The sequence below is a fragment of the Sturnus vulgaris genome, chromosome 4, assembly GCF_052056855.1.
Source record: "Sturnus vulgaris isolate bStuVul1 chromosome 4, bStuVul1.hap1, whole genome shotgun sequence".
NCBI classification, from domain to species: Eukaryota; Metazoa; Chordata; class Aves; order Passeriformes; family Sturnidae; genus Sturnus; species Sturnus vulgaris.
Genome location: NC_142246.1, coordinates 47248586 through 47307102, shown reverse-complemented (window position 1 = coordinate 47307102; position 58517 = coordinate 47248586). Strand labels below are relative to the sequence as shown.

At 38.6% G+C, this 58517-nt stretch overlaps 1 protein-coding gene across 7 annotated transcripts; it reads left to right on the top strand.

The window, feature by feature from the left end:
* The first annotated feature begins 1094 nt into the window (after positions 1 to 1094).
* EGF (epidermal growth factor) lies at positions 1095 to 58188 on the top strand. Of its 7 annotated transcripts, XM_088163828.1 has the most exons (26): positions 1101 to 1755; positions 10852 to 10983; positions 13901 to 13981; positions 14403 to 14602; positions 15573 to 15754; positions 17101 to 17331; positions 18890 to 19092; positions 23261 to 23386; positions 24375 to 24497; positions 26764 to 26886; positions 28091 to 28216; positions 29118 to 29254; positions 31159 to 31307; positions 32982 to 33086; positions 34793 to 35016; positions 37687 to 37854; positions 38578 to 38727; positions 39174 to 39311; positions 39942 to 40058; positions 41055 to 41180; positions 43328 to 43447; positions 45408 to 45558; positions 48102 to 48269; positions 51038 to 51140; positions 54048 to 54150; positions 55615 to 58188. In XM_088163828.1, exons 1-26 carry the CDS (start codon positions 1629 to 1631, stop codon positions 55836 to 55838), a joined length of 3837 nt encoding a protein of 1278 aa, XP_088019954.1. In that variant the 5' UTR covers positions 1101 to 1628; the 3' UTR covers positions 55839 to 58188. The 7 variants fall into 7 exon arrangements, with proteins under 7 accessions (XP_088019958.1, XP_088019959.1, XP_088019960.1 ...); XM_088163832.1 differs by lacking the exon at positions 54048 to 54150 and having other exon boundaries at positions 1095 to 1755; positions 55615 to 55770; XM_088163831.1 differs by lacking the exon at positions 48102 to 48269.
* Positions 58189 to 58517: the final 329 nt, after the last annotated feature.

Here is a 58517-nt window from a genome sequence, read left to right as displayed (position 1 = left end):
TTTTAATGGAGAGGGCCCAATTTATAATCAGGTTATAATCCTGTTTTCTGTCAGTACAAGTCTGGACTCTTATCAATTCAGACAAATATGGGGAGGGGAGAAGAGAGGGACAATTCCAAGAGACAGAACTCATACAGTTGTATGATGCTTCTGATGCTTCTGATGCTGCTGCTCTATCCAGCTATTGTGTTAGTATTCATTCCAGCACAACACTCCAGAAATAAAATTTTAAAAAATGAAAGCAGAGAAAAAAGTGACAGAATCAGATTGCCTCACAGTAGTTAGCTCAACAAAGCCTGGCACAGCCAACCATTTAAACACATGCTTAAAACTCAGCACTTTCAAAATTCAGTAAATCTTAGACGCACAAGCATATGCTCTAGAGCTTTGCTGATGTAGGCTGATAGACTGGGAAAAAGGAGATTTTTTTCAATACTGAAGAATTATGACCACCCGGAATTTTTCTAGCTTTCACACCTCAGTGGAACAGGTGTAAAAGAGCATTGCATCCTGACAGCAGCCTTGTGCAGTACCACTGTACATATAAATGACTGCAACATCTGTGGGTGATACAGGCTCAGAACACATTATCCCAGTCTCTGACAACAGGTATTCTTCTAGAAATGCATAAGGGTGAAATTCAGACCTGAGATGGATAGTTTTAATTCAAAATTACAAACACGTACCCTGGATCTGAACTTGACCTTAAGCTGATTTAGATTTCCAGTGAAAATGTATTAGAGAAACCAGGGGGAATTTTTTCCTCTGATTTTTACATGAAATGTTTTGATGAAAAAATTTGTTTCTGGTGGTAAAACACATGATGACATTAAGAGGAATGCAACTAATCATTATTGAACAGGAATTGAATAAATTTGCTTACAGTCTCTGTGGAAAAAAACTGCTGTCAAGCTGCAGGTACTTCTCAAGCAGGAGGCGTTGCTTTTCTAAAGAGACTGTATTTATTATGGGCGGCTGGATATCTGCATGCTGGCTCAGTTCCCTGTAGTAAGGAACTGACCACATTACTATTTGCAAACACAGGGTTCACTCAAGTGGTACTAAAAAGAGAAGAGGTGGGGCAAACAGAGCTTTAAAAAGAAAAGAGGAGTCCATCCAAGTCTGAATGTGAAAAACAACTGCATTTCGCAGACGGACGGTACCTGGAGATTTTGCTCCCTGCACTCCACTGAGAGCTGTGGTGAAGTTTTCTGAATTCTCTGCTTTTAAGATTTAAATGGCAGCTTTGTTGAACGGAAATTTGAAGTGATCCTTGAGAGCATGGCTTTTAAGCTGTGTTAAATTTGTGGCAAGAGTGTCAGGCATTTCATACTTGGCTTCCAAAAGAGAAAAAAAAAAGAAACGAAAGAGAGAGAGAAAAAAAGCTCTGATGTGTGTGGGGAAGAAATCTCCCAGGAATTTCTTCAAGGTTGTAGTCAGACACAGTAAGGTCTAAAGTGACAAGAAAAGCAAGGCAAAGACAAAACTTGAAATTGTGATAAGATGTCTGAGTCTAAAGTTGCAGATTGCAGAAAACTTTTGGGATTATACATGCTCATCTTGTCCTGGATATGACTGAATACAAGCTAGTTTTTCTCTAGTGACCGCTCAAAAGCCCCCTCAAGATTATGTTTCTATTCCTTGTTGCTTTTTTGCCAGTGGTTTTTAAAATTGGTTTTGTCAGCCTCTCAGCTCTGCAGCACTGGAACTGTCCTAATGGATACAGATTAAAGCCTGAAAACTTTGCTTGTACAGGTAAGTTGCTGAACATTCCCAAATTAAGAGAACTGCATTTGTATTCTCTTAATTTAGCTTAATAATTTTGGAAGAGGTTTTTACAGATTGCTTGTGTGTTGTAGAGGCAGAACTGATAAATCACCTTCTCACTATCTGTTGCATTTTAAAATGAACAGAACTCCTTTATTTTGTTTTGTTTTGTTTTGTTTGTTTGTTGTTGTTGTGTTTTTTTTTTCCCAGAAATCATCACTTGTCAGTTTAACTATCAGAAAGCAGAATAAGTTTTCATACGAAAATAGATAGAAAAGATACGAACTGTTCTCCAGTTATTAAAACTTCTTGTCATAGCTTTAGTGTCTCCATAGTTTCAGTACATGAGCATGCATGTATTCATGCTTCAATATATGTAAAATCTGACTGTAGGTGTATTTTTAAATTTCTGTATACATATATGAAGAATGTTTTAAAGATTATGTATTAGTATACATAATACATTAATACATTAATATACATTTATATGTGGGCTAGATAACTTTAAAAGTTATTTTTTTCTACACTTATTATTACATGCAGATGTGTGTGCTCGTTCTAATAATGCATCTCATACAATACACAAACAGCAGGTATGCTTAATACTGTGGTAGGGAGGTCTGAGAGAAATGTGCAGCACTAATGTTACTGTATTCGTCTCCAGTGATTTGGAGCATGTAAAATGCAGGTTCCAATTCTTTACAAACTGTATGACAAAGGATGACAGAACTCTTCTCCCTCCCCTGCTACCATGAGGTCCAATTTTTTCAAGAAGTTCAGAGCCAATGAAGTTGTGAGCTTTCCAGTTAGGAGATGAGGAAGTGCTCTGAAGGGACTCAAGCAACTCCTCATACTTGGAGTTAATGCTTTTGCCTTAGATTCCTTGGGCTTCAGAGGCTCTGACTCAGTTCTTGTCACGATTCTAGTGATGTAATAACAGGTGCTTCCTCTGTGCTTTCTGCCAAGAAATATCATCTTGTAAGCAGAAAACAGAAGCCTGCATGTTAAATGCTGTCATATTGAGCAGGGAGGAGCTGGGCATTTTTTTGTATACAAATTGTAAACCTGAGTGAAGGTTTGCTGACAGCCAAACGCACCTAGGGTGCTCCTACCTTGATGCTTCAGTTCAAATGAGAAGCACACTTAAAAATATCTCCATATTACCACCTCTCATTATGCTTGCTTCACGTTGAAAAGCACTCTCAAAGTGCACAGACTGGACTGTCTTTGGGCAAACTTAAAACAGAGGCTGTCCCTGTAGGGATCATCTTCCCTCTCTGCTGTTGGTGGCCATTTGTTCCATGGGACCAGCCTAGACCTGGTTCTCTGTAAGCTCAGGCTGAAATACCTGCAGTGGATGTGCCATATCCTTAGCAACTGTTGCTCTTTACACAGCCTCTCCTGTAGATCCATACCATTTGCTAGCATGTACTTAGCTTCCAAGGGCTGATTAGGATGTCCATCAGCTATGGCTTCTGCATTACTGGGTTTCCCAATCAAGAGCTCATGTATAATGGGAGAATTCTACTGAGATGAAGGGAATTGCTTGGCTATTCTTTAATGAGTCAAAACCCCACTCTAAATATTAATATGCAGATGGCTGCAAAGGCTTTTTTTTTTCCAGTGGACATATTTTGCATATTGGTGCATATTGCTTTTCCATTAATGAAGACATAACCCACTCTGCATTAAGTCTTTTCTGTTGAAAATTAGCTACTGTATAAATGGAGGTCTCTAGATAAAGCACTGAAACAGATTGGCCAGTAGCTCAGCAAACTCTCCAAGAAATAGCAGCAGAGGAAATCTGCATAAGGACTGATGTTACTTTGACATACTCTGAGCAATTCCATATGACATAGAATAAGTGAAAAATGAGATGCATTATGGTAATTTTTCAATTACATACCACTGGATTACAGGGAATTAAGCAAAGGTGAATTTTTGACATGAAATGTAAGACTGAAGGATGCTTCAGTGTAAGGGATTTCCCTTTCCCTTTCCTCTGTATACTGGATACACAACCTGTGTTCTGACCAGAAGACCGGACGCGTGATATTCTAGTTCAGTAATTATGTGAGACAGAGGGTGCAGTGGAAGCAAGTGGCAGGAAGTTGGAGGCAGGCTTTGAAGATAATACTGGAGATAAAAGTGGTGAGTGGGAGACGTGATTCATACCACCAAACTGTGAACAATGACAGCAAGTTGAATTGTGGCTTGGTGACTGTTCTTGGCAAGCTGTAATAGATACACCAATTGCAAAATGTTCTTAATCATCTCAGGCTGTGGTGGCAACCTGCCAACCAGAAGGACTCCCCTGAATTGAGAAGGTGTTTGCCTGCTCTTTGTTAGTGAATGGTTACAAGTGATACTTGCCAGAATGTGTGTAGGCTTTTCTAGATCTGTTTTCCACACTGCAGCTTCAGACAAAGGTCTAGGTCATCTTCTTCTTACATTGCTAAATAGTTCACTCCTTAATTAATTCCTTTTATTTCTATGGATATTCAGAGATCAAAGACCTCCTCATCCTGTGGAAGTATAATGAAATCTAACCCTGAATGTCTCACATAATTTTATACAGTTATTTTAAGAGAGATTAGTTGAATCCTGACTTGGTATGACAAGAGGGAAGGGGCCTTTCTGAGGGGCAGTTAGTCCCAAAACAGCAAGGCTTATAGGAAAGAAAGTATGGGAGAAGAGATCACAAGGTCAGAGCAAAACTAGTCTGATGAATGAATGCATCAATATATTGACAAGTTATGGTAGAATTGGAAGCACTTCTGCAATTTTTGACGTGCTATCTTGAATTCATAACTTAGTTTAAGATGCTAAGAGGACTATGGAGCAGTGACCTTTGATAACTCATCTTTCACAGACCCCAGTGGAAACACAGAACCTTCTACCTCTGAAGAAAAATCACCTAGCCTACAAAGGAGCTATTATTCCTACATAGAAAAAATATGCGCATAATTGGCCCTAGGAGAGCTTTGATTTGTAATCTATTTGACAATGTAAGCATACATGGTACACCAGAGGATGGGCCTATGCCTGCTGGAATCAGTTGTCTGTGCCCTCCTGAAACACCACGTTAACAACAGTTTTTAGTCTGTCATGGTGCATAGATGCTTTCCCTACTCAAGACTGAAAACGTTTTCCACACGTTTGTCTGAAAAAGGCCCTAGAGCAGCCTTTTGCATTATCAGTTTTAGAGTAGGTATTAATGCCTGTTAGTCTTGGCCTATCCTAGGCAAATATATTATCTTCTGGATACTGCAAGACTGGAGGTGTACTTTGTTTTCAAGGCTGACTTTAAATACTGTGTAAGTTTGAAAAATGAAGAAATATAATAATTTTTAAGACACCAAACAGTATTGTAAAAAAGCCTTGGAAGAAGGCAAAACAAAACCCATATTATTGAAGTTTTGCCTAGTCATAAGTGCTTAAACTCAGCACATCTCTACCAAATTCTGACATTAACTGCTCAGTCCTTGTCAATTCTACAGGGCTAACATGCTGCACATTCCTGCAGAGCTACAGCCTGCAATTGAAGGTGACAACTGGAGTTATCTAGGTCAGTTCTTTTGGCCAGATATTTCTTTCTCTGTGTCAAGCTTTACTCTTTTCTTTCTTCCTGTTCACCTTTCTCCTACTACATAGATGAAGAAAATCAGTTATTACTCTTTGTTTTACATCTTTAAATGCCTCTTAATTATCTAAATCCTGTCTTCACTTTACTCCATACAGCCTTCTGAAGACATGCTGTTAGAACTTCTTGTCTATATTCTGAGAAATATGAAATGCCAATACTTTTAAAAATTTCCTTTCTTTCTTTGCAAGCCTCTCATAAGGAGCAGTAAGAGCCAATGAAACGGGCAACTGCTCTCTACCCCTGTCGTGACAGGGATAAATCTGATTAAGATGCCTCTACTTACCTCTGTATTTAAGAACAGCTGCAGTTGAGGTGTTTTAACCTTGTTTTCAGTAGCTGTCTTCCAGCTGGCTCACTTCTTATTATACTGACTTGGGGAAAGGAGTTTGCAAATATTTTTGCCAAATAATTCAAGTCAGAAATTCTTGAACATGGATCTGAACCACAGACCAATTCATGAAAAGATTCACATTCAGCTGGATCTAGCTGAATGTGGAGAAATACTATCTTCAGCTGTAAAAACTTGGATCAAAATAGGAAGGAGGAAAATACATTACAAGAAAAGATAGAAATGGCATCACCCATCACATGATGCCTAATACTATAGAAGGCTAAGGAGCAGACTCCTGAGCCAGTGACTAATACTGAAAACCTAATTGTTTTGCCCAGTATAAAATAGCAGTTATTAATTTTGTATTTTGCTTAAAAAAACCAGACTGGCTACTTTTTAGTATCTAATTTGAAACCTGATTTTAAAGGGAATTGGATGAGAGTGTTTGATGATGCCTCATGGCCTCCATCTTTGAGAGGCAAAGTATGTTGGAATTTGCATGATCCAGGAAGCAGAGGTCTATTTTGTAGCTTCTAATTTACACATAGACTTTATTTCACATAGAATTTATTTCAAAAGTAGATTTTTTTTTTCCATACTAGTGAGCAAACACTTGAGACCAGAGTCCAGAAATAAGATACTGTAATTCCTGGGGATCTTTTTTTGCCCTTTCTCTTCAAGATGTTTACAACTATTGTCTAAATTGTATTTAAATTCTAAATTTGATTCTGTTTTATACTTGATAAATCATATGTTCTCACTTGCTGTCATATCTATGACATGATCATCTCTGGCTGGAAGACACCAGGAGTTTTAACCCCCTCATATTCTTATTTTATTTCTTACCATTTTAGATAAGCATTTCACAACCTCTACTCTCTCAAATATTGTGAGTGATCAGGTTGTATTTTAAGCCTCATTGAAAACTGGAGATAAAAGATACTGAACTGTGCATCATCTATTTCATTGTGACCTACTGATAGCTGGAGTGTCTTTTTCCATTTCTAACTGTCTTGAGCTGGATGCTTTAAACAAAATAGATAAAGGTGATGGGCTTCTTTCTTTGTCACCCAGATGAAATTTCATGTTCAGCCTTGTTGAAAAGATTATGGTGGTGGTTGGATACAGTGGATTGAATTAATTATGAGTCCAACTCAACAGGAACTAGATTTGCATGCAGTTATTTGAGTGTATGTATCTGCACGTATACTTCATGTATATATATGTATTTGGGGCCATAATGAAATTCAAGTTCTGGCTCACTGTGGTTTCTCTGTGTCCCTGCCAGGCATACTAATGCTTCAACGTTCTGCAACCAGAGCCTTTCTCAGGACTCTCAATAAAGTAGTATATTTGTATGCAAAGTCTTTGAGAGCTGCCAACATCGTGATGACATGATTCATCGTTTTTGCTGATTCTCAAGGCATTTTTTGCATAAAGAAGTCTTTGAGAACTAAGTAGAACCTCATTCTTCCTTTCAGGGCTGGCTGTCAGGGCACTGCAGACAGCTTTTGTGTTCACTAAGCCGATTTCTTTCACAGGGTAAAGTTCCCACTGGGGGATGTGGTTGCCAGGACACGTAAAACAGCTTCAACAGGATGCAACTCCATGCTTTCCTTTGGCACTGAAAGTGCAGATGAAGGCACTGCTAGTTACACCTGATGGATGGTTTTGTGATTGAATTCTCCTAAACCTTAAAAAACAGCCTTTTTTTTTTGTTTGTTTTGTTTTGGGGTTGCTGGTTTGTTTGGTTGATTAGTTAGTTCGGTTTTCATTTTTTTGGTCGGATTTTGTTTGGTTGGTTTGTTTTGTACTTCAAACAAAGAAGAGAGGGTGTTAAGCATAGAATCCTCTTCCATTGTTAAAGACATAAAAGCCAAACATTCACAGTGCTGTGGCCTGTTTGCCTATAGCCCTGTGTCTCTTGGCTATTCCTGCTTACGACTGGAAGGGCACTGTCCAGTGGCTGAGCTGCGTGTGGCCACTGTGCCCCTGCTGTTTTATTGGGCAGTTCTCCTTCCACGAGAACCATTCTTCAGTTGGAGCCATGACTTGCTTTTCAGTACGTGTGGGATTTACTTTACTGTGTGAATTTTGGTGGTGATGAAAATGGACAGGCTGATAATCCTGAAGTCTTTTCTTCAAGTACTAGAGAAGGAGTGTAAATTCCTGTAGCCCAATCAATCGGTATTCTTGTTCTTGGAGACTCAGTTTTGTACACTCATATAAAGCTGGAAATAAAGGGTCAGCGTCCTTTTACCTTGGTTTGTTGCTCAGTGTTTGGTAAAGCTTGTCTTCCCAGTCTGACCTTGACTTTAGAATATTCACAGCCTTCAGGGTTTTCCCTGGTAGCTAGTTCCCTTAATGATTCACCCTTCCTGTTAAAATGTGAATTTAATGTCTGAATTTGAATTCCCTGGCTTTAGTTCTCAGCTATCAGTGCTTGTTAAATTGTTCCTGAAAAAGATTATAGTGTCTTTTAGAAAATCTGGTACTTATTCTTTGTGAAGGTATTAATTTGTGGTGCTTAATCCTTCTTCCAAGCTTCTTTTTTGATAATCTAAGCATTCTGAGCTCGCAAATTTTCTCATAGAAAGGCACTTTTCTTTACCTTCAAATCAGGATTTCTATAATTATATAATATAATTTCTATAATTATTGTAATTATTCTAATTTTTCATAATCCTTTAACAACCTTAATCTGAGAAATACAAACAGCATGCCAATATAGTCTGACCACAGCCATATAGAAAAGCAATTTTTTTCCTCACAGTTATTAATTTATCCTGTATTGATTTGGATTTGGATTTGAATTTTCTTGCCCAGTAACATGCTAAGAGGTCAGCTCTCTGTCCACTATGAACACAAATCCTTCTCAGAGAAAGCAGTCTTTCAGATCCAATCTATAGGCCAGGCCTATTTTTTTAACTCTTAATTAATGTGCTCTTTATTGTGATTGAACAATAGCTCAGCAGTGCTTCATATTGCTTAATCAAACAACCTCTCTCTTTAGCAATCCTGTACCTATGCAGTTGCCTTTTCACCCATACTTGTGATTTCCATAGACAAATAACTTCAGGTTCATTTAGCAAGCTATTACTGTCAAAAAAGTATATTTATTGACAAACATAAACTACATTATCAATACATTCTCACACCTACAGTGGTGCTGGTGGCTGGATCAGGTCAAGTGTCCAGCTTAGCCACTCAGTTACGTGATTTAAAAACCAGTGCAACAGGGAAAGAGTAGCAGTGTTCATGTCTAACACTGACATCAGCTAGACAAGGATCTGAGGTCATCAAAGCCCTCCCTTTTGGACTGTTAAGGAGCCCTTTAGCTTCAGTGACATCCAGGCAATGCTTGCCAGGAGTATCTAGATTTAGTGGTGACCTGGAGCCCGTGGTGTCTGTAGCCCATTAACACACTTCTAAGCCCATCAAACCTTCCTAGAGGGGATTTGGAAGAGTTTCTCTTTTAATGCCGTGGAGAATGGAATGTACAATCCTAGTACATGTGGGAAAATATGCTCCTGAAAGCTGATTGATTGAAGAAAATGTTGAGTTGGAATTAGAGTACTTTATGGAATTACATTGCTGAAAATGCTTCTGTTTTACCTTTGTAATCTGTTGTACAGAAATCAGTTGCATGTGCTCTGATTACATTTGATATGTTGTCCCGCTATTCGGAACACGAACTTGTGGGAAAACTCTGTAAACAATATGGAAGCTTTCCCTAGTCAGTACAGATACATTAGGTGGCTGGAAAACATAGACATTATTTTTGAACGCCATTGATACCTGGGCACAGAAGAAACCCCTTTGAACATCTCTTGCTACACTTAGTTCCTTAAAGCAGTTGAGGAGACTGTTTGCAGAACCACGGGATATCAGAGATCTGGTTGCTTAGGTCTTCCTAAGCTGCTGAGAAATTTTCTTTCAAAGTCTTTTGCGAGTTGGTTAAATTGCTGCTCCTTGTAGTCAATATGTCCTTCTTTAAACTATGGGAATTCTCACATAACACACACAGACCTAGTTTTGGTTGTGAATCCACATCCTTTAGTGGCTTATTCAAGTGTATGCCTTTAAAACAAAGTTTTATTTGCTTTGTTTCTGCATGTGCCGAGTAACATGATAAAATACAGAACAAGAGACACTGACATCAACTAGAACTTGGGCAAGAAAAAAGCTACTCCTTAGAGTGACCATCACACAGTAGTTGAAGAAGGAAAGTATACAAGAAATACACCAGAATATGGTACTGTCAGATGTCAAGTACCTTGGGAAGTTACTATCAGATGTGTTTGTTTTCAGTAGGAATTAAAATCTATCTCAATTTTGTGGTACAATTATTCATGGTACTGCGAATTTCTTTCCCCCTTAGTATGATGCTCCTCAGTGGTAATTTTTTTTTAATAGATTCCTTCATTTAGGACTTGATTAATAGTCACTTGCTCCAGCACTGATAAAACACCATGAATACATAAAATATTTTTCAATTCCTAAAGGTTCTAGCCTAATCTACCAGTTAAAAGCCTTGTTTCTAATTAATTTGCTCGGGGCCTTGGTTTGGGCTTGTTTCTGTCAGAATACAGTGGGAATTTTACTGTTTTGTATGTATGTTTGTGATTTGACTCAAACAAAAGCGAGCTCAATGTTGAATTCAGTGCTGTGACAGTCTGTTAATTTGTTGGCAAAATTATTACTGTTGAAAAAGGGATAAAGACGGAAGCAGCTGCAAGCAGCATAGCAAATAATAACACTGATCAAGACAAGTCTATTCCCTGTGTTTGAACAGTTAGAGACCAGTGCCTAGACACTAGAGAGAAGGGTAATTTCCATTGACAGTCAAAAAAAACCCCCAAAATAAGAACCAAACACCCTCCAAAATTGCTGTGAATGTGACAATGATAAATTAATCTTCCCCCCAATAATTTTGAAACCAATACATGAAGGAATACAGCCATCCTCATTTCATTTTCTAATGATGGGATATGAAATTTTGTGACAATTTATTATTAGATAAGTTTGTCAAAGATGTTCTTTCTTCTTGTTCTTTGCTGCTTTTGCTAGCTGAATTTTCCTGATCATTTTCAAATACCTATTTCAGATATTGATGAATGCCTTGAAGGTGGTTTGGGAACCTGTGGCCAAACCTGTATCAATATTCCAGGGTCATACATCTGCTCCTGTTTGCCCGGATACTCCTTGGGTATTGACAAGCAGTCCTGCTATGTGAACGGTAAGGACATTTTCCTTTTCAATGACTGAAAAAGGGCTTGAGATTTTTAGTTAGCATTCCTTTTTAAAGTGAACCATGCCTGCTGGTTCCTACTGCTCAGTGACTGGGGCTCTCTGGTTTGCTGACGAAAAACTGCCTCTGCTACTCTGTGGGTGAGTGGCAAAGATAAAAGGGGGTGCCAAAGAAGAGTGATAGTGAAGATATAAGCTATGGTGGTGGAAAGATTGAATGAACATAAGAAAACAAGCAACTAAACTTAACAATCACTTCCTGTTTGCCTTCTCTTCTGGTTTAAAACTGTGAACCTTCTTATTCCATCCTTACTTCCAAGAAGACTGCCAGTACACAAGATTCTTCTACCTTGGCTGCTTTCAGTCTGTTGGCCCTTGATGTCTTTTCCAGTATATTTAGGTTCTAGGGACTGTGCTGTAAAATTAGAAGCAGGAAGTCCTTATTTTTAGTTTCATCCATTGGCAGTTAAAAAACATGAGTGCTACTGTGAGTTATTTCTTTCCCTTCCTCTGTCCTGAGTGTATAAATTGATTTTTAAATGTGGAATATACATTTAAATTTAAAAGGTTTTAGCTCTTCTAAGAGGAAAATATTTGCAGTTAAAGCCTTTGATTAACCCTCATTTTGTCCTCAACTGATACTACCCAGTAGAAAAGAAATTAGTTGGATTTTATTGATTGGCTTAACCCTATATTGCATCTAGAGTATGAGGTGCGAGTGCTCTGAAGTTCATCTCTTTACCTCTCCACTTTGACTTCCTAAATGCCTGGGTTTGGTTCCTGTCTGGGATACACCATAGCTCCCTTCTGATCCAGGACCTCAAGTTTTCCCTTTTTTGACTAGCATTTACCAGGGACTATCTTGCTAGTGCAGAGATAGGATGTGACAAGGCAGGTTTCTGACCCAAGAAGTGGGAGCTGTACTTGAATCCCTTGAGATTTTGGGATCATGAACATAGTCAAAAGTATGCTGTAGAGCTCACAAACTGTCACCTACACAATTATTTTAGTCCAGGCCCTAGAATCATCATAATTATCAGCAACATGTAACTCACAAAAACCCACACTGAATTTTTTGCGGTCCTGCCTAAACATCCCTTGCTCCTTTGCAAACTCTTCACTTCTGAACTGAAGTGAAAACAAACATGTTACTTCCCAGTGATGTTTGTGCACAGCTATCTTTCAAAGAACAATCTTACCTTCATATCAGAGGACCACAACTTTTTAACGTGTTAGTAATAACATATAATAACAGTGGAAAGTGACTATGGAGCTACTGTGATGGATAAGGAGCTCTTAAGTCAGGTATAAACCCTTCTGTGAGGGATACACCAAATGAAATACCTTCATGTTTTAAAGACAGAAAGATCTTTGGTGCAGCTATGGTTTACTTGGTATTTAATCCCCTGATAAAACTGAGTCCCAAATCTGACTGGTGCCTCTGCAGTAAAAGTTAGATTTGTTCAGTTCCTGTTCCATTTAGAGCCCTCATTCACAGGCAGCTGGTAGGGAATTCAGAGAGTGGAAAGGACAAAACCAAAGTGTATAAATTCTCTTGGTCAAGTAATTGGCAAAACTGTAGGCAGTAGCTGTCAAATCCCTTAGATAAATCAGCCTTGCTACACTTCACCATTCATTTACCATTTACATGAAGCAAGTCTTCCTTGTTCAAATATGTTTACATGGGGTGGGTCAGTTCAAGTAGCAGCAGAAAAAGAGAGTAATTAAAATCCTGTAAGCAGCTGCTATAATTAGGTGATAGCTTTGAAATTTGAGATACAAAACATTCTGCTAATATGGAAACCGTGTGCTGACCATCTTCCCTGTGAACAAGACAAAATTACATCCTGGGTGCTCATCAGGACTTTCTTCACTTGGAGAAACCAAAATTTGTCTAATTCCTCTGCTTTGAAAGGAGAATTAAACAACCTTGCTGTTATGAAGGTCAAGCATCTGTCTAAATTTTGTAGAAGTTGTTTTGTTGAGTTTAAAGCGTCGGGCTTCATGCTAATAGTAAAGATATTTATTTAAAAAAACATGTGAACCTTGTCAATAAAGCCAGTTTACTTTGCAAAAGTATGTGTGTAAGAAAACTGGTGGTAGTGCATCTTTGATGGCATCCATTCCCAATAAAAGAAGAGCTGCTTCTTCATTGTGGAATAATTCAGCAATAGATTACAAAGGCTTGAAAGCTGTCATTCTGTTGGATCTATATCAATAATTGCATTTCAAAGTCAGTTGGTTTGAGAACTACTTGTATGCCAGGATCTGTTGCTTCAGGCAACCATGTTATAAAATTCCAACATGACTAACACAATGGGATTTATGCTTTGTGTGTTTTTTTTTGTAGTAAATTAAAGAATAGACTTGATGCCCACAAATAGGTATATACATATATTTATATATATATATAAACAAACCAAAAAGAAAACAACAAACCCATGTTTATTTTCAAAATTAGAGTTAAAATATGTTGGTTACATAAGAACTGCTTTCCTATATGCACTTGACAGCCTAAATGAAAACCCTTGAAGTTTGGAAATGTAGTTAAGGTTCCTTGTGCAATCTTAATTGTGCTCTATGGTGATACCCTAACAATAACAAAGAGGACTTGAAAAAACTGGAACAGCCCCAATCATTATGCCATACTAATTGTACTTCCATACTTAAGACCTTGTTCTAAGGTTGCATCAAGGCTATTGGGACCATCCTAGCTGCTCTTCACTTTCAGTCTGGATTGGTTTTCTGGAGTATGTGGCATAATTGGAGCACCTTTCTTTTTAACATATTTTATGTTAAATTGCTGTTATACTCTTACCCTTTGCTCATTACAAATAGTTTTTGTCTGGAAGAAGTTGCTTTTGAGCTGTCAGAGTTTTAAGTACAGGTCTTTTGTTTTCCTTCAGCCTTCTGCAGAACAAGAAACCTCTCCGGTCTCCAGTTTCTTCCTTTGCCCTGTCTTGGGATCTTCAATTTCCCTTTTTTTGGTAGTTAAAGGGAGACTCCAGGCTACCTCTCTGTGATAAATTCTTGCTATAGCACAATAGTTTGAAGTGATCATCAACTTGGAGACATATCCATGGCAAACTTCTTTCAACCTCAGTTGGCAGCATGCAGCAGTTCTGACCTCTGACTGGGCTGTAGGATTTGGGATAAGTGGTAACAAGTACTGTAGTTTCAGTTTCCTAACTCAGATTTTTGCCATAGTTTTCAACATTAAATGTTAAAATACCATTATATTTATACATTACTGGTTCTCTGTGATACACCTAGAAAATTGTTACTAAGAGATGAGACAACTAAATCTTAAACTTTCTCTTTGACTAATCTGCTACTGATGAGAATTTAATGCAGCAAAAATGCAATGATTATCAATTAATTGGACTAATTTTGTTTTCTCCACACCAGACCCAGCACCATTCCTGCTTTTTAGCCATGGAAATGCCATCTTTAGAATTGACACTGAAGGGACAAATCATGAAAGATTGGTTGCTGATACTGGTCCATCAACACTTATGGATTTTCATTATGTAGAAGAGAAATTGTATTGGGTAGACTCTGAAAGGCGACTACTTCAAAGAATTCACCTAAATGGCACAGAACAAGAGGTAAAGTAATCAGTTCTTTGGAATTCTCCTAGCTAACGGGTGTAAGCCCCTCTATGGAAACCACCTGCTCCTTGGGTATAGTTCTGCCTTTACTGTTCATCAATTAGCACTTTACTTTTGCTGTTGTAATAGTTCTGATCCTGAGCCCAGGCTGTTTTACTGGCATTCACATTCAGTACCTACAGTATTTTCTGTGGATCAGGTGAAGGCAAGCTAAAAATGAAGGAGAGTAAATTCAGACAAACTAAGACTTTGTAGACATTAATGTTTCTATCAGTTATAGATTATTCTCTGGCGTTACAATTTTGTCTTCAAGATTATTGTAACACAAGCTGACACAAATGCTATGAGAAAAATGTGCTTGAATTTCTGCTCATTTTTCTCAAATCTTTTATTGGTTTCTGTGGTTGCATAAATGCTTTTAGCACTTTATTTTTTGTTCAGGAAATACTGCGCTGTTCATTGTATCTGTCTGATTAAGAAGAGTAGACAAGCTGCTGTGGCTGAACTTAATTGTTGTGGGAGTGTTCTTCTGTTTGAGAGAGAGATTGCCAGTATCATTTACCTGTATGGAGTTTTCACACATGTACTTTCACTAATTTTAAAGGATCAGAGTCCAGCAGCAGTGTGCTAGGAGACTTCCATCTGTAACAGTACAGGCCTGGGTGCTTCATGGTGTGCCAAATGCAAAAACTTGTAGCTAAATATTAATCCCGTGTATTTCATGTGCAGAGCAGCTTCTCCTTTTGCAGGGAGTCATTCAGTTCAGAGGGGGTATGTGTAAGTACAGAGACCAAATGAAAGTGATGAAAAGAAAAGAAAGAGAAATAGCTACAGGTATGAAAGAAAATGAAGCAGGCAAAGAAATGAACTGGAAAGTTTTAGCTGAGTATTCTATTCCCTGTAACGAAAGCCAAGTTAGAGTAGTCATTAGGATTCCTCTTATCAACTCTTTTATTCTTGTTTACAGAGACTGTGTTACATAGACAAAGGTATTTCAGGATTTGCTATTGACTGGATAAATCAAGACATTCTCTGGGCCCACAGACAGAAAGGAACCATAGAAGCAACAGACATGAATGGGAAGAAACGCCGAGTTCTTCTAAGAGCTGTTGGTCGTCCTACAAGGATTACCATTGATGCTGTACAAAGGTAATTTTAAAGGGGTTAGTAATTTCATTGAATTGGACTCCAAATATGTAAAGTACTATGATTGTGGTTTCATGGAATTGTAGAAATGAGTTAGAAGAGACTGTAAAGGTCATCTAGTTCCAACCCATTCACCATGGACAAGGACACTTTCAATTAGACCAGGTTGCACTAAGTTCCACCTGATCTGCTTTAAGCAATTCCAGGGGTGGGGCATCTACAACTTCTCTGGGCAACCTATTCCAGCACCTCACCACCCTCACATTAAAGAATTTCTTCCTAATATCCAATCTCAATCTATCCTTACTCAGCAAAGTTTCTCGGTAGGAAAGCAGTATTGGAGAAGCAAAGGGAATGATGCCTGCAAATGCTGAGAGTCACTTGTGCTCCAGACACAGCACACTTAGAACATAAATTGGTGTTTTCTGAAAAAAAGTCTAAACTGACAGTTTGCTGTTGTTTCCCTGTTTCTTTATTGATGTCTTTGAATATTGGTTTTGAATCCACTTTTGCTGCTTAGCATTACTAGTAGTTTGGCCTTCATAGAGATGCTCCTTTCAGTTTCAAGTAATTTACATTGAGAACCATGCTCACATGAGAGGCCTGGCTCCTCAAGGGTTACCAGTGTGAGTTGTCATAGTGGCCTCTCCATGCTAATCTTCTCTTACACAAAACCTCTTGCATTAAAGTTGCAAAAAAAAAAAAAAAAAAGAAAAAGAAAAAAAAAGAAAAAGAAAAAAAAAGCTTGAGCAGAATTTGAAATGTTTCTGTTTTGTTTAGCAAGAGCATATCTTTGCTGCCACTTCTGATTTGCATTAAAGTTGCCCAGCAGTGTGTGCAACTATTTTAATATTAAGGCTCATGGCTCATGTGTTCTTTCCTAATACATTTGCACATAAACCAATCTTCTGATGATAGTAGCATTGCTAATAGTCTTTGGAATCTTGCCATCTCAACGGGATTAAGGGCCTGGACACCAGACCTGCCTTTCCTCAAATTTGCAGGAGCTCCCTGTAGATTTGAGAAATTATTCCAGTTTCTTTGACTGATTGCATGGCTGAACAAAGCAGAGAGACAGACAATAGTACTTTGTGGTTAAGCTGGGCTGATTCCTGCTTGACCCACTTGAGGGAAATTGCTGCTACCTCTAGTAAAGCTAGTTTCTAGTATCTCCAGCAGTACTCATAGTTCTAGTACCAATACTGAGAAATTTTGTATACAGGAGAAACTAAATAACTAAATGAAGAGTGTGTAGCTGTGATGTGATTTGGAAAAATATAGGGTTTGTTTGTTATATTTTTTTTCTTTTGTTTTGTGTTGCTCTTTAAACATGCCTCTCTTGCCTGCAGGCTGTTATTTTTGTCTTCAGATGGTACAGTTTCCAGCATATACCGAGTGTCCCTCAGTGGAAATGATATGGAAAATATTTTTAAAACTACAGAAAAAATAAAGGCCATCTCACTAGATTTGGTTGACACAAGGCTCTACTGGATCCAACATGACCATGGAAAAGAAATTTCCCATATTGGATCATGTGACTATGATGGTGAAGCTGTTCGTTTCCTCAGAAATTCTGCCCGGTCAGTTGTCCTCAGCTTGTCAGAAATAAAATATTAATTCCAGGGATTCAGTTAAGCTCTCTCCCTCATTCTCCCTTTTATTGGGTCAATTCACAACATAAGGAGTATAAAGAGTAGTGTAAATGGCCTGTGACTGTAAATGTAACATTAATGATAGGAAAATGGAAAAATGTCACGATTATAAGGATAATACTGCCACTCAGCACTCTCCATCTTCCAAGTTTTCAGCATATGATAACTAAATAATCCTTAGAAATCCTCTCTGAGTGTTTATTAGTGGCCTTTTTCTGCAGATAGAGGAGCCAAAAGGAGAGATTAAATGTTTTATCCAAGGTCACAGTGGGTGAGCTCAGGTGTCTGAGCTGTGCTCAGGAGACTGAGCTCCATCCTCATCTAAGCCTGTTGTCCTCCTCAGCTGCTGGCTGGGGAGGCTCAGTCCTGTGCTCAGGCTCTCCAAGAAGCATCAGCAGACACGGTGAGAACTGTGCAAGAGAATTGTCCCTTCCCAGTGCCAGTGCTAAGCACAGCTGAAGGGGCTCTTTGGCCCTGGTGCTTTTGGTCTCCATGCTGTGCAGGGGTGCAGGTGCACAGTGGTGGTCATGGGGTCAGTGAGGGGATCAGGAAAAGGCTGTCACTGCAGAGTCTTTCAGTATGGTTGGGTTGCCACTTGTGGAAAAGGGATTTCCAACAGCAAACTGAGAAAAATACACAGTTTTGCTGGCCCACTGATTGAAATATGTGGCCACCACTTGCATATGATGATTTCTCCCTACATTGCCAGCAGTCGCTTTGGATTTTTCCTTACTTCTTTTCCCTTTGTCTCTTGAGTTTGTTGTCATTCACTGGAGCATTAATCCTTTAGCCTGGATGATCTGGATTCTCAGTTTTCCACCTGGATTACGTACTGGAAAGTGGAAGACAAAATACTGCTTTTGGTATTTTTGGGCTTTCTGTCTTATTTAAAGCTTGACCCTTTTGTGATTCCTGCTAGGTGCTATAATTGACCAGTGAATGGAAACTATGTTCCTGAGATAGGAGAAGCAGCAGAAGATGGATTTTAGGAGTGCCCTACTCCTACAACTCCATCTCCACCTCGATTTCCTCAGACTGTCAGAATTGTCAGAGCAGGCACTGGATATTGGGAAATGGTGGAACTTGACTGACCTACATCTTTCAACAAACCAAGTTTCCATTTTGTTTGCTGGGTTGACCAGTCGCAGGGTCAAATCTAGACTTTCTCTCCCAGTTAAGGCAGTCCTGACGAATAGATCCATTAAACCTTTGAGAAATGCAGGTTATCCATTTTGTGTCTATTTCTTGGACCTTTGCAAGATTATGAGTGGTGAATTATTTTGGGAATGTCTCTGTACCTCTTCTGATTCACATATATAGACGATACTATATTGTATGTGTATATATATATATATATATATATATATATATATATATATATACAATTCAAAGAAAGGTAATTTTCAGTGAACCTGACTGAACTGGGCACCCAGAAAATGTTTGAGTGAGTAAATATATAGGGATATTTTGCTCTCTTCTCTTGTAGACATCAATTGCTTGGTATGTCTCTCTTTGCTGAGCACCTGTACTACTCAGACTTGAAGTCTGGCATGATATGGAGAGCCAACAAATATACTGGAAACGTTGTAGTCACAATTAGCCTGAAGCCATCATTTTTCCCACCAGTGGAGATAAAAATAGTACATCCATTTAAACAGCCAGGTGCAAGGATTGATTCTCAGGATTTGGGTAAGTAAATGTAACGCTGCTTTGTGTGAGAATAATAATGTCATATACTCTGATTCTCTGCAGTAAGAATTTTCTTTGGCAAAATTCCAGGCCAAAGTGAAATAAAGGAAAAAGTTTTTTTCACTTCAGTGGTCCACAGTTTCACTTGGTGGGTGCAGCTTCAGCTGAGTATCAGGGTAGAAGCATGCCAAGCATTCACTATTAATTTATATACATTAATCTCTATACACATGCAGATAAATGCGACTTTCTCATTTCTCTTGCCTTTTATGCTTTTATGCTTTCCTGCCAGATGCACAAAGCATACAGATTTTTAATCCTCTGTCTACATTATCCTCACCAAATGTCTACTTCATTCTGAAAGTTTTAGTCTAAGGCGTCTCTAAACAACTCTGATTATTATGGCAGCAAAAGGTTTTAAGCACACAATATGTTCTACAAGTGGATGTCTCAGCTTTGTTGTGAAATGATTCAATTAAAAGCCAGCAGGTCTTAAACAGTCTTGAAGCTGCTATAATAGCTATAGGATAAGAGACTCCTATCTCTTTAACTGATAGCAATTGCAGCCCACTGTGTGAGTTGGTCAACTCACTGCCTTTCACTGTGGATCCAAAAATGAAGATAATTGACTATCAATAGTTCAGCTTCCTTGAGGATTCCTGCTGAGGCAGTAGACGTGGAGGATGTCCAGGAAAATAATGTCTTGTCCTCTAGTCTCTGGGGAGCAGAGCAATCTTGCTTTAATGGAATAGCTTTTGTCACCAGTTCTGCTTAGATAAGAACAATGGAGCAAAAAGTGTGGAGGTATTTGTGTGTCAAGCAGTGGTTGCACAACTCCCAAGGGAAGATTGCCATAGATTCCTAGAGGTATAATGACATGGGGAGAATGTAGTGTTTGTTTTAGTTTATATGAGCAAAAATGAAACTGTAAATATATATTTGAACTATTCTTAAATAGCTACTATAAAATAGGCTTTGTCGTTCTTCATGCCAACCAACAGCTTTATGTAGTACCATGAAGTCGGTGCCGTCTGAAGACTGGTCTGAGTGGGAAGATCAAAACCTCCAAAGAAACTTTCCCCTTCAAATGCTTTGTTTGTAGTGCCAGGATGTGTTGAGATGCAGAAGATAAAGTGTTCCTGGAAATCAAGCTTACTCTTGTAAGCACAGGGAGTCTCTATTCAGAGACAATACTTGAACTGTCCTTACTTTGGGGAAAATGGCTGTCCTGGCAAATGGAAGCACTTTTTTCTACTGACACATTTGGTGCTGTCACATAGAGGAACTAGGGCAAGAATGTGCAGCTTAATTTCAGTGGCTGTGGGCACTTAGCCTTTATTATACTCTCAGAAGATTTGCTCCATTTATTCCACTGGAGCGTTCTGCTTTCCGGCATTTCTCTTTCCACGGAAATGGGCTTTCCCTGCTTTTATTAATATGTAACCTACCAATATTTTTAAATATATGTGTATTTCCAACATGTTTAGTAAATTTTTATACAATAGTAAGTGTTGTAAGCAGTAGGCTTTTTAAAAAGAATTCCAAACAACTTCTTGTAAAAATGTCTGGGAAGTTACGGAGTAGAAAGAAGCTTAACAGGCTGAATCCAGATGAGCCTTTTGGACTTTGTATGTGCGTTGCTTGGCTTATCCAATGCAAGAACAGCGATGAAAGGAGGACTAATGAGCCTGGAGTTCAAATGAGATTTATAGCTGATCTTACAACAGAGAAACCTGAAGATAAAAGCATACCTAGACTAATTGGATGCTCTGTACCAGCTAAAAAAATGTACATTGCAATGTAGTGTCAGCTGTGAATTATCAAGCCTTCTTTAAAGGAGGTAACTAGTTCCTTCAGATGAAAAAGGAACGTAAGAGAAGTGTGCAATTGATATGACTTTATTATTTTACTGGAATTTGAATTATTTACTTTGCTACTTAAATCCTCAGATCCCCTCTTCCCTTTCTCTTTCAAATTACTTCCTTCGATTGGTCAGTGCCAATAAGAAGAGAGAAGAGCATTAATTCATCTAGGGGTTTGTTGTAACCCACAGAACAACTCTGGTGTGGCACTTCAAGTAACAACTCATAAAATAACTGAAATACCTTAAAATCTCAAATACTGCCCACAGAATTCTTTGAAAGAATCTTTCCTAACAGATTAATTATATTCAGTACACTTGGTTTTATTTTTTTATTTTTTTTTGAGAAATTATGTTGTATTTTTTTCCAATGTAAGATACTAGCATCAGGCTAATATCTATGCATTTCCATGTAAGACAGATTATGGGAGGGGAAAAAAAACCCATAAAACACAAATAAGTTATTAAGTGTGTAGTAGTAATGATGTTCTTCGAGAAAGTATTACATTATAAACTTTGTGATTCACACTTTAATCACCATTCTTTTTAAGCTTTGAAATGTGATTGGGTTTAATGTACTGATATGGCTACATAGGGTTCTAATAGTTAGTCAGTTAAAAATTATCTTCTTGAGATTGTCTATATGGCAAAACTTCTGCTATATAAAGAAGCTATATAAAAAATATAGCTTCTGTTATTTATTCTGTACCTCCCAGGTATCTTAGGTCTTTTTAGACGACTTAGATCAATAATGGTACAACCATGGGATGAAAAATCAGGAACAATGATGAGCATGTGATGCGGCCTTGAATATAGTCTTGTTTATGGATTCTGTTGTTTTGTGGTTGCATGAACTTGCACTTTCGTCATTCTAATGAGTTCTTTATTTGAAGATTAGACTCTTCACTGCTGTATGTTCCTGATTCAGTTGCAGTAGAAAAAGATTGTGTCCAATTCAAAATTAATTCTACTAAACGAGAGGCTCACCTAAGACCACACAAAATTAAAGTCTCTTAAAATACAACATGCTAAATAACAGATAATATCTCCCTAGTCCCTAGTCATCCATTCATAATTTTGCATTTAATGATATGACCTTTGCTAGAAAAGACTTAACCAGTTTACCAAATATGTGCAAGGTGTCTGTGCCTGTAGTCAAGCTGCAGTGTCTGTCTGGGAAATTACATATTATTACTTTTATAGATGTGGTCTGTCATTCCACCAAGGGGCCAAACTTGGAGCTTAAATATTATGCAGTCTTCCATCTGTTGGATTTTAGATTGTGAATTGGAAACAGCACAAGAAAATTGGTCAGATATTCATTTCTTTGCCTGTATGTGCCTGTGATGATTTATGCACACAGCCAAGGACAAAGACTGCATTTTGTGTGGCTGCACAAAACATTCAATAGCAGCAGTTCAAACAAAAATAATCATTTTGGAGACAAAAAATAAAATCATGAGTGCTACATATCTGTGAAAGCACCAGCCCTGAAAGATAGCTGAGCACAGATATGAGGCTCTGCAAATCCTTCCCATGAAAAAGGATATTGGAGTAGCTTTTCCTGTGAAGCAGGAGAAATAGGAAGGCTCCTGGGGACCTGTTGGACACATTTTTTCTTCTTCCTTTGAAGAAAGGTTCTGAATTTGAAATTTGAGCTCAGCATTTAAAATGCTTGTATTTCTCATAGATCCACACCAATATAAATGATTCTTTATGCACTAATACCTTTTGCCCAAATGAAACACATGGTCAGTATAATCTCTCCAGTTATCTTTTTTGTTAAATAATATGAGTAGTAGTGTGGCCATAATACTCCACTATAATCTCCAATAATAATAATATTAATAACAACAGTCTTTGTATGCTGTGTCTTAAAAATCTCTCTTCACTCTCTTTTTTGCATAAGTGCTCTCTCTGTGTTGTTCTTATTTCTGAGTGTTTTATGTGTGCAGGACTGGGGGTGTAGGAATCTTGAATTTTCCCTCTCATAGTCACTGTAGGTATAGACCCAAACCAAACCATCCCATAGTTCAGGCTCTCTCTAGATCTGCTTGTGCTGACATAGAGTTTGAAATAATTGTTTGCACACACCTACTCCTAGTATTCCAAGGACTTTCATTTTTACAGTGATTGGCTTTTTGCCTGATTTTACCAATGGAAAAAAATGAAATTATTTTTTATTGATAAGAAATTCCTCAGCTTGTTGAGCAAGCAGATGTTGAGAAGAAAAAACATATCATATTTCTAATGGAAGGTTAATATAATAAGAACTCAATTCTATTTACACTGCAATTGTTCTTTCAGAAAAAGGAATCTGTGATTTGAACAGAGAAAAGTGCAGAAGAAGAATCTGCAGGCCAGACTCAAGGACTCATCGGTGTAAATGTTCTAGTGGCTTTATTTTAAGTCGAAATAAACAGTTTTGTGAAGGTAATACATGAATTGCTCATCAGCTTTATTCCACCACATGAAAAAATTCTTCTGTTCTTTTACTTAGTATCTTGAGTTTGAAAAATTACTATGAGCTTCTAAAAATTTCAGCGTGCCACTTCAGTTCTGTATCCTTCCAAGTTCTGAAAGTTTTAAAAGAGACCTATGAAAGTGTCACAGATGCTATTCTTGTCAGAAATTTTGGTCTTAGTCTGAGTAGGTAAAGGAGCTTCAGATAAGTAGAAATGCTTATGTGTGCTAATTTAATTTTTAAGTAAGGATGAAACTGGATGTATCACTAAAGGTGAAATACTGAATAATTCAGCAACAGGATGTCTGTCTGAAGTATCATTTAAAAAAAGACAGAAATTCTTAACATGCCTCTAAATATTTTAATCTGGGTTGTTTTATTTAAAATCTAAAATTGCTATTAATAATAGAAAATATAATAATTTTTAAAGCATCTCTTTCACTAAATGACCAGATTTTGTAAGACATAATGGCATCAGAATTTCTAGCTTACAGGATTTACAAACTTGCTTGAGCATCAGCATTCCAGTTCTAAGGAAATTCTCAGGTTTGATTTCTGAGTTTCAACTTTTAATACACTTGTGTTTTGAGATTTTTACTTATGTCATGTTGAATCCAAATTTTTAAAGGGATTTTTTGTTTTAAGAAGGTGTCCAATGTACATTTTTTGGACGTGTACAGGATTTAAATGGCACTGGAATCTCTATGGAAAGTCCTCCAGGCACCTATGCTGGACACACAGAGCATGAGTATGTTTTGCCAGAAGGTTTTTAACACTGATTTGGATGATGTCTGCAAACTTGTTTTCTTATAGTTTATTAGGAAAAACACATTTTTGTGAAATGGATGCAAAAAAAAGATGTACTTTTTCAGACTCTTACTTTGTTTCATTAATATATTCTCTAGCATTGGCTGATAACGTTATTCTGACACAAGTTCTTTTTTTTTTTTTTTGCAGACATTAATGAATGTGGCTTCTGGAACCATGGCTGCACTTTAGGCTGTGTGAACATTCCTGGTTCCTATTACTGTACCTGCCCAAGAGGCTTTGTTCTGCTGCCTGATAGGAAAACATGTCACGGTAAGGAGCTGTAACAAACACTTGGAGTATCCTATTGGAGACAGTCCTCATTTAACACTGGAAGTGCTGAAGCTTTTGTGTATTGCGTTGCTTGCTTCCAATCCCATATTTATCTAAGCGGGATCGGCTTAAACTGCGCGAACTGATTTCAGATGTCGTGTTCAAGGAAGTATAAGTTACAGTGAGAAATTGTATATACCTTTTCAGAGGAAAAAAAACCAAGTCATGTCTCCAGAGAGACCTCTTCTCAGATTAGGCCCGGTGACACATTCCAGGCGGATAAGCAGTTACATATTTTTAAATGTGGTCTCTGAATTTGGCTCACTCTGTAAGGATTTGCCCAGTCTCTGAAAGACCAGCTCACAGCATCACGTATTTTCAGATTAGGGCTGATAGCATTGCTAATATGTATGACATTTGTGGAATTAAATGTGTATGCTTAGCCTAAAAATGAATGAAGCCTTTCTGAAGTAAGTCTAGAACATAAAATGTGTTAAGTTTCCAAGTTTTGAGGTCCTGGGATATTGTCGGTCAGTTTTGAAGTGAAACTTATCCATGGACAAAGGTCCTTCTACTTTGTTTCCATCGAAGTAAAACATTGGTAAAAGGCCCAATCAGGAGTGCCAGTGCACACCAACGAGTTCAGTGTGGATCATGGCAGGATAAGGATCTAGGATATATTAAATATCACTACTGGAGAGTAAATATAGCCATACCATCTAACAGACTCTAGCAGTCAGTCTATTTTAGACTCCAAGAGTCCTGGGCAGGACCAGGAGTTGGATTTGACGACCTCTGTGGGTCTTCAAATCAGGATATTCTGTGATTCCATAAGAGCCATTTCTTAATCTTTATTAAGAGGGAGCCAGGAGCAGGATTCAGTGACCCAAACATGGGGGTTCAGGGTGTGTGTGACAGCTTCAGAAAGCAGCCGACTGCAGCAGAAGAGCTATAGCAGGGCTGCAGCCAGAGGTTATTGGGAGGTGGGATATTATTTTGTGTCCAAAACAACATTTAGACACTGTGCAACTCAGTCCTACTTTGGATGACCAGCTTGAACTGTATGCCTACATTTTGGGTGGCTCAAATTAGATAGAAAATAAGGTTTTTCTAGCACAGGCTAGGGATGCAGAATGGATGGTGTGACCCCTTAACTACTGCAGCACAAGGCAGATGTTCACCAACTATACAACTTGAGAGACGCACAAGATGAGAAGTCCAAATGGTGGCCAGAGATTTTGATGCTTTGTCCTCCAAGTCCTTTACGAAGCTCTTCATCTAAAGCCCCAAGCTTTGGTCAGAAAGAAACTTGAATTTTCTGGACCTTATTCGCTGTGCTTAAGTGGTTAGCACAGTCCAGTCCAGAATGCAGTTGCCCTGGAGAAGGAATATTTGCAAGAGCTGTGCACCATTTGAGCCAATGTGTGCAGCTGATTCAAAGAGGCAGCTGTGGAAATCTTGCATTAGTTCCAGTCATATGGCACTAGATTTGGGACAAAGAGATGGAGCACTGCAATGCAGAAGGTGGAAGGACCATATCTTGTGAAATTTCATTAAAGAAATACTAAAAAAAATGTTGGCACTGCAATATTTCTAATAGCAAGTAAAGGAAAGGTATTGCCAAGTCCTCAGATGATTTTGCCCTTATAGCTTCTAAATTGACACTATGGAACACAGTTTTGTTTCTGGAAGGTTCATCTCCTGTTTTGATTGATCTTGGCTCTTTTATACTTGGAGTAGTGGAAAGTAATTCTTCCTCGTTCTCTTCATCTTTTATACTTATTCTTTCTGTATAGATTCCTTGTAGTTTTTACAACCTGATCTATTTTTGATGAAAAGTAAGAAATAAAGTGTTCAAAATTACTTCCATTTTAATAACACATCTTCAGAGAATTTTGGGAAATTTAAGGCTGGTAAGTGTAAAGGCTTCAGGACTCAGCAATTTTTGCTTTCTCCTGGGCTGTAATTAGGAGAAGATGGGGGAAAAAAATTGGAAAAGAAAAATAGAAACCCAGCATAAAAAAACATAGACTGCAGATGTTGTACTGTTAACATCACACTTGTATTTATTTATATATTTAGTTTCCTTGCTTTCTTCTTCTTCTCCTTCTTCTTCTTCTTCTTCTTCTTCTTCTTCTTCTTCTTCTTCTTCTTCTTCTTCTTCTTCTTCTTCTTCTTCTATTTAAGATGTTAATATCTCTTACTGGGGGCTTAATAAAAGTTTTTATCATTATTTAGGATTTTTTTTCTCCTTAAATTACTGTAGAGCTAATTACCTGTACAAGTAATGACACTGGATGTGGTCATGGCTGCCTTCAAACATCTAAAGGCGCTGTTTGCTTTTGTCCAGAAGGATCTGTGCTCAAAGCGGATGGCAAAACATGCACGGGTAAGTAACATTTTTTCTGGCTGAACTGACTGGTGACTGCCAGGCTCTGTTTATTCTTGGCACCTAGAGCCAGAAGTGAATGAAGGCGTTTTACACTCATTTTGAACAGTTTAAATGATTGTATGAGATAAAAGACAATAGAATATAAGATGCTTTGAGTGCTGACATGAACAGTATTCATCTTTAGTTTTTAAAACATTTTTAGTATCAGCAACATATGATTTATATTCCAAATTATATCCAAAGTAGCTGGCCAAGTTCTTTTGTTGTCATCACAGATCAAGGCATGTCACAGATTTTTGTTGTGGGAGACATCTAAAATTTATACTCGAGAGAACATATATGTGCAAAATTACGGCTTGGGTGAAACCTGAAGATAATTTCATTGACATCATGAAGCCCAGGTTCAAAGTCACTCTAACTTACCCACAAATGGAATTTTTTTGTAGTCAGAATACTTGAAGCTGCTATACTCAATCTGTCATTCCCCACTTCAGCAATTTTCCAAATTCAGAGGACTCTAGCTTCTCAGCTGCATCTTTTCAGTCTTAGGGGTCAAGACAGCTCCATTACTGACAACCTTATGGTGTGAAAAATCCTCTTTCCATTTTAATCCCTTTCATATTGTGGGCTGTAATTTATACACATAGTTCAGTCATTATTTCTGTTTTGCTAGGTCATGTTGGTACTGAAAATGTAACAGAAAAAAATGACAAAAGAATGGTTTCTTTTTACATGAAATCTTGGTTTGTTTTATTAGAAAGTATGAATTTGTCATCCTAGCCTAATAAACTTCTGGGAGACAATTGCATTAATTTGCTGTTTCTTTGCATGGAGTGCAAAGTCTGATAAAATTTATTACTCTGTTGTAGATGGGATGAGATTTACACGGGAGAAGAGCTCTCTGAAACACGTGAAAGACCTCTCTTTATGTATCCCGCCCTCCCACCTTGTCTTACAACACAACATCTTGTGTTGTAAGTTTTCAGGGAAACTCTGGAACAAGTTACTACTAATTTGTTTTCACGTCACTAGCCTTCTCCTTTCATCAGGAGGCCTTTTGGTAAATCTGCCAGTCACTGAGATGATTTGCACTGTAGAAATCCTGAGGAGGGTGAAACATTATCTTATACCTCTGATTCTGTTGTATTTCATTTTTTTTTTTAAGAACGGCACAGTAAAATTTTACAATGCTCTGCTTAAGGTTGTACCTCTCCAGATAATGGTGGCTGCAGTCAGATATGCTCTTCTTTAAGCCCATCCTCCTGGGAGTGTGCTTGTTTTCCTGGATACAAGCTTCAGAGAGACAGAAAGCACTGCACTGCTATAGGTTGGTGTCTTGCATATTTCTGCCAATAAAAGCAAAACCTTTTTTGAGTTCTTTGAGTTTTTTGAGTACTTTGTGAAACTTGGGAAATATCAGTTGTTAGGAAAGACAACTTATTTTGGAAATAAACCAGAACAAGCACCAGTATATGGTTCTGTCTCCTTCACAGAAAGTTCTATCTGTGATCCACCTTCAGCATTTCACTCCAGGCTTCCATACTGTGGAAGTCTGTCTTGCAGTACATAGGGTTTTGTGCCTTCACATAAAGAAGGGCATAGTTCCTGCCTTACGCAGCATTACGGAAGTCTCTGTATTTGAAGAACAGGGTAGGGAAGAGTCTGTTAAAGGACTTTCCACATAGGGATGTTTCTCCCTACTGACCCCAGAAAGCTGAAGTATTTGATGTGCACTTTTGGATTCTAGACCGTTCTGTTCCTCTGAGAAAAGGGCAGCCTCCAAGATATAAGCAATTGTCCAAGAGAGGGGAGGAAAAAGAATTTTTTTATTAAATATATATATATATATTTTAGGACAGTATCTTTCTAGCTTTTACTACAAAAGACTTCTCCATATGCAAAATTCAAATTATCATGACATTTATGGTGATGCTGTGAAATGTAGAGAGATTATTGCCTTGAGGCTGAGGCACTCAATGTGAAATGCAGAAGGACTAGTGGCTCCTTTTGTCAGAAATGTTGAGGGTGATGCTGAAACTCATATTCACATTTATTTTTAATTTCTTAGGCAACTGGAGTGTAGGAAAATTGCCATAATTTCTTTTTGCTTCTGCTCCTCATTTTGTCTTTTGCTGTTACTTATTTACAATGCTACTTAGGTAGTAATTCAAGTTAGAGATCACTTTGAACTTAGTACAATTAACATACTGGCAAATTTTAATCCATAGGTCCTAAGCCATTTTTGTTATTTGCAAATGGCCAAGATATCCGCCAGATCAGTTTTGATGGAACAGATTATACAAGTTTACTTGACTGGCAGATGGGAGTAGTCTTAGCACTGGACTCTGACCCGGTGGAAAATAAGGTAAGGCATTAAAAATGAGAGGATTCTGGAGTGTTGCAAGGACAAAAGGATTGAGCTTTCATGTGCCTTAACCTTTCCTCTGTCAGTGATCTGGATTGCGCATTATGCTGCTAGTTGTTCTGCTGCCTGTCTAGGAGCACAACTGGTACAGGCTGCCAAAAGTTAGTTGAAGAGTTTCATCCTTTAATTGCTTATTTTTTGTACATTGAAAATAATAATTCACAGAGAACTTGGATTTCTAAATTCACTTCAGGTATGATTTCAATTTTAAAGAGCTGTTGTGTGATTGATAAGTTTTCTCCATTAAGACTTAAGCAGTGTTGTTTTCTGGAAATATATTGTGGTTTTTTTTCATGGCGTAGTGGTACAAGCAAAGTTATCTTTTATTCTATACAGCTAAATCTGTATGATCCCTAATAAATGCTGGAATAATCACAACAAGAATTATTTCCCATGTCCTGATATTATTGAGCAAAACTGCTGAATGCTCAAAGAATCTGTTGCTCTTCTAAATGTGCTCCTCACATAGATAGTGCTGTTGGAAGCAGGATTCTTCTCTGTATAAAGACCTGTTTGTCTGTGTAGCCATATCCTAGCGTCCTACTCTTTGCCTGCAGAGCTGGGAAGAACAGGAGTTCAGCTGTGCTTTGCTAAACCTTCTGTGGCAGATAGTTGTATTTTCCCATGGAGAGGCTTATTTACACTGTAAAAGTGTTGCAAAGGAGTACTGGATGGCATGGTGAAAGCTGATGAGGAGCTCAGTTAAGTTGTTGGAAGCATCTCAAGGCCCAGATGGACACAGTTAAACTAATGTGGATGTTACCAGATCTGCATTTACAGGAGGAGCACTTCTGGAACATTGCCACTTGCTCCTGAAATAGGGCCCTGCTGGAGAGGCAGCAGCTGCCCTGTGCAGTGCCGAGTGAGGATCAGCTGTGCCAGCGACTCGGGTGTGCACCGGGATCCCCTCCTGCGGTGCTAGGTGGGCAGTGCAGGGGTGAGGGGACATGCAGGGGCCGGCCAGGCTGCAGGAGCCTGGTCGGTCAGTACAGAGCTGGGTGGCAAGGCAGCATCCCTTTGTGCTCTTAGGGTATTGAGTTAGCTCATCTAAGGCTAGAGGCTCCCTCCTCTTTGGTTTGACCTCACGGCTAGCATCAAAGCAAAGCTATTTGTTTCGCTGTTACCATTTCCAAAGAAAGCTTCAGCATTGCTTCTGGTATAGTTGTGCCATACAGTGTTTGGTTCCCTCTGGTATTGGGATACAAGACAAAATTCACATATCCTTGGAAAATGCAAACCTAGTTTCCCTGCCAGCAAAGAACTTTTCTTTTGATCCCAAACTAAGAAACCTCTTATTAGTTTGGAACCTTACAGATGTTGGAACCTTATAGAATAGACACCTAGTAAAAAAATAAGATAGCTGCAGAATGAAAGAATGGAAAAAAAGTAGAAGTAAATTTAATAACTCCTTTTCCCCTTCCCAGCTCCTTAATATACACAGAGTGCTACTATCTTCTCCACACTTCTCCCTTTTCGACATGTGCAGCCATTGAAAAGACAACGTGCTTCTTTCTGCCTGTTCCTACTTTTGCTTCCTCAGCTGTGCTTCATGTGAAGTAGCTGCTGGCTGAAACAAAACCACAGGATATCCAGAGGGCTCTATATAGGGCAACCAGGATTTACAGCTAAGCACAATCTGCCTGCAGAAGTCATCCTGGTTGAAGGATAAGTGCCTTTATATTTGATCAGGGATCACGGGTTACCTGTGCAGCCTTTTGTGAATAAGCAGTTTAGGGAATTTTCCAGATGAAAAAGGTATTTTAGAAATGGAGTTACTAGACAGGGAAGGTAGAGTAGAAAGTGAGATGAGAACTAATGACACCGTGTCTGTTATTTATTCACAGATTTACTTTGCCCACACGGCCTTGAAATGGATAGAACGAGCTAATCTGGATGGTTCAGACCGTGAAAAGGTTATTCATGGAGCTATAGATACACCCGAAGGCCTTGCTGTGGATTGGATTAACCGTAAATTGTATTGGACAGACAGAGGGTACATGCTCCACAGTGCATTTACGTTGAAGCATGCCATAAAATATTTGGAATAAATGACTGGTGATACAGAAATAGCTAAGATATCACTCTAATTCAGTAGTGCTTCACATTCTGTTTGGGTAGTTTTAGTCTCAAGTATATACAGCTGGAATGTTCTTTAAAACTAAAATGCTGGAAGTTCACTTGCAGTCTGTTACTGTATCTTTGTCTTTCCAAGAAGCAAGGATTTGGACTCAGTTGCAAGGAATCTAAAGCATGCACTGCATGTATACATATACGTATGTACACGTGTGCATATGAATATATTTCCTTATGCTCTTTTATGTATACATACGTTGTGTGTGAGAGTGTGCGTGTGTATAGGTATATCCCTGTACATACACATACACATACACATACATACATATACATATACATATACATATACATATACATATACATATACATATACATATACATATACATATATATATATATACATAAACATAAGAATATTACTGTACTGAGTACATCTTAGGCAGAAGTCAGTGTTGTTGGCAGCTAGAATCATGTTGTTGGAGAGTCTTTGTCAATTATCTCTGATGAAAAAGGAATTACTGCTGCCAGACAATGTGACCACCTTTCAGCTGATACCTAACCTTACATGCAGAGGGAAACAAAATTGACCTTTGGTGAAAAGGCAGTTTAGATCACAACAGATAATGAAGGCTCCTTGAAGAGTGGTCATGAGCTTTCAGTATGATCCAGAATTCATTAGTAAATAAAGAGTCATTTTGAGTGTTTAGATCACCCTCCTTCTCCATTTTAAATACTCTGCTAGTCCGCTTCCTTGCTTTTAGGTACAACATTGCCACATGATTGAGCTGCTGTAGAAATATTCCAGTGTTTCTCATGAAATAGGAGATTGTTGTGCTTCTCTCCATAAGACAGGAGTTCAGGGAGAATATGAGAATTTGAACCTGCAACTTCTTTCTCACCTATTGCATTTACCTGTTTGTATTTCACATTTGTAAGAATATATTTCTCCCTCTATCTCTGTGGGGCCTTTCTCTGAAAGTTCCAAGAGGCATGGAAGGCTATAGCCTTGCTTGCAGGTAGAGGCTGATATTTGCCTGGCAAGGTGAGTATTGCAGGGATAAAATCAGTTTTCAGGAAAGAAGTCACTGGAAAGACTGGCAGTGTAGATTCTATACTTGACTTGGCCACAGATTTTATGAGTAATCTTAAGAACCTTAGCCTCATTCTTTCCCGCAAAGTAGATGTAATATGTAAAATGACCACTGATTTCTGGATGAAAAATGCTATGTAAAAGTACTATTTTAAAAAAAATTCTTTATATATTTGGTAATGGTATTCAGTCCTTTTAAAGCTAACATTTATCTATTGGCAGTCATACTTGCAATTCATTATTCACCCAAAGAAGGAGAACTTCATGTTTTCTGCAGAGCATCAGGTATTTTATCATCATGCTCTGGACCAGATAATGAAGCTGTAACATGAATTACTTGTTGATAAAACAGCTAGACATCCCATATCAGCAGGATTACTTCCTGTCACTGTGAAATTATTTATTACAGCAAAACTAAAGCAATGCAAAATCTTAGTACATTCAGCCCAAGAAGGTAATTAAAAAGATAGCAGGGAGGACCTAACAGTGCTCTGTGTGTTGCAGGAAGGTGTGCATTGAAAGGAGCAATCTGAATGGAATGCAAAGAAAAATGATCATCTGGGAGGATCTGTCCCAGCCCCGAGGGATTGCCATTCACCCATTTGCTAAGTAAGGAGTGATAAACACAGTAAATCGTGTAATTCTTGTGGATGACTTTTAAAAATGAGCTTGCAAGCCTTGCCCTTTTGGCAGTCAAAATATGCATTAGTCTCATGCTGGGTTAGTCATTGCCTTGCAGAGCTGTGTTAACTGTACTGTTATATTGCAAGGTTTCTTTCATGAGTTGGGACATATTAATTTCTCATACAGATTTTAGAAGAAAGTAATTGGAGTATTAATGATAGTGTATGCAGTTTAAGCTAAAGAAAAGCATGAGCTACTGAGGTCACTGACAACTGTAGGTGCCACACTACAAACTTTGATGGTTCCATATCTAGTAGGGTGAAGAAGGTAATTACTTTTAACCAGTAGTGGTTAAACACTGCCTTTTTTGGGTCCACGTTTCAGAGGAAATGAAACCTAATTTACTGTTCTGGAGATTTGGTGTTTTAAATGCAACTTGTATCTTCTTAACTAGTGTTGTAGTGATCCCAGGTGTTTAAACTCTTGATGAAATTCTGGCTATTTCAATCAATGGCAAAATCCCATGGATTTTAGGCAATATGCTTATAGTAGGAGCATTTTAAATCTGATCCTTAAAATTTTGTTTTGATGCTCATATCCTGCTATAACTAAGTACTGATGAATCAGAAAGAAGCTGGTTTGGGGAGGGTGTTTTCCTAGCTTGCCTCTGCCCATAAAAGACCTGAAATAATCTTTCAGAGGAGGTTGAATGCTATAGAGACATTTTGCAGGAAAACTTTGAAGAAAGGTAGGCTCTGCCAGATTGTTTATTAGAATTATTGGTAGAGGCAAAGCGTGCAAGGGGAAAAGGAGGAGGAAACATCATTAAAACCTTCCGTTTTAGAAAGTTAATGGTGAAAAGATGAACAGACATGATGGCAAAGTCTATAGTTGTAAATATTAAAGAGGGACATGAAACACAATTAGAGCTCTTGAAAATACTGATCCCTGCATTAGTTAGAGCAAGACTGCTTGTGTATCTAAAGCTAAGTGAATCTCTGGGTTATTTCAGTAAACCTGACAGAGGCAACTGATGCCTGGGAAGATGAGCCTAAACTTCAGACATTATTTGCAATTGTAGCTGTCCTAATTTTGTAAATGTCGTCTAGCACTGCTAGAAACAGCCGAAAATTGCTAAACACTCAGTTAGTAACATACAGGACTCAAGAGGGAGACCCTGAGAACCATGATTTTATTGAAGGAGGAACGATTCTGGACCTGATATTGGTGTATTATTTTAAAACAACCTGCCTACTCTTGCTTGTTTTCCTTGGGTAATGGGTAATTTTGGTTTCATTTGTTTATTGTGGTACCCCTGTTTAGACAAGGGTCTGGCTAATGCATCATTTTCTGTTGTCTGGGTTTGCTAAACCAGCATCATCTGTCACATGGAAAATCGAAAAGCAGATATAAAGAGCTGTGGCATTTCACATAATCAGAAGCTGTTTTCCAAAGCTTTCATGCCAGTGAATAGAGTGAGGATTCTGCATAAGTCCCAGTGCAATCACCTGGAGTCTTATGGCAAGTGTGAAAAGATCGGCAGCCAATATGTTTGCTTGAAGCGTGCACTTTTTCTCCTGTGAGTCAGGGCTGTATTGCTCTGATCTGGCCTTTCTGCTTTGAAAGAACTCCTTGGAGAGAAGGGCAAACATTTACTTACTGACTTCCTGTATTCATTTTGTTTTCTGAAGGAGATTATTCTGGACTGACATGGGGGTCAATCCGCGGATTGACAGCTCTTCATTAGAAGGCTTTGATCGCCGGGTGGTAGCCAGCACTGGCCTGGTGTGGCCCAGTGGAATAGCTCTTGACTACCTGGCTGACAAGTTGTACTGGTGTGATGCTAAACAGGCCATGGTTGAGAGTGCAAACCTGGATGGTTCTGGTCGTCGAATTCTTGCACAGAATTATGTAGGTGAGGTTTTGGGGTTGATAATTACCTACTGCTGCTTGTCCACGTGTGTGTGCATTGGCATATGTGCATGAAAATTACTGGCCAGCTGTTGTGCTATATATCTCATACTATGCTGAGGTTAATGACAACACTCAAGCTCTTAATTCTGTTACCCAGCTTTGTTCATTTTATCAAAAGTAGTCTTTCTAACACTCTCTGATTTTATTAAGGAGTCACTTTGCATTGCACAGAGATCTTTTCTGCCTTTATAGAAAAATGAAAATAATAAAAAAATTTAAAATGTGATTTGCTTTTCCCATGCATGGCTGCTTAGTTTAATTCAGGCTTTGCTGTGTCTATTGCATCAGTGAGTTATATTGACGTAAGAAGAAAGGGAATTAATCAGGGTCATTAAGGTCCTTGAGCAGCAAACTTGTATCTGCAGTGTTGAACACTGGAAGGATTCTAAACACACAATACATAACAAATGAAAAATTATTTTAGAATATGCTGGTAGCTTTTATGGCTAAGATTTCTACTGCTTGACCCAAAACTGTGTTGTTCTGGAGCAAGAGAACAGAAGTGTTAGCAACAAGGAACTGATGTTGTACCAAGTCTAAAGTAAACCATGTGTTTAAGAATCTTGTACATAGTGAATTAGTTTCTCAAGAGGACAATTCCTTTTGATCATGGGGTCTCTCTGGGGACTATTTTGTAGATGTGCATACAAAACATGGGGAGTGAGGACTCATAGCCCAATACCATGACTGCCGTGGATCACTTTATGGTTACTCTGTCAAGCAGCCTCTGTTCTAGTCTGTGCTCTTGGAATGCTTGTGTTCATCCCCTAAGCTAGATACCTCCCAGTCCTTTGGAGGTGAGCAGAGTGAGGTCCTGGAGGAATCAGTGTTCTCCAATTTATAAGACATCAAAAGGCCCGAGAGAAGAGACTTTCCAGCCTTCTTCTCTCTTCCCTTGCTGTACATATTCTGCCATATGCTCTACCTTGCAGCAGATCTGCAAAGGAGGTCCTTGAAATCTGATCAAAGTTTTATTTTGTTTCTTCACAAGGAGTAAGACAGTGTCTTACAGGGAGAGAACAGAGAAAGAGAGCTAGGAAACATGGACTAAGAGAAAGGAGCAGTGGTACGGCTGTTTGGAGGTGAGAATAAAGGACATCAACATCTGTTAATGGAAGTGAAGTGAAAGACATTAAGACCCTGTAGGGGTATGAATTTAGAGAAGCATGTCCTGATCATTTGCTAATGCTGTTAGTGAAGACTGAAATTCAGTTTTTGTTCTTGAACAGTTGTACAGTGAGTGGGAAGGTGGCACCTCTTCATAGGTGTTCTGCTGTAACATGAATTTTTATTACAGCAGCTCCCTCTAGTGCCCTTGTACTGAGAGCTCATTGAATAGACCTGCATGTAAAATAGGTAAATTATTTCTGCTCTTCCACCTAACCCCGTTTTTGGCTGTAATAACCTGCCCAAGGCAACGAAGAACACAACCATCACTTTTTTTTATGCAGTGGGTCGGATTTGCACTATTCCAGCTATCTCCATTGACTGACACTACACTTCTGATTTTAATCCTTAACGTATTTGCAAAATAAGAGGTTAATAAATTGCTGGTCAAAGCAGGGTGCTGTTTGTGAATACTGAAAACTACAGATCCTAAAATTGTGAGGAAATGTTTGGGTGAGGACAGTATCTAGATCTTGGTCTAGTTCAAATTTATTGGGAAGAAAAGGTAAGAGCCAAGATCAGTGATAAAGCATGGCTCAGTGGAGGTAGTGAGGTGCCAACAATACACTTCAACATAACACTAAAGAACACTTAAACAGTGTCTTAGAATTTTTTTTGTAAAGGACTGTTTTTTTCAGTTTATTTGTGAGGTGAATTTAAGGTATACCAACACATACTCCTTCCCCAAGGTTCTAAATGTTATCTCTTGTTTTGTTTTCTTGTTTGTTTGCCTTTGATTTTAGTTTTTTTTAAGCTAATACATGTTGGGATCCCAATTTCATTACTGAAATTAAACATCACCTAGTTGAGTTCTACATCAAGAAGCAAAAGAACACATCATAAAAATCATGTGCTTAAAAAACACCTTTCAGAAGGGCTCAGACTGCAGTGGTAGATGCAGCGTCACTAAAGCTCTAAGGACCACAACAAGACAAATCTGCTTCAGTCTGGAAACATCCACTCTGAAGCCAGGTGTACATCCATGGAAGAATAGCATGTGTTCTTACCTTCCACTGCAAAAAGCTTGCCCAAAGGCTACCTTGGAAGCAGGAGATTTCTGAACGTATAGAAAAAGTGCATAGTCCCATATGGACTAATGACAATTTTCATGAGAGATTAGAAAGAGTCAGAATCACTTTATAAAGATCTTTATGTCTGTCATTATTTATATGAAATTGTCCTTTGGATTCTGAATTGCTGAGCTTACCTCTGGAAGTCAAACTAAGGATCTGAGTTTTCCTAGTGCAGATAATGTGCTAACAAGGAAAAGTTCCTGTGCTCTGAACTTGGGGTGGAATTTCTTGCAGCTACTGTTAGTCCTGTAAAGGGCTATGGCTAGGCCCTTGTGTTAGAAGTTGATTTAAATGCAGAAAATGCTTTCTTTTACAGGATTTCTTCTGTATGTTCTACAGATGTGGAAATGATAAACCTCATGTCTTTGTAGGCCACCCTTTTGCTGTAGCGGTGTTTGAGGATCACCTGTGGTTTTCTGACTGGGCTAGGCCATCTCTAGTGAGGGTGGACAAGAAGACCGGCCAAAACAGGGTACGTCTTCGAGGCAGCATGCTGAGACCCTCATCAATGGTTGTAGTTCATCCTTTGGCGAAACCAGGTATACTGCAAAAATTAAGCAGTCATTCCCTTCCAGCCTCCTCTTGTTCACTGATATCAGTAGAATAGTTGTCCTTGAGTAGAGGATTATCTTCTCAGAAACAGGCTCTTTAAAAAGCCTTGCATAGTCAGACTGGAATTTATTGAAAGCATCATCTGGGCATGTGTCCCAAGAATGCTGACAGATTTATGTTCATGCCCAAGAATAGATGCTGATCAATTGCCATGAGGCTACCACAATCTTCTAATTCCTATTTATCCTAGTCTATTAGCAACCCCCCACACGCCAATAATGACAAATGACATGGGGAAAGATTTTGTGAGATTTATTAGTTTTTGATCAAATAGTTTAAGTTTCTGTTGGGAACAGTCTCCCTGTAAGCAGAAAAGTGTAATTCAATAGACCAGGACTGAGAGAAGGTAATCACAAGTTCCTTATGTCCTTGAAATATTAGGACTCTAAATATTAAAGGAGACACAATAAAGGAAATAAAATTTTTAAAATGTGATACATGCATTAGATACAGAGTACATGAATCTCTTTTCCTGACAGGGCTAGGTGATATTATCTATGCTATACTATATGCATTTGTTGTTCTATTAAAAAAAAAATCCTAGTTTTTATCAGTCCTTATTCTTTTTCCAACTGCTTCAACTCTGCATATCTAAACAGAGATATTGACTGAAGAAGCAGCTTGTTAATTTTCCTGTTTTTCTTTACTAGGGACAAATCCTTGCCTTTACGAGAATGGAGGCTGTGATCAGATCTGTGAAAACAATTTTGGAATTGTCCACTGCAAGTGCCATCCAGGATTTGGGAAAACTCAAGATGGAAAATCCTGTCATGCTCTGGATTCTTCCAACTCAACAGCAGGTACAGTCCTTCAGTTCCCAAAAAGACCCCCTCAAACCCTCAAGGATCCTGAGAGATAGCACTGGAAAAATCCACCTTGCTCTAACATGATAGTTTCTCTGAAGAATGAAAATGCTGGAGTATCCTTGGGACAACAAGAAAACAGACATGTTGTCTGACCACTGTAATTTTTCCCTTGGCATTTTAACAGTGAAAAAAGTGTGTGCAATGCTGACAAGTATTGTGGGCCACAAGCACATTTCTTCTCTTTTGTATTTGAGAAAACTCATCAGTGAGTGCTTTTCGGAATAATTTGATGCCACAAACAGGTTAGTCTGGGATGATACTGAAGTTTATTTCAAAAGGAAACCACCATGGTTATAGGAAAGGAGACAAGTATTTGAAAATCAGGCGGCTATTTCAGTAGATTTAAATAGTCCATTTAACTTTTATCTTGTCTTTTTCAGGAAGGGTTTTTGTGCATAAGGAAGTAATGCCAATGCCACCACAAGAGACTGTGCTCCAGAGCACACGGATTTTTAAGGATGCAGACAATGGAGAAAAGCAGAAAATAAATTTTTTTATGGCTGAAATCATGGTATCAGGTAGAGTTTGATGGTTATCTTCCTGTGGTTACTTTGAGGCTCTGAACAGATTTATAGAGAAGAAAGAAGTCATAGACCTTAAAGAAAGAAAGGTTCATTGTTGAGACTGGTAGTATTCATGCCCTTAACCTTCTAACAAGAATTTAGATCTGTGCAATTATTCCAGATAGAACTGTTTTTTTTGTTTGTGTCTATATTCCTTGGCTATATCAACAAAAATTGATAATATTATCTTGGTCTAGGGAAAAAATATTTCTAATTTGGAACACTTGTGAAAGTCTCTCCTTCAGGTTTTAAAATATATTGCATTCCTCTAAAAAGTTAAAATAAACCCATTGAATTCTATATCTCTTTGAAGATACTAGATCATTAAATTTTGAAATAGATTTTGAATAAAATATTCAGAAATCCTGATACTAAATGATATGTCAACTCTATCTAGACAAAGAGAACAGAAGCAGTGCTTGTATTGGCCTGTCATTATTAATCCTGGAGAGCTAAGTTTTAAACTTTAACTCTATGTTCTGGTTTTTTTAGTTGTTTGTTTTTCTATAGTATAGATATACACCACGTCCTTCAATGTTTCCAAATACATCTAGTAGTTTTTTGTTTGTTCTGCTTATGCTATAGATGAAGACGACTGCACTGCACTAGAATGTTATGTCAATGCAGAGTGTGTTTTGCTGGAAGATGGTGCTATGTGCCAGTGTTTGAAAGGATTTACCAGGAAGGGGAAATCATGCTATGGTAATAAAAAACATTATTGTAACTTTTGAAAAATTGTAGACTGGGGAGGAGGAAGAGAATCTATCTCCTTTCACATTGGCAGCTCTGCTGTGTGAGGCATAAGAGAAAGATCAGTAGTATGAAAGGGGTGATGAACAGAGAGCATGTGAGATGAAATGGCTAATTATTCCATGCCTTTTTTCCCCTTGAGCCATAAGTGTTAATCCTATTAATAGTAACAAACAATAACATAGATTATAGAAGTATAATGTATTTCTTTGTAAAAATTGGCTAATTGTAAAAACTCAGTCCATAGACATGATAGTTAATGTATACTTCAAAGTTAGTATTCCTGATGTAATGTTTATACGTAAGTGCTGCTCTACTTTCTTTATAGCACTAGAAAAAGACTCTAACAGCCATGCAAAATATTTCTCAGGGTGGTCTTTAAGCTTCTGGACTTGTTTGCAACATAAATGGAAGAACTGTTTTGCTCTCCCAAAGGTCGAGAGAAAAAGGTGTTAGAAAGGAAAATACCATTTGGTGACTAAGCATTAAGACTCAGAAGAATCTGTTACTATGGAAAGGGGAAAAAAACTGTAAGCCGAAACAGGCATACATCTTTTTTACCATAGTACTTTTGCTTTATTTAAGCCCATGTATTCTTTCACAGAACAAAGTTTCTAAATACTCAGAGGCCTTTCCAAATTAATGGATTCTATGATTCTATAACATAAAGCCATTTTTGAATCATTTTCTCTGTATAGGTTTTTATTAAGCAAATGGTATTGTGATCTCCAGGTGATCGTACGTGGTTGACTGTCTCAGATTTTAGAACACCTCCATCAAATTTCATACCAAAAATGACCACAAAGTTCTTCTCTTCCCATTTGCTTCACATGCACAAATGCCAAGTGGTGGCAGCACAGTCTGAGTGAGATCCACGGTGCAGATGTTTCAGTGATTGATGTGATGGTTTCCTGACCCAAGTGTCCTGTCCCTTGCTCTGTCCCTCAGACGTTGACGAGTGTGCTGTACACATGGACCGCTGCAATCGAAGCGTGTCAGACTGTATCAATACGGAAGGGGGCTATGTCTGTAAATGCCTGGAAGGCTACATTGGAGATGGAGTCCATTGCTATGGTATGGGCATGTGTCTCTGTCTGGAAGGCTGAGGTATTTCTGCCTTTGTGATTCCTTCCTCCCTGTTTAAAGTACAGTAACCTCAGCAACTGATCAATATGCAAAGCTTGTAGTTGTCAGTGAATATCTCCTTCTCAGTGTTTGCACTCTTTTTAGTGCCTGTAGAAGGAGAGAGAGGAAGAGTGAAGGGGAGGAGGGAAGTGGAGGTGAAGCAGTAGAGCTTTATTGGAAATCATTGCCATGAATATAAACGAAAGCAGGTATTGAGTGTGTCATAATACTCATCAAATAATTCCAGGTCTGTTTAATAGGCATGAGGTTCAAAGTGTGACACTGACAACTTGAGTACATTTAGAGTCTTGTTCATAATCAGACCCACTGATTTTCCCATCCAGCTCTAATGCCGAGTCTTTAGTTCATTCCCTACGTCTCTTAAATTCTTAATCCATTTTAGTGGTAAATATGAACAGGAAGCTTTTTCTCTCCAGTATTTGACTAGCACACAGTTTGTTCAGAGCTTTATGAGTGTCTTCCTTCTCTTTTGTTCTTTTCTTTCCCTTTTTTCCTTTATAGCCTAATTCAAAGCCCATTAAATTCGAACCAATTCTTACATAATCTCTACTGGACTTGGTTCTTCAACGCTGATTAGGATGACTGAAAAATTAAGAACAATATAATTATTATGGGTAGAGTGTGGAAAGTATCAGAGGCAAAAGAATCAAGAAAGCCTTTTACCTGAAGGGGTCAGAGACAGAGCTCGTGTCTTTGAGGGTGCTTGGAAGTGCACACAGAAGTGACAAGGTCCTCTTTCTGACCCAGCACAACCTAAAAGAAAGTCCTCAAGCAGCTCTAGGCTCTTACTGTCTTACCACTGTACTGTGGTATAGTTGTTCAGGATGTAGTACCTTCCACTGCTATTGAAAAACAGTCTATTATCTTCCTGAAGTCTTGAAGTCCAGAAAATAGATTCTCAGTGTTTTATAAAAGATGCAATATTACTAAGATGTAAACATAACTGAAACTAGTTTTGTGTTCGATGTCTTGAAATGTACTATGAAAACCAGAAACTGGTTTTGTGCTTCAGTTTTAAGTGCCTGCATGCATGCACAGTGTCCAGGAATGTGACCGTATGTCCAGTGATAACACATGATGAGTTCATATTGTGTTGGTGAAATCACATTTCTTGAAATATGCTGCAGTAGTTGTGTTCCCTGCCTCCCCCCTCCATTTTTTTTTTAAAGTGCTTTGTATTTTCAATACTGTTTTGAGCCAGATCCTGTTAATTTTACTGTAGAAAAATTTCCAGCAGTTTAAGTAATCATTTCACAGAAGTTGAGGTAGCACATCTGTGACTCCCCAAAGTAGATCTGGCACATATGTTCTGCTCACTTTTCATAAAATGAATCAGAGGCTCCCAAACTCTGCTATGTGAACCAAAGGTTTCACCTTTGAGGGAAGTGCTTCGGCACTTAGCAAGGTGCAGGTGGCCAGCCTGGCAGGAGCTGCTGCCGTGGGCTTTGCAGGGAAGGTGTGGAGGCAGGAGGAGGGTGTGCAGCAGAGTGGGGGTGAGAGATGTATACGAACATAACATGGGCTCTGAGCCTGGAAACTCTTGTAGTCAGGGAGCCTCTTCACAGTCATTCAAAGCCTCACTCACTGAAGTGTTTACACAAACTGAATAAACCTGTAGGTTTCTAGACACTTTTATTCTGCCTAAACTCTTTGTTAAGCCGAACTAGGTGGGTGGTACAGGGGTGGGGAGCTCCCCGCTCCTGAACCTTTCTGCTGTGTAACTACAAGAATGCCAACATATGGATCCAGGCTGCAAGCTATGACTAGCAATGTCAGGAGAATACATCTGGTACAAATAAGCCTCCTCTTCAACTCTGCTGTACTTGTTACATTTCATGGGAAAGCCTTTCCCTCCTTCTCCCCATGGAGACTTTCTGCAGCAGGACAGCATGCTCTTTCTATGGAAAGTGTGCTGGTTACTTTTCCATTAGGCTTTCCATGAAGGCATATTTGCAGTTTTGGTGGTTTTGGTGTTTTTCCCCACTGCCTGGGGAGTGCAGTGCTGCAACTGCTGCCCTTTTAACCAATGCTCTGAGGCATTTCACTCTTGTAACTGCAGACTCTTTGGGTGACAGATATTGATGAGTGCAAGATGGGGTCCCACACCTGTGGAGAGAACACGACCTGCACAAATACAGAAGGAAACTTCACTTGCTCATGTGCTAATCATGCTGCTGGGACTGGCATCGGTTGCAGTGAGTAAACGGAGTGAGCAAATAAAGTGAAGTGGCCCTAAATTAAGAGCTGTGTCCTTGGATAAGTTGTTCTACCTGGAAACTAAAGGATCCCTGTAGAGTAACATCCTGACCAGCTTGTGGATCCATTCAGCATTGCCTTTAGGAGGCTGTTTTGTGGTGGACTAAGGAGAACAGATCAGAGTTTAGTTAGGAAATATCTACCTTAAGGTTCAATGTAAATTTTTACTGTCTAAATGTAACAACAAATCTATCAAATGTAATTTAAAATCAACAGCAGCAGTAAATGCTCCTTGGAAGTAACTTTTTTGAGGATAATTTCAGTCTGTGCCATTTTCCAAATTTTCTGTGCTTTCTGTTACTGTTCAGGAGGCTAGCATAGGAAATGCACATTATTTAAGTGCTCTTTGATTCTTCAGTAAAAGCTTGTCTTTCCAGCTACTAATTGTTCAAAAGGGCTCTGAAACTCCTTAGAAAATCTGATTACCAATTTACTGAAGGGAACTGCTAAAGTTTCAGCACTAGTGAGTACCTGGCCCTCGTTTTAGTGCCTCAATGTAGTAGCAGCATTCTCTGAAAACGAGAATGGCTCTTATTTTAGTCTATGTCAGCCCTCTTGGTCACAGTGAATTTTACTCCAGATTGAGTGACTTTCTGATGATGGAGGGACATTGTGTGATTGTCACAGAGCTGTTTCTTCAGAAAAACAAGGAAATTGTTGTTTGAATTTATTGTATTTATTGGCTTTCTTAAATAGAACACCTATCAGGATTCCCACTCCCATTTCAGTCACCTAATCTTTCAGTAGTTTCAGGTGTCACTCAGGAAATGATGATTTCAAAAGATGTATGACTTGGAAGTAATGTTTCCTAGGTCCCTCATCTGTCAGTCTGACCCCATGTCTCTATAGACGTTAACACACTGTTTTAGTTCTTTGCCTAATAAGCTCTTTTAGCAAGATGAAATTTTCTTTGCTGAATGCATGCACACCTGGAGTTCACTATAATCATTCATTCCTTCCATTCAGGCTCTTTGCTGTGGCAGTTCTCCAGCAAATGAAATTTTAAAACCCAAATGTCATTGAAGGTCATGTTGCCATAAAATTGATGTGAGTCATAGAACTGACCCCATAATTGTATGAGAACGATTAGGCTCTGCTAATCCATACTGCCAGAAATTCTTTGCCATGTAGCTGTTCTGTTCTGACCTACAGATTTGTTGCCGCATCAAAGAAGGCATGAAAACACTCCTTTTCTGTAAGCCATGTCTGCACTATGGTCATGCAATGCAGAGATATTAGTGCTACCTTTAAAACTAGCTAGTTTGGATAGGTGTGTAGATGGCAGCAGGTGTGATTCAGAGCAGACTGCAGAACCCTTTGGCAGAACCATAGGGCTTCCTGCTCCCCCAGTGATGCTGTTATCTGCACTGAGACAGCCTGAAACAATAAAAAATGTGGTATGCCACCACACACAGGTGCAATTAACTGGATGGCAGCAGAGTAGAAACAATCTGCATAAGAATGCCAAATTGCTTGTGAAAGCTTCTGAGTCTGAGATCCAGCTGCATGAAACACAGTCACCTCTACTTCTCACTCTGGTAATTTATGCATGGTAAAGATTTACCATATGCCAGAACCGCATAAGTTGCAAAAATAGTTTCAGAGTAAGCACCTAGACAATTGGTGCAGTTTTTCTTCAGAGCTGGGCTAACACATCTAAACACACTCAGTCAATTACTGTAGGTCTTTCACTAAAAGTCTAAAATCAAGCATATTTAGTAATTTGATCTAAATTTCTGCTTGCATAATTTGATAACAACATAAGAAAATAGGTTAAAAAAAATAGAAATTGGATATTTTTACCTAGTTAAGTACCTTGAAGTTCTGGAACACTTTCATAACATTATGTTGCCAATGAGGCCAAAATCTGAGATGTCCTTGTGAAACCCTCTATTTCAGAATCTACTGTTCCCCCAACTGCTATCAGCAATGAATACACTACCAACGCTGTGCAAGGTGATATTGTAGGATGCCCTCCTTCGTACGAGTCATACTGCCTCCATGGTGGAGTGTGCAATTACGTTTCTGATCTACAAGACTATGCCTGCAAGTAAGTACAGAAATTTTTATTTTCTCTGCTGAAGAATGGCATCCTTGGAATGTTATTCCCAGTTAACTGCAGGCAGTGAAGAGTTTGTCAGTGAACGATCTGTTCATCATTCATGTTACTCATATAACATTCAAATCTCCTTCTTCCTGTGAGGAGTGATCATTGCCATTTTCAGTACATGGCACATTCACACCCATTGCAATTAATAGTAGGATTGGATTTGTTCCCTAAGCGTTTGATTCTTTACTTTGGTTTTGAGAGGTAAGTTGTTAAATGACTTAAAAGAGGTGCTTGCTCTCTCTCCTGTACATGTCATGCTGACTTGCACCTCCCTATTGGCCTTGCTGTTCATGTGTAGCATTCACTGGGATGGAAGAGGAAATCCCTGTCTTGTCTTCTCTGACTGAGGCCAGGGAGTAATCTTCTGGTGTCAGCATCTTCCATTACAGAAAAGCAGAAAAGAGTAGGATATAATTGCCCTCTTAAAAACAGGAACAGTTGCAATGTGGCCTCAAGGTTGAGACCTACTTCCCCTGTCAATATTTTTAATCCTGTCAATATTTTTGTGAAGCCTAATTCTCGGTTCCCCAAATGCAGGTACTGATAAAAACAAGGAGAATCTCAATTCTCCAGAAGTCAGCCTTAGCTTGGTCAATGTGACAACCTAGTCCCATGGGGTAATAATTTCTCCAAATTGGTGCTGGCATTTAAGTGTGTAACCTGATTATATTTGAAGATGTACTCAGAAAAGTTCTTCAAAATCAAGCATAAAATCTTTACAATGGGACAAATCCAATGCCTGCCTCCTCCCTCAGGGTCACAGGTGGTAGGTGAGGACCTGCTCAGGGGGTGAATGCTGTTCCAGGGCAGGCAAATCTCTCTCTGTGCCTCAGGATTTCCTATTTTGAAATATGAGTGGTCTCCTCTGCCTACAGACTTCAGTACCTGTAAGAATATGAAAGGAATGTGCCTCATGTACACATATGGGAATGAAGTCAATGCTTTGTGCTGTGGATTTCTTGAGCTCAGCAAAGCCCTTAGGAAAAGACATTACAGGAGACAGACTCATAGTCATCTCTGGTACTTGTTTTGAATTTTTAGTGTAACCTTTAGAGGCACAGTAAACTATTTTCACTTCAGAAGTTTATTCTCTTGAAATTGAAGAGTCTAAACCTGCAGAACTTTCAAATTGGACCACTTTCTTTTTCTTTTATTTGTTAGGTGTTAGTGCATAATGAGAATTCAAATGTATATATCTTTCCGTTTTGGAAGTGGAAGCAGTTAAAAAATTTAAGAGCAACCATGCTTAGCCACGCTGTTGGTGTTTTTGTGTGGCCGTTGCTGGATTCTGTCCCTGCTGAATCTTCACTAGATGGCAGCATTCATTCACGTAGGCTGTAATGGATTAACTACCAAAAGGAGGGAATGGAAAAATGTTATCCAGCAAAAATCACATACCAAATATGATTTGTATTTTAATTAATAAAAGATCTTACACGAGAAAGTTGATCTGCCAGCATGTTTGAAATTCAGTGTAATTTAACATTTAAAAATTAGCAATTTTTTCTGCCTTCCAGCACATATGCATTCTAAATTGTAACAGAATGAGAGTGCTTGTGCCCAACTTAATAATGAATGCTGATATAACGTTTTCATCACATTGGGTAAAAGCTGCTGCAGGTCAAATCCTGCTTCTTTTTCTCATTTGACTAGCTCTTGGACTTGAGTAAAATTAGACCAATTAGAATTGTGATGAGTTGAGCCTACATTGCTGAGAGATTGTTATTAACTGAGTAGATGTTTCTTTTTTTCTATTTATTATTTATGTGTCTTGCCTCGCATAGTAAAACTAGGCAGGGATTATTTTTTGATGTATTTCTCACTTTCTAGTTATTTTGATTTGAGGGTTTCATGCATCGATAGGATATTTCTATGTGTGTTTTACGATGGTAAAACCAACCAAATAAATAAAAACTGCCTACAGAAGAAGCTTATATTAAAAGTAAGTCTTGAAGATATTTCTAAACCTTATGTATGGTTTTTTTAAAACACTTTCATTAATCTTTAATTTTAAAGTAAAGATTCAGATTAAAATTTGGTTCTCTTAATCAAGTCACTCTGAAAATACGAGTCAGTCCTGTACTGCCTATTTTAAAGAAACGGAAGCTTGCTGCTGAAAGAAGTTAAATGGAAAATCCTAGGGAAACACTAATCACACAGCAGGATTTACAGGATTTAAGAAAATTTCTTTTTCTACTTTTTACCCATAGGAATCTGGTAATGACAACCTCTCTGTATAATTCTATAGGTGATTCAATACCAGTAAAAATAACAGTACAAAAAAAAAAAAAAAAAACGTTTAATACTGGGTTCTACCGGTTTCGACAGCATTCCTTTAAAATAATTTTGTCTTCCCCACTGCTAAACTCAACCAGATGTTTCTGCAGTGAATCGGTGGTGAATCAATGCTCACGGTGACTGAAGTGGTGGTCTGGGGGCTGTGCCCTGCCACCCCTGCAGCGTGTGCCCTCTTTCCCTGGCAGCTGTGTGACAGGATACGTGGGGGAGCGCTGCCAGTTCAGCGACCTGGAGTGGTGGGAGCAGCAGCGCTCCGGGCGGGCCAAGGTGCGGAGCATCGCCATCACCGCCTGCGCCGCCGGGCTGGCCCTGCTGGCCCTGCTGCTGGGCGTCCTGGCTGCCTTCTGCCACAGGTACACACGGGCTGGGCTTGCCGTCTGCTGCTGCTGCTGCTGCTGCTGCTTGCTGCTCAGCTGATGGGAATTCCTATTCTTGCTTTCCAGTAACCGGGTCTGTGAATAATACAGAAAGTTCTGGCATGGCCCTTGCCCGCAGAACTCATGTTGGTGTTAGTGAGCAAACCTTCTTCCTGGAGGGGAGAAGAATAGACCTTATTAGAGCTCAGGAGCACGCCATTTACTTCTTCCTGGGTTTACCTTCACAACTCTAGATGTCTGAAACTGTCATGGTAGGGGTTCGCTCTTCTCTGCCAGCTATTCAATGAGTTGGCTTTTGTTTCCCATTCAGTGTAGAATTCCACCTGAAAATTTCTTTGTCGTTGAGAAAAGCAGCCTACTAACCTTCCCAAGGCAAACTTACACAGTGATGGTTTCAGCAGTGAACAAGGAAACAGTTTTCCTGGTAGCAGAGAGAGTAAAATCAGGGAAGTGACTCTAAGCACATCTGTTGTAAAAGTACTCTCTGGCATTTCTCATAGCTGTAATGAATTGCTAAGATTTGGGATTCTTCTTGTGTCAAAAAGAATTCCAATGGTCACTATTTAAGAACCCAGTCTGATGAGAAATTAAATGTCATTGGTGTCCCTTAGACTGGAAAGTATTAAGCATTTAAGCTAGAGTCTTTTGGCCATGACCTTGACAGACAGCTGTTCTCAGAGGCTGATTTAAACACAAGGTGTTTGTCTGTGGTTTAGGTCAATTTTAAAATTAGACTCTGCTAGACATATAAAGTTAAGCTACAAAAGAAGTTAACTATGCAAGTTAATATTTTTCATTCTTATTTAATAGTTCTTGGCATATGTAGTCCATAAAACTAGGGAAGCTGCAACATTTCTTATTTCCTATTAATTAGTGATAGGGGTCCAGAATTAAGGCTAAGTGCAGTCTGTTTTTTTCTCATAACCCAGGGTTCAGATTTTAATGAGTGGATATATGAAGAACAGAAATTTTCTGAGATTCTTATATTTCTCATATATTTCATATGTCCTGTTATGAAAAATAGACAGAATATTATTTGTTTAAAGGTATGAAGGTATTAAATTTCTTCCCTTCCTCTCTCTTTTGTAATTTCTCCCAGATTTATGTTTCTTTCTTGCCAAATGCTTTTGATCAATATAACTATTTACCACAACAACAGGTTTTCAATGACACACTTGACTGAATTTGAACTGCAGCAATTACTAGTATATCTAGATAAAAATTAAACCACTGATCTAGAATCCCTATTTAACTGGAGTCTGGGAACCAGTATTTGGGTTGAAATTGCTATACCACTTTTTCAGATAATCTCCTGTATTTCAAAATGTACCAATTAAGTCTCTAATAGTCCCATTCCTTCCCCTGCAAAATGGAGATGCCTATCTCCTTTTAATTAAGGGAAATGAAGCTGGAGGTCTACACCTGCCAATTTGAAAATGTGGGCGCTGAGGGCCAAGAGTGCTGAAGTATCATATTGGTTTTTGTTCAATGACTTGTCAGCTGAAGGGCACTCTGTTATTCTTAACGTTAGGTTTATGCAGTCTGACTGTACAGTATGCCAAGTTTCTTATCTTCCTTGGGAAGTAAGGAAACAACTCTTTTCCACAAATAAAACCAAACCTGAATCACAGATTCAGCACCAACAATTCCTCCACCTCAGTTGGCCAAGGCCAGACAAAGCAAAATTTATTTACGTTGGATTTTCGTGAAGGGAGCAATATACGATAATCATGCTTTGTGAGCTTTCCCAGTTAGTAGATAAAAACTATGCAGAAATAAAAGGAAAGTTCCTAAATAAAAGGAAAATTCCTATTGTCTTTGGTAAATATCTACTAAATTTTATTTAAAATAGATCAAGCAAAAAGATATTATAATCTCAGGTTTCCAGAATTTGAAGACTACAACAATGTTAATTTTGTTAGCTGATGCTTAGAAGGTCAAAAATATATATGTAAATTGAATAAAGATGTACTGTTTTGGATCTCAAGAGAAGTAAAATAAATTTTTTTGCTTGGACGTATATGGGCTTTTAATACTGCCTTATAAGTGATTGCTGTTTAACTTCAAAAATAATAGTCTTTGAATTTATGGAACTAGCCTCTTAGAGCTGATTATCCATACCTTTTCCAGCTCCAGACTGTACTCTTAGCTTTTTCCCCTAAATCCAGTTCTGTGGGACATGAATTTTTCCTGGAAGATCTTATTTCCAAGCTTTTTGAGACTTTCAGTTTGTTTATTTCATAGTAACTTCTGAAACTGTCGCTTTGCATAAATGATGCAGATGAATACAAAAGTGACTTTCCTAGTTATAGTGTACATATAGTGTACATATAGTGTACATATAGTGTACAAAAATACAGTCAGATTTTTATTTCTGAGCTTCACCCACAAACACTCTTCATTGCATTGGCCGAAACAAATCTTTATAAGAGAAACACGTTATAAATAGAATAGTGTAAGAAAATGGAAGGAACTAGTTACAATTTTGAGGCCTATTGTTCATTCCGATGAATGACCCTTCACAGATGGCACATTAGAACAAGTATTTCTACACTTCTTGCTGGCTTCTTTTCCTGACAAGCTATTTGTTTTATCCACTGTGTGGTAATGGATAGCAATACACAAACCAGTGAGAGAAAACAAAATATATGTGCTTCTGTGAATACTGATAGAATAACGTGAAAAAAGCAGCATCTGTTCCTCTCAAAGCAAAATAATTTGCTTCGGGTTTTGTTCTTTTGCAGAAGTCAGAATCTGTATAAGAAGAATCTCTGTGCAGAAGTGATAAGAGCCACCAGCAGCCGTGCTGACAATGAGAGCGTAACACCTACTGGCAACAAGTCTCTGGTAACTATATTAAAGTGGAGTGGAGAGGGAATCAGGAAGGATCAAAGAGCGTTAGGGATCCACTTGAGATTATCCATCAAATTATTCACATCTTAAATACATTAAATAACTGCTAGAGTCATCAAGTGCTTTGCTGTGAACCCTAGTTCATCTTACCTCATTGTTATCCCTCAAAGTTCACAGCTGCCTGGATGTATTGCAACCATTAGCCAGTGTTATTGTTAGCTTTGAACACAACAGTTGGTGAACTGTGTTCTAAATTGAGGAAATGGCAATGTGATGACATGGCATATCACACAGTTATTTTCACAGGAAAGTATGCCCTCTGTAAAAAAGCCTTCTTGGAAGCCAAGTATTGTGTGTGCTACATGAGATGTTGAACTCTATTTTGAGGCTTGATGAAATTAAATGTCTTGTATTAGAATCTGCTGCCTTGTAAAGAAAAACAACCAGGATTTTATCAGGCAGCTTGATAGGATATATAAAGTTCCAATTTTACTCTGGTGTAGGTAAGAATGACGACATGGTCTGATAGTACAGGCCTGTAACTGTTGTCATGTTTGAAGCTGTATTTAGCCCTATAAAATCTCGTGTAAGGACATGATTCTGACTGGCATTAGAATAACATTACAGTCCTGGGTGATTGCAGTTGGAACTTGAAGTTGTCAAGTGACATAATTGGCATCCGTGGCTACTTCTGTGCTCAATCTGAGACTCTTAGAATGGCCTCACCAATGATTTAGCCAGAGTGTCTGGCAGGATTTGTGAGTGGGTAGCCACTGAATCACACTGTCAAACATACATTGGTAGTACTGAATTGACTTGACCCTGGTTATGGCATATTGTTCCTTAGCTGGTCAACTGCATACTCTTACGCATGTTTTATTATCAGCACTTTTCCTTCAGGTGTTGGACAGCAATAATTTGTTCACACCAGAAGTAAAATCCAGAGTTTACAAAATACGTGAGTTTGAGAAAAGCAGAAACATTTGTTGGGAGTGAGAACAGTTCACTGCCTGGGAGCAGTGCTCTAGGAGGCCTGCACCCCAACAGCTCTGTCCCCACCTTCTGCTGACCCTGCAGTTAATGCTGGTCACCAGTGACATTTTTGCTGAATATAAGGTAAATAAACAACTAAGTTTAGTTGTTTAGTTACAACAAAGCAATGGACTGACTCAACGAATAAAAACCAAGCTTTCATATCTATTATACATCTGTGTTGCATTTCACTATGCACCAAGAGACATTGAATACATTAATAGAATAATTTATTGCAATGGCTTGGTGAAGAGGAAATCACTGACCCTTTGCTAATCACTGGCGCTTACTCAGTAATGGATTGCTGTGGTTTCATGCATGTGATTTTCTTTGTGCTGATGTAGCCATTGATCGTTAAGTTCACCAGGGCTTCATGCATGCATGCACTCAGGTTAGAACATCTAGAGCTGCCAAAGAGCTGTGGGATGTTTTCCATTTGTACTATTCACTTCAAATATGTTACTGGGGAGCTTTATGTAAAAAAAAAAAAGGTCAGGAACAGAAAGCTATAGCTGCTCAACTTTTAAGGTTTTTGGGTACTATTGATCTACACAACATTAATGATCTTAACAAAATCCTTCATGTTGAGACTGTATCTTGTGTATGCAGCAACTGTAAGGAGCTCATGAATTTCACTCATTTGGCTGGTCTCACTGCCACTGCTCATTTGTGAGGCTGATGAGAGAGAGTTCTTGCCTGTCTAGGTTGATGTAGAGGAAAACAAGATTTGTGCTATCACACACCTCAAATGTTAGGTATCATGATACTGAAACTATACCTAGAAATTGTCCAAGCATCATTCCCTTTAGTTCTTTTCTGCCAGGCAAGAGGGTGCAATTAGCTGAGGGTACATTTAGCTGAGAGTATGCCTGCATATTTTTTGACATTCATATTAGAACTCCATAAGCCAGGCCGGGTTAGTCCTACTGATTTGTAAACCTTGGAAAACTTCTGCACGTGCCTGGATTTTGATGCTATTCTGAGACTTCTCCTCCACCAAGTGTTTTGCTTTGCACAGTCAAATATATTTTGCAGAACTGTATTTAGCTGAATCTCTGCTGGGGGTTGGTCACATGTGGGTTAGCAGCTGTAAGAGTGAAGATTTTACATAAACGAACTGGTGCCTAAATAGTTGCACCTGCTACATGTGTATTGTATCTACGTAAATCCACCAGTTATCCACCTGGACCCCTGAATCTGTCAGTCCTTTTGCTGGAATACCTTATTTACAGATATTTTATCTTCTTCCCTGTCTGCTCTTTAAACCTCTCCCCTTTACTTGTTTTTCATCTTTTCCTCTGTACAATTTCATCATAGTGCTTCATATTTATTTTCTCTATCCGTGTTTTTTTCTGTTTTCCCCCTGGTCCTTTCAGCATGTTCCCCCAGAGGTCTCATTTTCTGACTTCCACTGTCACTGTGGCATGATGGAACTGCATCTTGCAGAAGATGCTGAGAGCCAGGAAGGGAGGCTTGCTTCCTTCCCTGTGTTTGACACAGTTTCCTGCTGTCTGGATTCCTGCAGATATCTTTAATACTTTAAAAATGGCCCTCAGTACTATGGAGAGAGTTGATTTTCATGAACTTTTGTCCTTGCCATTGGAAATGTTGATTTGCAAGGCAAGAGAGTTGGTAGCTCTTAGCAAGACTGAGACTGTGCACTTTCCAAAGAATAACTGGGGCTGTCATCAACTCAAATGTTTAATTATTGGCAGGGGAAGAATCATCCCAGAAGCCAGGATGACCTTTTTCCCCTGTTCTGTGGTTGGTGTGTGGCCCTTTTAGTTTGCCTCTTGGGTTTCAGAAAACCAATTCATTTTTTATTAATTTGGGCTCTGCATATTTTGTGCATATTGTATGTATTTGCAGTTTGCAGTTTTTAAGGAGGGTAACAGTTCTCTGGAGACTAAAGCAGTTGATCTAATTGAGTGTGAGACAGCAGATCCTCATCCTGCCTGTCCTTCAGAATCTGGTGAGTAGGATGTCCTTCCTTATTAGATCTCTCCTCACCTTGTACCAGCAGGAGCAGGCTGCTAGAGGAAACTGAGAAATCCAGATTTTATTTCTGGCAGAATCCATGTTTGTTTTGATGTGAAGAGACCATTCAGTATTGATGTGAAGAGACCATTTAATCCTTTATTTTGCAGATTAGTCATAAGAAACTACACTACAACTGTGCTTTCACACAGAACAAGCCGGAGGCTTCTTCTGATAGAATAATATCAGATGTTTGCATTAATATAGATCATCACAGCTTTGCAAGTGAAGTTATGCCCATCATACTGTTGGGGAATGGATATCCATGGAACTGTACACTTTGGCAGTCCTTATTTGTTCAGGCAAGATAACTGGAAAGGTGAGAAGAGTCCAGGTTTCACCCCATGGCAGCAACTGCAGTTCTGCTTTTTGTATTAAGCAAGGTATTTGACTGCCTGGGGGGTGTTTGGTGCTTAAACAAACATGAGATGAATGGAGATGCGCCTCTCATCACTGGTCCTAAAGCAGCAAGTGGCTCAGAAGCACAGAATGGGCTTCCAGGGTCCTCAAATTACCAGTTGAACCACTCTGGATTTTAGGAAATGCTGCCTTCCAGATGGCAACTGGATCTCTTAGTTGCTCAGATGGTGAGAATTGATGGAGAAAGACTAATACCCTTAGACATTTGTTTTATTTACCATGTATACTTCCTAATTGCAGAAGTTACTAGAGAAGCCAGTTTGCATCAGCCACTTAGAAATATGCAAATACAAATGTTTGAGGATACAAACATCCAGGCATCTTGCAAGATTTTCAGAATTGCCAGTCCTATCCTTAGACATACTTTGAGTAGTCACTTCATTCATCAGTTGAAAATGTGCCTCACATTTACTTAGACACACGAATATTGTGAACATGTGTAGAACCTTACTGTCCTGCAAAGAAAGACTGATGTTTCCCATTAGGAGACTGTTTTCACTTACAGCTTTATCAGATGCAGGTATTGGAACAGAAATTACCCATAACAGGTATCGGATTTTTCCTGAAAATTTTCTCTGAAGTGGTTCTACCCTCTTAGACAACATGATCAGGAAATAATCTAGTATTTTTTTAACATGTTAAAAAAAGTTCTTATGCCATGGCAGTGAATAATTCTCAGATCTTTCGACTTTGAAGCAGAGACTTTAATTTTGCCAGGCAGGTAGTCTTGGCATGCCTTTCTATAGGTATTAGAAGAGAAAGCTGTGAATCTATTCTAGGACAAGTAATTTCTTAAAATCTGAAGCGAGTTCTTGATTTTGCCTGCTTTTTTGTTCTTCTGTCATGCATTGGTATTGAATCTGATTCTGTACATTCTTTCATAACTTTCTTCTCTCAAAGCTGCCACTACATTTCTTTTAGCTTAGCTGTTGGGAATCTTTTCACATGGCTTTCAGTAATACATATCTGTTTTCTCCAGAGGAAGAACAGCCTGTAACATATGACAAAACAGCAGAGACTTTGGCAGAAGAGGAGAAAGAACAAGGCCACGGAAAAGAGGGTCCTCTTGGTGAGAAATCACCTCAGTCCACGGGAGCGGAGAAGGACTCTCCCCAGGCTCCCAGGAGCATCCATCCCAATTGCCTGCCAGTAAGGGAGCCTTGCAATCTTGCCCCAACCAGCTTGCTGATGCAGCCAGACTAGAAGTAATCTGCATTTGAATGGGAAAAGGAGGAAGTCAGCAAAGGATGAGAACTCACACACACTGAAGCAACACTCACTTTTGCATTAAAATCTGCTTCAGAAAAAAAACAGCATTATTCAGAACAAAACAGAAAAGTCCTTGCCACTCCTTCCCTGTCATCTCTGCTTGGAAAAATTACTGTGAGCAATGTGTTGGCGATGAGTACTCTATAAGTATCACTGCTGCTAACTTCATTAACTGCCTGCTAAAAGGTCACTGAGAGGAAGATAGCCAAGTGAGTGATTTGTCAGTGATAAGTATTTTCTAAGGGAGCTTGTTGCAAGTGGTGATCTTTACACACACAGAGTCTAGAAACTGCTTAGAAAATGGGACACAAGGACAGGTGCAGAGAAACAGGAATGGAGGATAATGCAGAAAAATTAGTTCAAAATCGATCTTACTATTAAAATATTTTTTATGGACACTATATGCCTCTCCCCAGAGCTGCTGACAGACCAGTGTAACTTCTTGGATTTCATCTGAGATGTCCTTGTGTCTAGCAAGTACCAAATAGGATCTTGCATTTCTCAGGTTTTGTGTATTGGAGGATGGTTTGCAGGCATATTAATTGCATCATTAATAACATATTATTAATGATGGGCAGCATTTGAAGGGAAAGGTGATTTCTCGTGTTTTTTTTTTTTTTTTTCCCCAGTCTATACTGGTCCTTCAGAGCATAACAGGCTTATTTCTGGGCTGAGAAAGTGGGTTTGTGTCTGCTTTCAGCCCTGCGGAGAGGCATGTGCTGGAGCTGTCCTTGTTTTACAGAGGTGTGCCTGGCACCAAAACCTTGTCCATTGTATAGGACTCAGTGTGAGGACAGAAGTCCAGCCAATTGCTGTTCCAAAAGAACAGAAGGAGTGGGACAAAACCACAAAAAAGCCACCTCAGTTTGGCCTGACTTCTACTCCACTGATTTCTGCTGCCTGTTAAATCTGAGGGAACAATTGGAAAACTGAACCAATTTTTCTTGTAACTGGATTCCTAACACCTATCAGGTTATTTACTCTCCTGTAAAGCTCTGTTGTATGCAGAGATGAGGTCAGTTGTTTATTGTGAGATTATCTTGGTTGGTGAGAGCATGGTGCTGATAACACCAAGGTTGTGGGTTCAATCCCTGTATGGGTCTTGCACTTAAGAGTTGAACTTGATGATCCTTGTGGGTCTGTTCCAACTCAGAACATTCTGTGATTCTGTGATATCAAGTGATTTTCACTAACTTGTCTTGACTTCCTGAGGCCGTTTTCAGAATGTTATGGAAGATACCTGGACATCAGCTAAATTGCTAATAATGATTTTATTATTTGTAGGGGATCTCTCAGTCCTCTGTTTCTGAAGCTTGCTGTTGTAACCTTTAAACTCTGCTACAGTGCCCACCACTAATGTTTCTTGTGAGTCATAAGATGCATAGTAGAGGTAAATGCTACTAATTTGTGTGTTTACTATTCTGCTTTTCTGGTTTCTTTTTGAATCCTACCAGAAAGGTGTGGAATGTTGTCATTTTTTTGTTTTATACTATCTCTGTAGGCCAATATGGGAAAGAGTATTGAAAGGCTCTTACCTCTTATTCAAAACAGTTCCACAGTGGAGTAACTTTGTGAAGTCAGCTTTCTTTGAGGTTGGTGAAACCGTAAGAACACTGAGTCCAACTTGCCAGAGTTACAAAAATTAAAATGCTGGTTTTTAGAGGGTAGTCACTTATTTAAATTCTAAAGTGATTTTTGGTGGTGGTTTTGAATAATTTAGTCTGTTTTCTAACATTAGTTCTGGATTCAGAACAAACTTGTAAAATACACATTTCCGAAGCTTATTTGGAACTATTATCAGTGAACACTCCATCTCTTGTGTGATGGTAACAAGGGTACTGCCACAGAGAGAGAAATAGTTGAGAGGTGTCGGCATACTAAACTGTGTTCAGGACCAGGCAACAACTGTGTTGAATCATTAGGATTTGGTAGATTTGATATTAAGTTCGGTATTTTTTAATATTGCTAACATTGTTCTAAGCATCTAGTTTGGATTCTCTGGTCTTTCAGTGACTGGTCTTCTGTATTTCAATGTGAAGAGAGTCCAGGTCTAACGGCTTCATTTCAAAAATGCATTTTTTTTCCCCATGAGAGCTACCCAGTAAAAAACTTTGATCCCTGCACTTCAAGTTTCTCTGGTGAAGTATGTTTGTGTGCTTAAAACGCAAGTGTTGTGTTGAATGACAGTCAACATTTCATTGGAAGTTTCCCCAGTTAAAAGAAATAAAAATTTGTAATTTTGAATCTTGCCTGAATAAAGATGTTTCAGACTCCTTAAAAATTAGTTTGCTATTCTATCCTGATCTTTTTTTGCTTACTTTGCTTTCCTTCCAAGGATCTAATTTTAAATTTGATAGTATTCTTTACAGAGTAAGATAGGGAAATCATAAAAAAATTTTGTAATTAGAGTATTTGGAGTTTAAAATGTTTCCTAAACTCAGCTCTAAACTGAAAATCATCTTTAGTGTAAAAACTTGAAATTATATTTCAATACAAATATAATATATTTGGTTTATTTGTATGTTTATAAAGGTATTGATTTATAAAATAAATTTTAAAAAACCAAAAAACTAGACAAAAGTCTCAGGTGTCCCTCTTGTTTTAAGAGAAGAG

Excerpts from the sequence above, each read along its gene's own strand:
- EGF (XM_088163828.1), top strand. The coding sequence starts at position 1,629 with ATGTTTCTATTCCTTGTTGCTTTTTTGCCAGTGGTTTTTAAAATTGGT. Across the intron at positions 26,887-28,090 it reads GGATGGCAAAACATGCACGG|GTTGTACCTCTCCAGATAAT; the intron begins GTAAGTAACATT and ends GCTCTGCTTAAG. Across the intron at positions 54,151-55,614 it reads TGCCTGTCCTTCAGAATCTG|AGGAAGAACAGCCTGTAACA; the intron begins GTGAGTAGGATG and ends TGTTTTCTCCAG.